This window comes from Cololabis saira, chromosome 19, assembly GCF_033807715.1.
Source record: "Cololabis saira isolate AMF1-May2022 chromosome 19, fColSai1.1, whole genome shotgun sequence".
NCBI lineage: Eukaryota > Metazoa > Chordata > Actinopteri > Beloniformes > Belonidae > Cololabis > Cololabis saira.
The window spans coordinates 10132063-10204151 of record NC_084605.1 but is presented as its reverse complement, the minus strand read 5'-3'; the positions used below and the strand labels follow the sequence as shown (position 1 = coordinate 10204151).

At 42.7% G+C, this 72089-nt stretch overlaps 1 protein-coding gene across 1 annotated transcript; it reads left to right on the top strand.

The window, feature by feature from the left end:
• The first annotated feature begins 18995 nt into the window (after positions 1–18995).
• Positions 18996–48688, top strand: LOC133419258 (ribonuclease inhibitor-like). Its single transcript, XM_061708327.1, has 10 exons — positions 18996–19295; positions 19834–19989; positions 21202–21301; positions 23055–23228; positions 35481–35654; positions 36584–36760; positions 43697–43870; positions 45809–45982; positions 47978–48151; positions 48566–48688. The coding sequence occupies exons 1-10, from the start codon at positions 19160–19162 to the stop codon at positions 48573–48575; spliced, it is 1449 nt and encodes a 482-aa protein (XP_061564311.1). The 5' UTR covers positions 18996–19159; the 3' UTR covers positions 48576–48688.
• The last annotated feature ends 23401 nt before the right edge of the window (positions 48689–72089 follow it).

Sequence of the window (72089 nt, the reverse complement as noted above, 5' to 3'; positions counted from 1 at the left end):
GTAACCTCCGCTTCATGCGAGCGCAGTTTTTCCTGCATGCGGCGCGTAAAAACCTACCTGAGAAACAGAATGGCAAATCCTCGACTCAGCAACCTTGCCTGCCTATCCATACACGCAGAAAGAACCAAGGGCCTGGATGTCCAGAAGATTATAGACTCATTTGCACTCAACCACAACAACAACAGACGCATCGTTCTCCTCTAAAATAACTGGTGAGTTTTTTCCTGATGTTGCGATCACTGGTTGCGATACATTTGATGTGATGTGACATTTAATCTGTTACACTGTAACGAATGCACAGCAGGACGTGGCATGTATTTTTGTTTGCAGTAGAAATATAATCACCAAGATTGTGATGATAAATAGGCTACACTTGTCGCATTTTGGATGTCTGGTTATTGGCAGGCGCATGGGTGCTGTCCGGTGCTGAATCTGTCACCTTTGCACGTGAAACATTTTTGCCATTGCCTTGTAGTCGCTGTATTAGGCTTAGTTATTTTGTTGAATATTCTTTGGCTAAATAAAACTAGTTTTATATCAAACATGCTCGTGCTGTGTATCATAGCTGCTTTTATTGAAAAAACGAGAAGCTTCTTATAAAGTAACTGAAGTCATGAAAATCAATATTTTTCTTAGCACCCCCACGTATCGGTCAAGCTCCCCCTTAGCACCGGGAGAGAAAAAATCCTGGCGCCGTGCCTGACCAAAGCACATGGTCTGTCTGCCTCATGGGAATCCTCCAGCACACTGAGGATTTCCCACAATTCCCCGCTAATATGAAGCCTGATGCAGGCATGTAGAACAGCAGGTGGCGTAGTTTTCCCATTTAGCGGGATTTTAACAACAACCTATTCAACTATGTTACACATAGCATTGCTGTATGTGCATTAATAAGTTTACTATACATTTAAACACTTTAAACCTAGTAAAATAAACAAAATGTCACACCAATCCATAAAACACATTCCTCACACAGACTTTAGTGGCAGAGTCCCGTGTGAGCTTCGAGCTTCTGCTTCACAGACATCAGTTCACCTACTTTCGAATGTACCAACCTTACTTCCGCCAAGCGCCAAAATAAAAGCATGTAGTTTCATAAACAGGCAAAACAAAATAAAGGCATCCAGGAACCTTATTGGTAGATCATTTTAACAGTTACCAAAGACATTTTAACTCCTGCTGTGGTTTCCTCAGCAGCTTCCTGGTGATGAGCACGAGAACATGTGGACGCCAATCTGGTTGTGTTGATCTTCATATTAAGAATTAAAATAAAAAAAAAAAAACTGACAGAAATAATTCATATTTATTGTTCTGTTGTAAGAAGTCATATCAGCAAAACTTTTAACCAGATGTTCTGGTTTTATAAAATAAACAGAGTTTGTGGAGTTGAAATAAAAGTTTGTATCAGAATAAAAACCTTCCTTCCTGATGTTGGCAGCAGCTGTATTTGTTATCTCTGTTAGGTTCCTAAATCAACATACATAAATTAATAACTTAGGAAAGAGACAGAGACTGTTAGAAATGATTTTTCAGGCCTTCTGCAGAAGGGAAGCATAGTCGGAGCTTGCAGAACAACATGGCCCTCTCGATACTCTCGACAAATGCTTGCCGACTCCCTTTTTGCATTAGGTATTTATTGAAAAACTAACATGCGTCGGCTATGTTAAGACAACCAATGGTAGACAGTGGATGGACAATGGGAGGAAACAAACAGATAAACAGGACATTTCAGTTGAAGAGTAACTAATCTATGTTATGCAGAGCAAACAGACATCCTTTCTGTTGAGGGTTTTCCAACAGAATTGTCCAACTGCCCATGAGACAGTTGTGGACCAGCCCAAACCCCTGAGTAGTTTAGGGAGTGGCTGTTGTAACTGGTAACATGGGATAAGCATGTCTAAAACACAGTCAGCTCTTCAAGCTGACCCGATTCTGTTTTTCATAAGAACAAAACTTAATTCAAAAGGGTTGATTAACCTCACAATCTCCACATCACCTCCTTCAGAGAAAGTCACCAAGCACAGAAACGTCAAAATGTCCCAAAACACGGGACACTTTTTCCTGCTCGTCTTCCTGCTGGATTTCATGTGAAGATTCAGGATCCGGACTGAAACCAGGATCGCTGACGTTCCTCCAGTCAAGATCTGTTTTCTGGATGTTTGGGTTTGACGTGTTGAAACCTGAAAACTGTGTAGGGAAGACAATCAATGATGAGAACAACTTTAAAAGCTTTTGTACAGTAATGATGGAGGAAACGTGACAATATGAAAGTAAATGGTGAAAGTGAGATAAGATTAAGAGCAAAACAAAAGCACTGTTATAAAATTTAACAGAGGGGAAATTTCCTGACAGCAGATGTGTGGAGAAGGTCAGCAGAGACCACAGAAACATCCAAACCTCCACAGACACCATCTCCCTGGATCATATTCCTTCTGCATTTCATGTGACTGAGGATTCAGATGTAAACCTGGACGATGAAGATCCAGTTTCTCCTCTGCTGTTATCTGAGACTAGATTATAAAGAACTGTGACACGTTCAGACTCGTCTTATGAGTGGGAAGTTTAACAAACAACATATCTGGCAGGTCCGTGTGTGTGTGTGTGTGTGTGTGTGTGTGCGTGCGTGCGTGCGTGCGTGCGTGCGTGCGTGCGTGCGTGCGTGCGTGCGTGCGTGCGTGCGTGTGTGTGTGTGTGTGTTGGATCTGGGTGAGCTGCAAGAGAGTCGATACAAAGATGTATAATTCATGGATTTTCATTTCAAATGTATTTTAGTGAGCTCAGTGTTCTCAGCAGGACTCCTCTCTCCTCCATGATCGTTGTCATTTATTGTACAATGTGTATCAGGTAACAGTGACCTCAGAACTCATCTACCTGAGGAACAACATTCCTCCCAGACATCAGCTTGGCTCCTCTCCACCTGTATTTCACGTTGAGTTCATGTTGGGACAAAAACACAGCAGAGCAGCTGGCAGTTAATGTAAAAAAAAAAAATACTCAAACCAATGTTTTTCAGAATTTCAGAGTTACAATAATGGAATTACACTCTTAAACAGTTTGTGATTGTGTTTCTGGTTTGGGGTTTTTAGGGTGGATCTGAAATTGGAGCTCCATGATCCAGATACTTCCTGTTCATTCCAGTTTACTGAAATGATGAGGAGATGCACCTCAATGAATGGGAATGAATGTGGCTTAACATTTAAAATAAGTATTTACGCCACGATATTGGCAATGAAACCCTGATTTAATTCCAGTTTCAAGTGTTTTGTATTGATTTTGTATCAGAACTCAATGAACACTTGTGTTTCTCCAGTTGGCTTTTCCCACTCTTAATAAATGTCACTAGGAGGTTGTCTACAGCTGATTACCAGTCCAGCATCTTGGACTTCAATGACACCGGTATTCATGATGAAATTCTTCAACAGGATCCTGATGGGTCCTTTGGGGGATCGAGAGCTTGGGTTCCACTTGCTGAAGCTCTCCAACGCTCCTGCAAAAGACATTTAACACATTTAATACCTGTAAACAATAGAGGTCATTATTCAAGCCTCAAAATAGGTTGTTGGTGGACAACAGGTTGGTTCTTGTCTGCAACTCCCCTCTCATAGAGCATATTTGTACAATATTACAACCTTGACCTCCATCATCCCATGACCCAGGAGACTGCTCAGGAAGCTAGAGGAGAACATCAGTTGGGCTCGCATGAAAATCTAACCATCCAAGCCGTGCAGCATCTCAGTGGTGAAGGGAGGGCTCAGTGACCAGAGGTTCTGCCTCAGAGATGATCCAAACCCCACAGTGAGCAGCCTGTCAAGAGCCGTGGAAGTTGGTATGATGCAAGTCTGAAGGATAAATGTATTAGTCTTTATTTCTGTGTTTAATCTAAACTGACTTCTTTGGTGTGTGTGGTCCTCTAGAGGGCTACACACACTAAAGAGGAGGTTTCTAGATTTACTGCTACATTTCAGTTATCTACCACAATGCACTGTAACCTTTATTTCTTGCACCTCATTTGTTGTATTCTTTTTAACTTATGTCTGTTTTTAATTTTGGGGAATTCTAGTACTGGACATTATACTCGCTCAGAAGCGAGATCCGCTGCTCTGTAGACCCAGTAGCGTCTCCCTAGATCCTCCACAGCTCTGGAGTCTCTCACGGCAGCAACATCTCAGGTGAGTCTCAGTCTGATGAGTCGCCATGGCAACGGACACACCCACCACACCTGAGACAAAACCTGTCCGACAGGAGTGAGAACTTACTGATAAAGCAGGAAATAATCAGAAATACTCTTATCCAGAATGAACCGTCCAACTGAAGCAGAGAGATAAAGAACATGATCAGAATCATCAGTTTTATGCTTTATGGTCTGTTTTTGTGCTGCTCGGTTTTCTCTAATGCTGGTGAGTAAGCAGTTAACTCCGATATTTTTTAAAGACTAACGTATAAAACGTTCTCATAACCAACCATTGCCAGTTTGGATAAAAAAGACGGGTAAAGATCAGTTTTCATTTATTAAATCCATAAATATGCTGTGAAAGTTTAAACTTTAGTGACGCAATTCTTCAACTGTCGACAGCAGGAGGAAGAAGCTTCTCTGTCTCTGATCTAAATAATAATAATAATAATAATAATAATAATACATTTGATTTATAATGCACTTTATATTATTGAAAATCTCAAAGTGCTACAGTTTGATAATTAAAAGGAAACAGAAATAATAAAATCAAGATAAAAGGGATAAAAAGTCAAGACATGGCAGAAAAGAGAATAAAATAATTAAACTAGTGAAAAAAAACAACGGCATTGTTTAGTGATAAAATGCTTTGCTAAAAAGAAAGGTTTTTAGTCCTCTTTTAAAATTGTCCGTGGTTTGTGGTGCCCTTAGGTTGTCAGGGAGGGCATTCCAGAGACGTGGGGCAGCGACACTAAAGGGCCTGTGACCCATGGGTGCAGAGTCTGGTCCTGGGAACATGAAGGCGGTTAGTGTGAGAAGAGCGGAGGGAGCGTGTAGTGGGTTGTGGGAAGAGTAGTTCTTTGAGGTAGGGGGGACCAACCATGGACACTCTGGTGAGTGAGGAGGGATACCTTATATTATATCCTGGTGGAGACAGGAAGCCAGTGAAGTGAGTGAAGAATGAGGGTGGTCGTGTTTCCGAATCTAAATCCAAGTCCAAAATAACCTACATATACAACGTAGGAAGAAGATGTTGGTTGGTTATTTTAAACAATTTAGCAAAAACAGAGGTATTTAACAATACGAATAACAAAAAGAACATCCTACTAACAAAAGTAAAATGTACCTTTTAATTTATGTATTTATTTATTTAAAGGGGACCTATTATGAAAAACACGTTTTTTCTTGTTTTAACATATATAAAGTGATCTCCCCTCACCCTGCCAGCACAGGGGAGACAAAATACCATGAAATTCTGCAGGGTCTCTGACCCCCAGTGTCACGTGACCTTTTTTTGAGCCATTCTGAATCTGCGCCTATGGTGACGTCACCATAGGCGCTCATTTCCATAGGTTCAGCCTCCGCTGCTGAAACCACGCCCACAACCAGCTCTCTCCGCTGCTGGAGCGGTCCTTCCTTCAGCCAGTCGGACCCGGATCCGGTGTCGGTGCTTTTTTTTCCCACCTGCTTTTTTTTCCCGGCTCCCCGTACGTGATGACGTTTCGTCTTGTGAAAACTGATGATTAATAAATGTAATAAAGCAAATCGATAATTTAAAATGTCTATTAAGATCAAAATATTTAACTGCTTACTGCTATGCAGCAACCAAAAGATTGTTTACCCTATACATATAGTAGGCTATTATTGTTCTCAGCTCACTGATGAATCTCCAATTGTCTAATGAAAATAGTCCCTAATAAATATTTTAACTCTAATATTTTTTTTAGCCTATGTCAGTAAGATCACTGATAATTCTGATAATTCCTTGTATATGTTTCTTCTCCCTTTTACCTCCACTATGATCTGCTGCTTCTGACTAAAATACCATCGCGGGGAAAAAATGCACACTTCCGGGGAAAATATTGCAGCCCGATACAATCTGGTACCCACACCGGGTTAAATCATCCAGGTTCCCGGGTGGTTTGGGAGCTGGGTCCTCGGGGGTCTGTCCCAGGTCGGACCAACTTCACTCTCCGAGATTTTCAGCGAAATCTGTCGGTTTGATCCCCGGTAACGGGAGATGCGCCGCGGATGCGCTCCGGAGCCGATCTGTGCGCCCGCCGTGGGGTTGCAGCGCCCGTCGCGCAGCATCCGCCGGGCAGATCCGGCTGAAATTCCACTGGTCAGTCCCCGGGAGTCCATGCTACCAGTCCAGGCCGGTTCCTGCGGTCCCGGCCGGTCGCAACCGGTCAGATTCCCTGGTTAAAGCCACGGTGATGCGCTGCTCCAGCAGCGCTGCTCCCGGGCGCCCGGCGTGGCTCCGGGGCCAGCGTTCAGCATCCGCCGGGTAGATCCGGCTTAAATAGTGCATAAATGTTATTTATATACAACTCATATTTTATTTTTTTAACAATAAAGTTTCCATTTGTAAAAATTCAGTGTTGTGATAATTTACAGGCTTGGGCTGCTCTGGCGGAGCGAGGTTTATTCTCCTCCCCTGCTACACGTCATTCAGGGAGCCAATCAGCACAGAGCCTCATTATCATACCCCCCCCCCTTCCCTTAGAATGGAGCACAGAAAAAGAGGTTAGAAGCGGTAAAACTAGTGACAGGGCCCACAGGCTGGATTTATGATTTATGTAGAAAAAACAAGCTTTAGATTGTTTTTAAGACATTCAAGGCCTGTTTAAAATATACATTAAATGCCATAATAGGTCACCTTTAAGTGTTTTTAGTGGAAATCCCTCGTGTTCTTTTACTGGTGTAGTGTTTAGTTTTCAACTCAAGGTGGCGGTGAAGACGTCAAAAATAGAAAGAAAAAATGTTTATCATGATTTAAAAGGAAACCACCAAAGGGAAGATGATCGATGAAATATGATGTCTCCTGCTGATCATCACAACTCTGGCTGAAGTAGTTTACATCAGCTGGAGGCTGTTAAAAGTTATTTTAAGACAAACATTTGATAAGAACTTCAGTCGTCCAACCAACAAATAACAAATGTGTTTTTCTGCTTCTATATTTTTAAACGTGTCTTCAGTCACAAGAGACGTCTGAACTCACTGGCCTGAAGAGAAGGATCTTAACAGAAATCAGTGATATTTTATGTTGAGTTCATGTTTAGTAGTCAGGACGATGTACTTGGGCGTTCTGTTGTTGTTTGAACATTTTGATCTCTTCATCTATGTTGGTGATGATGCTGTTTTAAGGTTCTGGATCACATTTGTTCCTGTGTGGCTTGTTTTTACGGTACACATCTGGATATTCTGAATTCACAGTGAAAACCCAGTGGAAGTCGTGTTTGTTTAGTCTGGAAATATATTCTCACTGGCTGATGGATAAATGATTTCTCTCAGGGATGGATGGAAACAAATGTAGAAAGAAAAACAGACTATTTGATTTTATCTGTAGGAGCTATATCGTGTCACTGGTGAATTTTTAATCTTTTGATTTGTTTGGTCTGGTATCCACAGTGATTCACAGGGTTTGGGTCACGTGGGCACTGGGGATGATGCGTAGGTGACATAGGGAGCTGGTTCACCTGCACGGGGCAGGAGAGAGAGGAGTGGAGGTAGCCGCAATTTTTGTTGTCTACCTTTGTTCCGTTTATTGCTTTTTTTACATATTCGCCGCCAGTGCACGTTTACCATCTTTTAGGGGTGTGTAATCTGAAAGCCGCTAAAGTATCTGTAATAGCCCCACCCTTTCTTCTGATTGGTCAATATTTGATAATCCCTATTTTCTGCTATAACTTTTGAATGGTTTGACATAGAGAGTCTTCTTCTGAATCTTCATCTGATGTTTCTACAGATACAGAGGTCTCCTGTCAGGTACACAAGACTTGCATCTTACCCTGCCGTTTCACAGCTCGTGATGACGTTGTCATCCACTGGATTCAAAAGACTCCACCAGAGTCCCGGGTTCACTCCTACTATCACAAACAAGACCAACTGGGAGAGCAGGCCAAGAGGTTCAGAGGAAGAACATCACTGTTTGAGGACCAGATCTCCAGAGGAAACGCTTCACTGCTGCTGAGAGGAGTGAAGGTTCAGGACCAGGGCAGATATACGTGTTACGTCAGCACCATCACTGGAGATAAGGAGAACTTCATCAACCTGAATGTGAACGGTATGTGGAGAATAAAACCTCAGCAGATTCCGATGTTTGAGCCCGTTGCTCACGTTGGTTTTTTGTAATAAACAGAATAGAACAGATATTTACCGTTGCAGGAACAAAAAAACACAGTTTAGCAGTTCTTCCTTATTAGCATATTGTAAAAAAACATAATTAACTCACTGAGTTTGTGTCAGACATAAAATAGCTGAGACAAAGTTAAAATAGCTGCTAAAGTGCTTGTTAAACTCGGAACGCAGGACTTCAACTTGCAGTTGTACGTTCTTGACACATATGTGATGGTCGATCCAAACCAGACGTAAAAGCCGTCGATGTTGATGGCAGAAACATCCAGGAAGTCAATCCTGGACTCCAGAAAGGACTTTTAGGACTAGAACCATCGTCTATTAGTCGTATTTAAACTTTTTCAAAAAAAAAAAAAACTTTTTCAAAAGAAAATCAAAATAAAGGAACTGCTGCGAGTCAATGTTTCCATTGATGTTTTGTTTTATGAGCGTAACTCTCCTAGTTCTTTCTCCACATCCGTAACTCTCCGTATCTCAACCTGCGAGACTTCTCTTCTAACAAAGATAGAGATGATCTCAACTTTGAAGAATATGAACAAAAATCTCTTTAGTTTTGTACAAATAATTGTAACTGCCACCATCGCTGTTGTGAAAAGAGTGAACAGAAGAACAAGAAGGCAGCGGATCATTCATATGATTATTCAGAGGTAAAGCCCTGATGTAATGCAGTAATGCATAGTGGTTAAGTTGTGTTACAGCACAACTACATTGTATAAATGAGGCCAAAAACAGCTGGAAACTAGATTTTGATCATTTTAAATTTGACAGACCTACATCACATCCAATAATGCAGAACACGTGCAAATGCACAAAAAGTGTTTCCACCAGACTTTTACAATAAACTAAATTATCTATACGTTTGAATAACCACCTTGTGACAGCGTAAAAAGGTTTTATTTAATCACAAGTGTTTCCAGTACAGGTTTTACTTTGCTATATTTAAGGCCTGTTTAGGTAAAGTCGGTAAAACACAAACCTTATGTTGCATTTTGGCCTCTCGTTTACACAAAAACAGAGTTTTGGGTGGAAAAAAATGCTCCAATCGGTGCAGTCAAAGCAGGTCTGTAACACAAGCTTTGACTCATCAGTCCACCTCTTCACTGTCCTCACCACAGGCTTAGAGGTTTGTCATTTCTGCTTTTAGGTCGCCTCCAGCGATCTCCAGGTAAGTGACAACAAGAGCGTCTCCTTGCGCGTCCTGGAGCGACGCGTCTCCCGCTGAACACGACGGTTTGCTCTTGTAGAGATCTCCTTAGGAGAAACAGCTCTGGCCCACAATAGAGGGTCCTAAGTCTAGTTTTGGAGACTAGTTTTGGAGAAATCTGTGCCGACGTTCCCTACATCCAGACCCTGTACCAGTGTAGGGTCAGGAAACTTGTGCACACAGTCTTGTCTTTTGACTCAGCTCTTTCTTTAGCGCTACAGACCAGAACAAAGTCCACGTTACTGCAGACCAGTAGTGAAGTGATGGGATGCAGATGATGGTTTCAGCCTTGAAACTCGCTTCTTCCGGTTACAACTGTGAAGCCATATTTATGTTCATAATATTTTTGAGAGTCATACTGATCTACTGATTAGTGACCACAAATCTATATTTTTTAACATATCTATAAATGCTGACCCTCCATGTCCCAAAAGAACTCTGTCTTTCCGCATCATTACACAGAGTACAGTTGAGCAGTTTGCGGCACAATTCTGCAGCTATACTATTTCTGATTTTAATTCGGATTTTAATGATGCTGAGATCTTACTGCAGTCTTTAATGAAATTACCCGACTGGATAAACTGGCACCAGTAAAGACTAGGACCAGGGCTATCTGTAATACCTTACCGTGGATGACTGGTGGTGTCCATTGTCTGAGACGGGAGTGTTGCAGGACAGAACATCTATTGAAAGTCACTGGAGTGGAAGTACATCGCATTTACCTCAAAGACCTCCGCCACTCTCTAAATGCACGAATACAAGAAGCTCGGACTGCCTACTTCACAAACTTAATCACTACCTCAAAAAGAAACCCCAAAATTCTATTAGACACGATAAATAACATTGTCTCTCCGTCGACTTCTCCATCACTTTGTCTGTCCACTGTTGGACTACCGTCCATATGATTATGAATTCATGACATATGTGAGTGGGTGAACATTTCTCTTGGACCAGTAAACCTAAAGACCTAAACTTTCATGATCCCTGCCTCATGGTGAGTTTACGACACCTCCAGCGTGGTCTGGAGAACGGAAAGACCCCATGGACACCAGGATTTGCATATGTGACCCTCTTGGTGATAAGGCACCACACTTTGATTGGACAAGGACCCCAAGCTGCAGGAAGGGGTATCAACTTCCTGTATGCAGCTATAAAAGAGGAGACCCCCCTCTCTCCGGTCTCTTCTCTCTTTTTTCTGCTTCCTCCTTCTCACCCACAGGTCTCTGCTGTAGCCAAGGGCCGGCTTTCTCCTTCGTGAACGAAGGAGCGTCCGTTTTGCAGCGCTGCACGAGCGACCCACGCAGTTCCGAGCCCAGAAAGCCGAACTAGGGACCCTGCATTGACTCGACGTGAACGCGACGCCGATCCGAAGTTGAAGGAAGCCAAGTGCTGTGCCCAGCTGCTGTCCCCTCATCCAGCTGCCTTTCCCCTCATCCGCAGCAAGGACACAGGAGGGAGTGATAGCCGCTTTATCAGGATCGCCTGCTGAGCGTAAACACCCAGCTGTTCCCCAGGGAACGCTGACCGACCACCCCTTTTTTCTTCAACTGCAAAGGTTCACGTAAGAGGCTGTTTTTGATGTCTGGGCAGAGAAAAACTTAGTAATACACTTTAAAAGTTAGTTTACGCTGTGAGCTGGACTGCTGATCCCGTCATAGTTGTGTTTATTAACTTAAGTGTTTTGTTTATCTTCTTATTTGTCTACGGCTGCATCCACATTGCTGGATCGTTATGACATGCTTCTCGACAACCGAAAACAAGGCCCTTCTAGATTTCCCGGTTGAATGACCAGAGCGCACGTGTGAAGTTTAGTTTCACATTGGGGCATTTCTGTGTGGGAAAGATCAGAAGGTCTTGGGTTTCTGGTAGTGAGAAATTATTTAAGAGTGTCCATTATTGTACTTTTCTTCGGTATCTCCCTCTCTTCCTCTCGTACTAACCCCCCCCCCACACGCACACACACACACACAGACGCTCCCCTCGGTCATAAATTCCCGAGCCAGTCTGAGATCCCACACACACACACACACACACACACACACACACACACACACACATACACACACGCACGCACGCAGACACGCACGCAGACACGCACGCAGACACACACACACACACTCACACACACACACACACACACACACACCCACACACACACACGCACACACACACACACACACACACACACACACACACACTAGTCACACCCCACACAGATGACTGGAACTTTTGCATTGTATAATTTCTGTCCCTGTTTACGTAGTGTGCCATCAGGATTTATTGGGGTGTTCCGTTTACCATCTTTTGACACCTATATGTAAATAAATTCTGATTGATTTATTCTTAATGAGTGGTTGTGTTATTTCATGCAAGATTTGGTCACAAGTTGATTTGTTTAAGCAGAGCCCAGTGTTCGGATATCACGCCTTCATTGTTATTCTGTAAGATTTGCTGTTCTGCAGGATAATTCCAAAATCATATGAGACTGATTTTCTGCTGTTTTAGTTATCGAATTTCTCCGGATTTAAGGCCATCGGAGTGGTGCCCCGACGAGAATTATTATCATATTGGTCATTCAATTTGATAAATAGTCCACTTTATTAATTATTAATAATTCTTTAATAGAATTATCATTAGCCTTGATAACTGGACAGCCAAGCTACCCGAGACGCACAACATAAATGGTCCGCCCGTGTGGGGCTCTAATAACGACATTGTGACTGAGTTTGTATGAAATAACAGAACATTAATTTTGATCGGGAAAGAAAATATTTTTATTTTTCTTCCCCTCTCATTATCTGATTCCTACGGTTATTTTAAAACCTGTTAATGGCAACCTCGCTTCACAACGGTTGGTTGTTTTGTTAAGTTCTTTAAGTTTATTAACTTGAACTTTTATTTTTATCACTACTTTATTAATCTGTTTGATTAATTTTCCTCTGCAACCTTACTTCACTGAAGCTAAGGCTACTGCTTCACTGAAGTTAATGGTTGGTTTTGCTTCAAGTTCTTTAAATTCTATTAATAGAACTTTGTCGGGATTACCCCATGTGAGTTATAATTCTTTCGGATTAATTTCTATCGTGTTTGTTAAATTGAATCTTTAATTTGGGTGGCATTTCAATTTTAATCCACCTTATTGATTCTCTTTTGTTTTTTTTTGTGCTTCCAAGGTTATCTCAATTCTGTTTATGATAACCAAGAACCCAACTGCCTTCAGGCACAGATCAGAGTTGGCTCAGTCTCTCATGCTTCATTTATTGTCTCATTCCTCCTAATCTGGGTGATAACGTGAATCTACTTCATTACTGAGTGTTAATCTCTTGGCAGAGTCGCAAGCGAAACACTGGTGTCCGGTTCGTGAACTGCGTGTGGTGTACAGGGCAGGAAACTCATCGCATTTGGACGCAGAGCCAGCAGAGGTGACCAGAGGTTGACTAAGAAGGACCATCAGGCACGTTCCGTTTGAATAGGAAGCTTTTCGCCAGGTACCCTTCAGTCCCGGGTCCCCTGGCCAGACGCGCGATGACTAGCCCAGGTAACCATGAAAGGGGGGCCGAGGCTTCCCCCAGCGTCACTTTTACCGACACTCAAGAAGTAATTGCACGTATTATGGAAATACCCAGAGATGAGCTGAGCATAATAAATAACTATGACCTCCAGACCTCCGAAGGAAGGATAGCAGAGCTCACTAGCTTCGCCAAGAAACCGTATAAAAAATCCTGTGTAGCCAACGTTCCGGGTAAACTGGCGTTGCTATGGCAACGTAAGGCAGAACTCCATGCTGGGGAAAACAAACACAGGTGGCGACAAAAATACGAGGGGGAAGTGTTGGCGCACTGCGATGCGCAGGAAGAGATTGAACGCTTGAAAAGCCTGTTAAGAGAGGCTCAAGCACGAACCCGAGAAACTAGTCGATGCGCCTCAGAGGAGGTGAATAACGTCCATAATTATGAACGTAACGCTGGTGATAGGACACAGGAGTTGATCTCTTTAATTAAGAATTCTTCCAGAGAAGCATTCTTCTCCGATGTGCTTAGTTGCAAAACCCAGCTCCAGTCACATAAGTTCAGCCACGTGGAGGAACGCCATGAAAAGTCATGGCTGCTCCGTGAGCACGCACTTTGCCTCCGGGAGAAGGCAGTAAGCCTCTATGAGCAGTCGCTTAGTCTCCGCCAGCAGTCGCTGGACTTTCGTCAGCAGTCACTGGACTCCTGTAACGGGTCCACTCGAAGCTCCGAGAAAATGGAGCCACGATGGGTTGAAAACAAGCATGCGAACCGCGAGCCACGGCTCGAATCAGAAATTAAAGTAGATCAACTCTCCAGTGTCCCGATCATTAACAATGTGCAGCAGTGTGATGAAAGGCGTGACCAATCTCACACTGACCCACGGCCAGCAGGGGGCCGGAGAAAGGATCCAGCAGTTAACCTGCTTATCCTGTCTGAGCCCAGGGGGACAGCCAGTAGCCCAAACGCTACTGACACCGTTCCAGACCTTATCACCTGGGATGAAATGAAAGTGCAGCCACCGAGGTGCAAAATGAGGAAAGGGGGGTCAGACTTAAAGCGTGCCCCCCCGTTCACCCTCAGGCCCACCGCTCCGCGTGTTCAAGATGGGGTGCTGAGTCCGAAATGCGGCCAGCCTCATAATCTGAAGGCCGTGATTCCAAATTTCCGGGAACCTTTCCCTGAGGGACAAAAAGTTGTGTCAGGTGGTTTAAACCCCCACTCCGACCTACCTGTTCCACACCAGACAAGAACTAAGTATTCTTCTCGGCACAGGGACCAGGTGTATCAGGAATGTTCTGGTGGACCAGACGACCCTGGCCCGCCACATAGACAAGGCCTGCGTCTCCGTGACCTTGAGTCCCTGGCCAGTGACATAGAACACTTTGACCCGGATGATTCAGGGTCAAATATTGAGAATTATCTCGATGAGGTTCAGGATTGCCTCCGAGATTTACCTCATGCATCCTCTAGCGAGAAGGTAAAGCTTCTTTGGAAAACCACAGCCAGGAGCGTTCGTGTTTTCATAAGATCCCTTCCAGCTAAAACCAGAGACTGCTATGAAGCACTCCGTCAGGCTTTGCTAGAAGAGTACTTTTCTGAAACCGACTGGGCTTCAGCTACTCTGGCTGCTTCTTCAATTAAGCACCAGGAGTCAGAAACCCCCAAAGATTATTACTGGCGTCTGAGAGCTGCGTTTTTCCAGGGACGCAACACTCCCGGTTTGGAGAATGATCGTCATTTTAAGTCTCTATTCCTACATAACCTCCATGAAAGCGTGCGATGTAAGGTAACTCTTTACTGCAGCGGGAGGCGAGATCTCAAAATGCGAGAAATCCGCGGGTACGCTGAGCTGGCGTGGGAAACACAGAGACGTCCCACCGTAGATTCTGAGAACGGTGCACAGAGTGACCGAGAGGTGCTCCACCCCGGTGCTGACGCCCGAGGGGTACAGCCAAGGGTACAGCCCAAGAGACGCCGCAGACGTCGTAGATCAGCAGGCCGGGGGGGTGCCATATATACCCTGTTGGCCAGAGCACTGAACGAGCTGCATGACTCGTCTGCAGCTGACTGACAACTTCTGACCCAGAAGTGCAAATCCCCCCCACCCCTGAAAAAGGGGGGGGCAGGGATCTTGGAGTGTTAGGGAAGTAAAACCCAGACCTACACTCACAATTTTATTTCATTTGTTCTGTTTTTGTTTTTCCGGGTCTAACAATTAATCGCAGAATGATTAAATTGTTAGGGAACAATACTTTCTTCTTCCGTTACCCGAGGTCGGTTCTGTTACAGGACGGACCCCCTCCGATCCGTTTCCTTCCTCAGCACCGCTCTGCCAAGGGATTAACACGTAGTGAACACCCGCTGGGTCCGGTCTGCTTTTGGCAGTTACGTATCGAGGGTCCGTAACCTAACTAACCTCCCTTCTTTTTATCTTTATCTACCTCATTCTACTAGTAATGACACTGAACTGCATAATCGAATCCCTTATCGTTCCTATATGTTTTATGTTTTATGTTTTATGTTTATTGTTATGTTTTATACCCTAGTCTCATATAGCATAGCGTATTTCCGTCTGCCCAGACGTGCCTCACCTCTGCCCAGACAAAGCCTCCAGCGCTATGCTAACCTCTGAACTTTTAAGTACTGTGCCCCTCTGCCAACCAGGACTGCATCACATGGACTGTTGCACCGTTGGTAGATTTGACAACCAGACCCTGCATTCCCGCCGTCAAATCTAAGGGGGGATGTTGGACTACCGTCCATATGATTATGAATTCATGACATATGTGAGTGGGTGAACATTTCTCTTGGACCAGTAAACCTAAAGACCTAAACTTTCATGATCCCTGCCTCATGGTGAGTTTACGACACCTCCAGCGTGGTCTGGAGAACGGAAAGACCCCATGGACACCAGGATTTGCATATGTGACCCTCTTGGTGATAAGGCACCACACTTTGATTGGACAAGGACCCCAAGCTGCAGGAAGGGGTATCAACTTCCTGTATGCAGCTATAAAAGAGGAGACCCCCCTCTCTCCGGTCTCTTCTCTCTTTTTTCTGCTTCCTCCTTCTCACCCACAGGTCTCTGCTGTAGCCAAGGGCCGGCTTTCTCCTTCGTGAACGAAGGAGCATCCGTTTTGCAGCGCTGCACGAGCGACCCACGCAGTTCCAAGCCCAGAAAGCCGAACTAGGGACCCTGCATTGACTCGACGTGAACGCGACGCCGATCCGAAGTTGAAGGAAGCCAAGTGCTGTGCCCAGCTGCTGTCCCCTCATCCAGCTGCCTTTCCCCTCATCCGCAGCAAGGACACAGGAGGGAGTGATAGCCGCTTTATCAGGATCGCCTGCTGAGCGTAAACACCCAGCTGTTCCCCAGGGAACGCTGACCGACCACCCCTTTTTTCTTCAACTGCAAAGGTTCACGTAAGAGGCTGTTTTTGATGTCTGGGCAGAGAAAAACTTAGTAATACACTTTAAAAGTTAGTTTACGCTGTGAGCTGGACTGCTGATCCCGTCATAGTTGTGTTTATTAACTTAAGTGTTTTGTTTATCTTCTTATTTGTCTACGGCTGCATCCACATTGCTGGATCGTTATGACATGCTTCTCGACAACCGAAAACAAGGCCCTTCTAGATTTCCCGGTTGAATGACCAGAGCGCACGTGTGAAGTTTAGTTTCACATTGGGGCATTTCTGTGTGGGAAAGATCAGAAGGTCTTGGGTTTCTGGTAGTGAGAAATTATTTAAGAGTGTCCATTATTGTACTTTTCTTCGGTATCTCTCTCTCTTCCTCTCGTACTAACCCCCCCCACACGCACACACACACACACAGACGCTCCCCTCGGTCATAAATTCCCGAGCCAGTCTGAGATCCCACACACACACACACACACACACACACACACACACACACACACATACACACACGCACGCACGCAGACACGCACGCAGACACGCACGCAGACACACACACACACACACTCACACACACACACACACACACACACACCCACACACACACACGCACACACACACACACACACACACACACACACACTAGTCACACCCCACACAGATGACTGGAACTTTTGCATTGTATAATTTCTGTCCCTGTTTACGTAGTGTGCCATCAGGATTTATTAGGGTGTTCCGTTTACCATCTTTTGACACCTATATGTAAATAAATTCTGATTGATTTATTCTTAATGAGTGGTTGTGTTATTTCATGCAAGATTTGGTCACAAGTTGATTTGTTTAAGCAGAGCCCAGTGTTCGGATATCACGCCTTCATTGTTATTCTGTAAGATTTGCTGTTCTGCAGGATAATTCCAAAATCATATGAGACTGATTTTCTGCTGTTTTAGTTATCGAATTTCTCCGGATTTAAGGCCATCGGAGTGGTGCCCCGACGAGAATTATTATCATATTGGTCATTCAATTTGATAAATAGTCCACTTTATTAATTATTAATAATTCTTTAATAGAATTATCATTAGCCTTGATAACTGGACAGCCAAGCTACCCGAGACGCACAACACCACGGACGATTGTACCAGATTTCTAGCATTCTTTGTTGAGTCAACTCAGTCAAAAGCGTTACCGTGGTGACACTAGATGCCAAAAAGCGCGACCCCCTTCATCTGATTGGTCCATATTTGATAGTTCCTACTTTCTGCCATAACTTTTGAATGGTTTGACATAAAGACTCGGGGATGGTGTCACCGGACTCGGTTTTGAGTCTGTGGCAGGGTGGAGGAGCAGCCACTCAGCTCCACCCTGCATGCCTCATAAAGAGCACCTGCACACCAGCAAGAGGTTTGATGGGAGAGGTCTCTGCTGAAGGTTCTGCTGGTGCACGTGTGTCTGGGTGGAAGAATAAAAGAGTTCGTGCACTAAACCCTGTGTCCTCTGTCCTGTCGGATGACCCCTGTAGCACTAGCGTTGCTATAGAACCCTTGAAAATAATTGTTGCAAATTAGCCCCGCCCCTTCTTCTGATTGGTCGACATTTGATGGTCCCTACTTTCTGCCATAACTTTTGAACAGGTTGTGATAAAGACATGTGGGTGGTGTCATCGGACTCGGTATTGAGTCCTTGACCATAATTGGTGAAAATTGCACACGCGAGGGCCCGTTCATGGCTGCTGGCAGCTTTAATTATTATTATTACTATATAGAAAATACCACAGTTTTTCATGCCGATCTTGTCATTTTATTTAGTTTTTATCAGCTACAATTTTAGATTGGGCCATGAAAATATTGTCAGACATTAAACCGGTCTGCGGTACAGAAAAGGTTGGGGACCCCTGCTCTAAATTGTTTTTATTTTGTGAAACACTTTGTGACAGATGTCTGTGAAAGGTGCTATATAAATAAACTTTACTTACTTACTTACTTACTTACTTACTTACTTACTTACTTACTTACATGCTTTTATAGCTACACTTCTGGATTGTTGAAATTCCTGAATGCTGGTTTGGATCAGTTAATCCTTCAGTTTCCGTAAATCCAGAACTCTGCAGCTCAAACAAAGTAAACAGGCGTTCAGTGACATGAACAACATTAACAACTGCATATTTGTCCTCCAGCTCCAGTCCAGCACATCAACATTGAAAAGGTACAAAATGAAATCACCTGCAGCTCAGAGGGGATCTATCCTGAACCTGGACTCACCTGGACCACCAATCCTCCAGCAGCTCTCTGATACTTTCAGACGGAGACACTGACCTGGACTACATCTGCACCGTCAGCACTCCAGCAAACAGCAGGATATCCACTTTACTTCAACCAGGTAAAACATTACATTTAAATGTTTATGTGGTGGCTCTCAGTGCCACAAAGACCTTATGTCACCTTATGTTCATGTTGTCTACGAAAGCTTTTGTCCTTTACAACTGATGTTCAGTTTTCTTTTCAGTTTGAGGTGTTTTGGGTTTCCATCATTCCATGTCATGTTTACTGTGATTTCAGCTGTTATAAGTGGATCATCAGACACCGAAACATTCATCTCCTGCCCAACCGCCAATTATCCAATAAGGTACCGGTATCTAACCTGGACATTTAACCACAAAGAGTTCATCCTGACACAGAGCGGAGATGAAGGCCGGTACATAACAGAGAGGTGGAAGCAGCACGTGATGAATGTATCAAGGACAGGAAGTCTCACTCTGAAGGATTTATCTTCAGACCAGACAGGAACATACAAATGTGAACTCAGTGATGAAGAGGAAACGTATGTGAAATACACCTTTCTTCACGTACACGTACCAAAAGGTAAGACGGTTAAAAGTCTGTGGTCACACAGTGTTAGAGCCAGAATGAAAATAAGTTTAGTTTAGTTTTGGTCATGTGTAATGTTTAATTTGAATATTTAAAAGGAAAGAGTGCTGCCTATTTGGTTATGTTCATGTCAAAAGTTGAACTGATTGTATGAACATCTGCATGACATCAATCTGCGGCAGCAGTAAGTTGTTGGTGACGTAGATCGTCAGAGCAACATTCTTTGACCGTGACGTCACACAACTGCTTCCTTCTCCTGCTATAGATGGAGACTTTTAATGTTGCTAAATTATTCTGAATTACTTATTTCAGTAAATAGTTGAAACCTTCAAAGAACTCTCGTGTCACTGACTTTAGCTCAAGAACTGGTCATAAAACAATAAAACAGATTTAAGAAACTGCACCTACAAACAGTAACAGAGAGTTGTAAAAGTTCATGTGTGCTGTGATCTGTTGAGACTCAGGTTCAAATCACTGACATCAAAAACACAAAAACTGTCATTTTAATTCTTGTTGTGTTTTTCTGTTGCAGACTGGACTGGAGTTATTGTAGGAGTGGTGGTGGGTGTCCTGCTGGTGATCTTGGTTTCTGGAGTCGTTGGTTACAAGCTACACAAATACAGGAAAAGGGTGCAGGAACGCAGGAAAAGGAGGAAAGAAAGGGAGAGGAGGAAAAAAATAGAAGAAGGTAAATATATTGTTTCTTGATTTGTGTGTGTAAATACGAAGGATGCAGGATGTTGAATATTTGCTGATATCTGATATGTTGGTACTTTAAATGAAGTTTCCAGATTGTCGACACCAGTACTGATATATGCAGCTAAACTTCTGCTGTGATATTTGATACTGACATTAAAACTGACGTAGTAGAATTGAAATGCTCTTACCATGTCAGCTGTATTTATTTTTAATCTTAAAGAGCACAAATAGTACTAATAGTTCATTCCAAGTTAATGGGCTTCCTCTCATTCACACAGTCTTGCAGTAACCTATTGAAAGTGATAATTTCAAAAACCTGGAGTCCATCTATGTTATTACAGATGATAACTTGCAGGTAACGCCACGTCTGGAAACACCAACTGGGAATTGTGTTGTGAGGCTCAATGTAGTTCACAGATCTGTAAAACCCAACATCTATAACAGCTGTAAAATACTGGTTGTCCAGAGCAATAAGTTCCAGATGTTTGTTAGTAATGCCGTTAGGTTGGTCACGCTCGTACTTTCTTGCCTTTGTTAAAGGAGCGATGTGTAATGTGAAGACAGAATTAAATTCATACTCCAATAAAACGGGGGCAGTAAAGCTGCACCAAGTGAGTTGATCTACCCTCATGAAAGAAATGAGGGAACGCACGGTCCCTCCTCATCACTTCTGTTGTCAACTCAACGCCAGATGTAACCTGAATCAAACTCAAAATCTGAGAATAAAAGCACAGAATCTGTAACTAAGAAATAATCCATTAGTTTATCTTTTATCTCTGACAAGGATACAATAATTTTTATCAGTTAAACTCTTATTTTCTCACCATCATTTCTAAAACCATCTCTGTGTCTGAACCGTCTTCCTCAGTTGCTGTTTTTGTTTCTGTGGTTGCAATTCTGAAACAAGTCAAATTCGTCCCTGTTAATCTACTGCGAGAACACGGGACATCATCAAGATCAATACATTTGGCATTGACTTAATCATACTGTACATATGGATTTCTGCATGTGTGAATATACAGTATATATATCAGTATATATATGAAATGTCTACTTCATGTTCAGTGTTCAGTGTTTTAACCCTGATTTTGACTGAAGATTAAAGATTGAAGACACGTCACAAAAGTCATATTATTATTAATTTTCAGGTCAGTTTCATGAGTGTTTTTGTTTTTATTGTTATTGTTGATCTATTTTTCAGAGACGGTTCTGGTTCAGTTGGGCATGGAGGAGCACGACTTAAGAGAAGGGGTTCGACAGAGACTCTTCTATGAAGCTATGAAGGACCGCAGAGAAGTTCAGTGAGTCCAAATGTGATCAACAACACAGCCAGTTAGTGCAGATTAACAGTTTAGTTCCTTAAATATTGTTTTTGTCATCAAAATGAGAACTTTTGTATTTGGTTTGTTTATTCTGGGTCACCTCAAGTCAATATATATATATATATATATATATATATATATATATATATATATATATATATATATATATATATATATATATATATATATATATATATATATACTTAACCCACAAAACAAAACCACAAGCACAAAAACCAAATGGGTTTGCTACAAACACAATGGAAAAAATTCCTTGATTTCTGATTGATTAATACTCTAATTATAATGGATGTTGATCGATTAACAAAGTTCAGATAAAAACATGCATTATTTGCAACATGCATGACACAATATACAGTATGCATGCAACAGATGTATCCAAGCCACAAATGTTTACCTTATGTTTCCGAGTTTACACTTCAGCCCAAAAGCTTTCAATTTCCGTTTCGTCCTGGAGAGAAACACAAATGCTCTGAAAATTATCAGAGCATTTGCATGATTGAAGTCATGCATCCTCTGGCCCATGCTATGGGAGGAGCTGGGGAAAGCTATTCATGTAGACATCCTCCTTCTCAAAGGAGCAACTGCATCTAAAGCTGAGTGCAGCAAATCAGCAGTGTTAGTAGCAAGGAAATCAACATCTGCTGAGGTAGAACCCAGGTCACTGGCGATGAGCAATGGCTTCCCTAAATATAGCAATAGCTTCATCGGACAAACATTTGAAAAATAATACCTCCTATTTTGCGCTTCAACATCGACAATATTAAATTCAAAGGTTATTAAATAGTGGTCGGATAAGAGGGACTTTACAGGCAACACCAACAGATTATCGGGTTCAACACCACAGTTCCTTTAGTACACTTGCAGCCCTCTAACATCTGCACTGCACTTTACAAATATTTCATTCTTCATCTGAATATTCCTGGATACCGGCATGTGAAAAAGTTGTTCCCCTCTTCAATCTTGTATTTACACAAAATGTAATAACATTATCTAATATTATTGGATAAATCAAACCTCAAATGAACAAGAAAATATAATTTATTTCATCTGGGTATTATTGATTAAAGATCAATAATCATCAGTCATTGATGAACTGATCTTCAGCAGGTGAACTGTAGTATAATTGCAGATGTTTTGGTCGTTTGCTGGTCTGGAGCAATCAGGTGTGTGTTAACTTAATGCCAAGAAGATAAGAAATCAGCAATAGTAATCGAGAAGCCATTATGGTTGAACATAAATCTGGAGAGAGTTAAAAAATCCTTTTCAAATTAATGTAATTAGAATTTAATGGAATATAGTGTGAAAAATTATTTAGGGAGACCTGAAAACAAAATACAAAAAGCAACAACAAAAAGGAGTCAATAAAACTGTAAATACATTTTAAAAGATCCTTTAGCTGAATACTTCAGGAAAGTTCAGCTCCACACTTGTTCATTTTCATTCAAGATGTTCATAGTGAAAAATATTGAAAGGTAAAGATTGTTTTTCCTAAATCCGATGTTTTAGTGTGACTGGGGGATCAGATGACTGACAGGCCATATACATTAATGAAGCCAGAATGTAACGCCATGTTCCCTCCTTCATCTGCAGATTCAAAGTGTGCAGACGTCCTCAGATGAGACATCTGTTTGTTTTGTCATCAGATATGTTCACTCTGAGTTTATAACAGATTTTATTAGAACTTAAATCATATTTTCTCTCATCACAGATTCGTTGATTGTGAACTCTCAGAGACTCACTATGAAGTTATTGCGTCCGCTCTGAAGTCCGACCCCTCTAATCTAACAGAACTGGACCTGAGTCAGAGCCACCTGGAGGATTCAGGAGTGAAGCTTCTGTCTGATGGACTAGAGAGTCCAAACTGTAGACTGGAGACTCTGAGGTCAGTTCATGGAGATGTTTCTACTTAAACTTAAACTTTATTTATTTATATAGCACCATATCATACATTTAAGAATTGCAACACACGGTGCTTTACATGCAGAATAAAATGACAATCAGAAAACACAATTTAAAACATCCCATACGACCCCAAACCCCACCCCCCACGCATACACACACACACTCACTCACGTTCATACACATGTGCACACACACACACACACACACACACACACACACACACACACACACACACACACACACACACACACACACACACACACACACACACACACACACACACACACACACACACACACACAGTAAGTGGACTGGTGACATGGCTTAGCACTAACGATCCAGGTGAGGAAAACACTACCTATGGGTGGCCGTCCACACCGAGAGGCATCACCGACCACGACCACAAGGAGCATCGCCACAGAGACCCCCCCCAACCCGGACAGACTGGGGCAGACCCCACACAGAAGGTGGAGCCCACCCCCAGCCACCCAGGCCTGAGGGACGCCCATGACGACACCCCCATGGGCGGAGCAGGCACACCTCCCAGTGTGGACGACCCCCCTGAGGAAACACTGGAGCTAAAAACTAAAAGATAAAAAGAAAGTAAAAAATGCCTAAAAGTATAAAATGTTTAGAGAAATCTATACAAAACTTAAGATGAATAATAAATAACATAAAATAAAATGAAAGTCGTTAAAAATGGATTAAAGGTTTAAAGATAATAAAAGAGCTAAATAAATAAACATAATAAATAGCTGAAAAGACTAGGTAAATGAGATCAGATAAAAGCCAAACTAAAAAGGTGTATCTTGAGCCTCCTTTTAAAAATATCAACTGTGGCAGAGTGGAGGAGCTGCAGCCACTCAGACTGACGGGGCACAGGTGTGGCCCGTCAACCTCATCACCCTGCCAACCTTGATAAAGAGGACTGAGGAGTCAGACTGAGGCGGCTGCTGCTGGCATGAGGATCTGAAGCACGTGTGTCCTGTGTTGGTGTCTGGTGATTGCTAATAAAAAAGGGTTCTGCACTGAACTCCGTGTCCTCTCCATCCTGTCGGTCGGGCCCCCGTAGCACTAGCCTTGCTACATCAACGTTCTCTGCGGCCCTGAGGTTCTCTGGCAGGCTGTTCCATAGATAAGGGCCATAATGGCTGAATGAAGCCTCACCGTGCGTTTTGGTCCCGGTTCGGGGAATGGTTAAAAGGCCGGCACCAGAGGACCTCAGGGTCCGTGAGGGTTGATACGGTAAAAGCAGGTCAGATAAATAAGATGGCCCAAGACCGTTAAGACACTTAAAAACCAGTAAAAGAACCTTAAAATCAATCCTGAAGCGGACGGGGAGCCAATGCAGCGATTTTAACACATGTGTAATGTGCTCCCGCCCTCTGGTCCTCGTCAGCACGCGAGCGGCTGAATTCTGTAATAATTGTAGGTTCTTAATACTCTTTTTAGTTACATTACAATAATCTAAACGACTAGAGATAAAAGCATGCATCAGCACCTCCGTGCTGGCCTGAGAGAGAAACGGGCGGACTCTGGCTATATTCTTAAGATGGTAAAAACCTATCTTCGTAATATTCTTTATGTGTGGAATAAAAGTGAGCTCAGAGTCAAAAATAACACCCAGGTTCTTTACACATTGCGAAGGTTTAAAATCTTGTAGTTTTGGTAAAAGTTTCTCTCTCTGGCCTTCAGGACCAATAACTAAAACCTCTGTTTTGTCCTGGTTGAGCTGTAGGAAATTATCTGCCATCCATGACTTAATATCTAAAATACAGTTAAAAAGGGCGTCAAGTGGCCCTGTGTCATCAGGAGACACGGCGATGTACAGCTGTGTGTCGTCAGCGTAGCTGTGGAAGCTGATGCCGTGTCTCCTGATGACGTCCCCCAAGGGAAGCATGTAAAGGTTAAAAAGGAGCGGACCTAAAATTGACCCTTGGGGGACCCCACACTTTATTTCATGCATTCTGGAGGAACATGTATCCAAACTTACAAAGAAAGATCGATCTGTGAGATAGGAGCGGAAACAGTTAAAAACAGTACCAGAGAGGCCCACCAGGTGCTTCAGTCTGTTTAATAAAATGTGATGGTCTACTGTATCGAAGGCGGCACTAAGGTCCAGTAGAACCAAGGCTGCGTCCCAATACTCCCCCTCGCCCTCGTTTTCTTCACTACCCCTAACTTTTGCGCGTTCCCGTGAAGGTAGTGGTGTCCCAATTCCTCTTTTCACCTAGGGGGAGGGGGCATAACGAGGGCTAGGGGCTGAGAATAGCCCCTTCAAATCGAGGGATTTCAGATGCTGACTTGGCGAGCGAGGGGGTATGAACATTTCCCAGAATGCTTTTGCCGTAGGCTCTGCGTCGATTTGACTCGCCGACCGAAGGCAAACAGGCAGACTCGTCTCAGAGAAATAGAGAGAAATAATCCTGTGACTCATCAGATTTGTTTTGGATGTTTCTGATATAATAGTCTTCAGAAACCACAAAGTAATCCAGCTGTTATCTGGGTAATTTACACACTTTCAGATAAAGTTGTAGAAGATCACGCCAGAATTAAGGGATTTATGGTTCCGCGTTACACCAACACAGAGCCTACGGCGTAGGTTACGTACCCTACGCCGTAAGGTCTGCGTCGATGTACGCAGCGACGCGCGCCGTACGCCGTATCCTACGCCGTAGGCTCTGCGTCGATTTAACGCGGACCTAAACTCCGGATCCGGCAGACAGAAATCTCTAAATTTCGGAGCAAATTTCTTAACAGGCGTAGCTACAACTGTTAGATTTCATCTATTAATCCAACATCTTCCTAAATGATTTATTTCAGCCAGCGTAATTCTCAACAGAGCTGCGTCCCGGGAGAGAGTTTCTCTCCCGGGGCGACGCAGCAGCTTGACCCGGCGGACACGTCTCTTCTCGGGCTGTGAGCTGCTGCTGCTCCCCGGGGGCGGCGGCTCTTCTCATCTCCGAAAACATCGGGTCAAATTTCTTAACAGGCGTTATTTGGATAAACTGAGCGCCGGTTGCGGATCTTAAGGTTACCTTTATGCCTGAAAAAATATTAAAACTTAATAAAGTGCCATATTAACAGCGCTACAGCTGAAATTAAAACAGCTTTTGGCTCTCAGCTTCCTGATCAGGTTAGGGATGAAAACGAGGGGGAGTAGGAGAAATGGGACAGGCACCTGGGCCAAGTGCCCTAGATCTCAAGTGCCCTAAAATCTCCCCCTTCTTTTTTAGGGGTTAGGGAAGAAAAGAAGGGCGAGTGGAGAAAAGAAGGGCGAGTGAAGAAAAGTAGGGGGAGTATTGAGATTGGGCCCAAGACTGTCAGTTTGCGGTTATCTAAATTGCACCTGATGTCATTTAAAATCTTTAAAAGGGCTGTCTCGGTACTGTGGTTTCTCCTAAAGCCAGACTGAAATTTCTCTAAAATATTGTTTCTTATTAAAAAATAATGTACTTGGTTGAAAACCAGCTTTTCTAAAATCTTACTTAAAAAGGGTAAGTTGGATACAGGACTGTAGTTATTAAAAATGCTGTGATCAAAATTGCTCTTCTTCAGAAGGGGCTTCACCACTGCCATTTTAAAGGCAGCAGGGAAGACACCCGTCTGAAGAAAGTAATTTACTATATTTAAAATCTGTTCCTCAAAGAATTCATAAAATGTCTTTAAAAGTGATGTGGGAATAGGGTCTAAAAGGCAGGTTGTTGGGTTTACCTGGGAGAAAACTCGACCAAGGGTCCTCGCATCAACCAGCATCCAAAGTGGTCTGCAAAATCCTCACAAAGATTGTCTGTTGGTGGTTCTGAGGATTTCTTTAAAAAAAATACATTGGTTAAAAGATCGAAGGTGGAGAAAATAAATTTAGGATTGTTTTTATTGTCTGTAATGAGTTTTGAGAAATGAGCAATTCTTGCCTGTTTGACGGTTTTATTTTAGGATTTGAGTTGTTCACGAAATATTTGATAATGTATTGTAAGTTTACTTTTTCTCCACCTTCTCTCAGCACTCCTGCATTTTCTTTTTGATTTTTTGACTTCCTCAGTTCTCCATGGGGGTGTAGGCTTAGTTTTTATGTTTTTTGTTAAAAGCGGAGCAACTGAGTGCAGAGTGGATTCCAGTTTCCTGTTAAAATTATCAACAATAAAATCACATGATGCAGGTAAAACATCAGCAGGAGTGCTCTGTAAAATCTCAATAAAATTTGCAGCCACTTCAGAAGTTAGGTAGTGTTTCCTCACCGTTCTCATCGAGGCTTCCTGATGATTAAGACTGATTAAGATTAAAACACGCAGTAATGGTCATACACAGCCAGGTCGACAACAGAGGACACACCGGTGGACAGGCCATAGGTTATGACCAGGTCCAGGGTGTGTCCTCTGTTGTGAGTCGGCTGTGTGACACGTTGGGTAAAATCCATGCAGTTTAAAAGGTTTAAAAATTCTCTCGACAGTGGGTCGGAGGTATTGTCAATGTGTAGATTAAAATCACCAGTTATTAAATTTCTGTTGTAAGTGGTATGTATGATTGATAAAAGCTCAGAAAATTCACTGATAAAAACAGTGGAGTGATGGGGTGGTCTATAAACAGTTAAACAAAGAATAGGAGGACTGCTAAAAACAAAGGCAAGGTGTTCAAATTAGTTGTTAAAAGAGACCTCCTTTGCAGCTAATGTGTTTTTAAAAATTGAAGCTGTGCCGCCTCCCTTTCTAACACCCCGTGTAGTAAATAAAAAATTTAAATTTGGTGGAGAAGCCTGGATGAGGGAAAATGCAGCGTCCGTGCCAAGCCATGTCTCTGTTAAAAGAATACCATCAAGTTTATGATTTACAATAAGATCGTATAAAATAAAGGTTTTGTTTAAAAGAGAGCGCACGTTCAACACAGCCAAGTTAATGTCTGTGCTGAATGCGCGCTCACGACCACAACGTACCGGGTTGATAAAAACAAGATTGTCTCTGTTAAAACCAGTGGGTCTGTGGATCTGACGGGGAAAACGGGTGGTGACCAGGGGATGAATCAGTTGAGGATCTGGTGTGTGGGTGACGCCAGATGTAGCTGGCTTTATGGAGAAATTATCTGGTGGGGGTGGCAGTGATGACTGTGACCTGCTGTGGGGGTAGCTGGAGAGGGGGGCAGTGCAGTGCTGTGAGCAGATTCATCCAGATTCATCCAGTTGTAATCCTCCAAAGATGTAACAAATTAATTTCAATCACAAACATTTAAGGAAATATTTTTTTAACATCTAAAGTTTCTCATATATTGTTTATTTTGTCAATGTTCTGACTGAAGATCTGAAGAATTCATTCAAAACCCCTCAGAAGAATCAGTTTATTTTATTCATTATGTTTTGTTAGTTTGTTAGTTTTTAATTTCTAACTCTTCTAAGGTTGTAAACAGGAAGAAAAGACAGTTTATATCTGAAGATGAATCAGCTCAAATGTGATTTTCTAACAGACTTTTCTGGGCTTCTGTGAGATCTTCCATCAGTAGTTTCAACAGCTGGATCAGCTGGATCAGCTGCCCCTCTCCCTTCCTGAAATTCCAGAGAACTTCATCCAGAGGTTGAAGCTGCTGTATGTGACCTTCTACATGTCAGCTTCATGACGGGTCACCTCCTCCCTGATCACACATATCTTTGATCCTTTCTGCTGTGTTTTCTTCCCCTGAGTTTCAGACAGGGAGATGATTGAAAACCAACACTTGGTGTCTTCAGTCATTAATCACCAACATGTTTGACCAGATGAAAACCTGCTTTAGTAAATCACTGACTCTGGATGGAAACGGCAGTGAGCTGCGTGTTGAGACGATACAATGAAATGTTGGTGTTTAAACTGTAAAACTGAACCAGAATATCCTGTCGATCTGGAGACATTTAACTGATGAACACATTGATCTGTCATTGATTATTAATCTGAAGCTTTTGACCAGAACTCAGTGTTGGATCAACGGCTCTGAACTGGTCTCTGCTGAGGGTTCATGTTCAACTGTTCAAGAGTCTGAAGAGGAAAAGCTGCTTAACAAAGGAAGTTTACAAGCACCATCATGACCTCCAGGCAGAGCCGGATTAACGCAAAGGCAAACTAGGCATGTGTTTTTTTTTGTCTGCACACATATTAATGGTTGATACCATGCCGGTAAAACCCTAAGGCATATATATATGTGCATTATTACTATATTTAGTGTGCATACATATATATACACATACGATACATATACACATACATACAGACATACATACTACAGCACACTTTGTCTTACTGCAAATTTTATTGGTCTTTGTAGATTTGACTTCTTATTTAACTATTCAATTTAATCAACACATTTAATTAAGATTTTCTGCAAAATGCAATAGCTTAAAACATTTATCTTATTTTACTCTGTTTACATAGCAATGCTGACACCTATTGGTGATTTAATGGCACTAATACCTTAACAATGATACTCGCAATCGATAAGATACGGATAATTTAATAGCATTTAATAGAGCGGTGTACTAACGTATAAATAATAAAAATCCAAAAAATAGTCTGATAGACTGTTTAATATACAACACATGACTTATTTTGGAATACAAAGAACCAACTTGACTATGACTATGATATGTAAAATGTGAATTAACTTTTATTAGTAACTTTGGTAAGTTTAAGATTTCAATTAATAAATAACATCGATGGAGGGGGGCCCAAAAATCACAGTCTGCCTAGTGTAGTCCATTTATTTAATCCGGCTCTGCCTCCAGGATTTCTGATTCTAGTTCAGCTTTTGTCAGTCCAGCTTCTGAAAGTCTGGCCGTGTTGAACTTGCTCCATAGTCCACTCCTCTGATCGGGGGTTCAGGTGTGTTTATCGTCTCAACTTCCTGCTGCTTCATCATCATTCAGTCACTTTTCATTTGGACACAAACCTGCTGTGATCCAAGTATCAGTCCGTTCTGGGTTAGTGTGAGGTTAATCAACTCTTTTGAATTAAGATTGTCATTATGAACAGAATTACGTAAGCTCAGAGAAGTTGACTGCTGCGTTTTTCACAAGTTTACAATTGTTAACAGAAGTTACAGGCAGGCCATTCCCTGATGGTATTTAGGTATTTATGGCTTTGTTAACAGCTGAGCAGTGTCTTTAGACACATCTGTGCAAAGCCTTACAGAGTTTCTTGTTTGTCCAGAAGGAGCTCATTTATTGACCCTTCATGTTGTTTCAAGACGTTAAGCTGGCTTAAAGGTTAGCTAGGTTTAGTTGGACCATCTGATAACACGAGACCCCCATGAAGTTTGGCCTGCTGACTTCTGGTTTGTAAATAACCCAGTGTTTTTAAAAACCATCTGTTCAAACCTCCAACAAGAGGTCCTATTTTAGTTGACCTCTTGACTCTTTGTGTTTTAAGGATGTCTGTTTGTTTCTTCATACTAAGCCTCGTTAACTGAAAAGACATGTGTGTGACCATCTGTTTTTGTCAATTGTCCATCCACTGTCTACCATTGGTTGTCTTAACATAGCCAACGCCTGTCAGTTTTTCAATAAATACCTCCTGCTAAGAAGGACCCAGCAAGCATTCCGTCGAAAGCCACAGAGAGAGAGCCGTGTTGCTCGACAGGGCTCCGACTTTGCTTCACTTCTGCGCAGAAGGCCTTTAAAAATCATTTCTGACAGTTTCCGGTGTCTTTTTCTAAAGTTATTAATATTGTGATGACTTTTTAACCTAACATTTTGGTGCCGAAAGACCGGGAATCTCTCGAGCTGCGACGATTGGGGTGGCGTAAGATTCAACAGGCGATCAAAATCTGTCGACAGCGTTCTGACTTCAGGGACGGGGCCAGATTGATCTGCGCTGTTCCAGAGTCCAGACGACGAGATTTCCCAGCCAGGGAAGGGCACTAGGAGACTGGTGAGAGACCTCTTTTGAGTGAAATTTCTGTGTATACTAACAAGAGGTTAGCGAAAACGGTGTTTGGCGGCGGGTCGGGGACCTGATTTTTATGAGGCATAGGGGCCTCTAAAAATACTGCCTAAAGAGCAGTGCGTAAGACCAACATCTAACTCGGTCGGGGACCGGCTTTTGAAGTCTGGGACTTTAAAAGTACAGGATAACGAGGAGAGGTTTCTTGGAAATGATTTTTAATGGTTGTGTTTTATGTTTGTCTAATGTTTGTCTAATGTTTGTCTGATGTTTATGTCTGTTCAATGTGGGGTTTCCAAAATTGAGGGGAAAAATTTAAATTGTTCACTAAAATATTAGGCTAAAACCAAACTGTTGAAAAAGGAAACTTGTGTTCTGAGAGAAACTTAAGAAAGAAAATAACTGACGAAAAATAGCAGAGGCGTGGTTAAGCTGAAATTTATGCTTAAAGAATCTCAAAAGATGCTTAATTGATGGGGAGACGTCCTCAAACTTAAGAAAATGGAGACAAATCTTGCAAAATAATAATATAGGGAACTTAAAAAGAAGTAAATGGACTAATTTAAGACTAGAAGAAGAAACAAGAAAATTGCGAACTTGTGAGGAGAGGATGGATTTTGGGAGAAGTGGGGGCTGCTGCAGGCTGCAGCATGAGTTTGTCTGTGTGTGTGTGAAAGCGTGCTCCAGCAGTGGGTGCAGCGCTTTACGAGCGGCTGCAAGGCTCTGTGTCTGAAGAAGAACTCTTTGTGTTTGTTGGGAAGAAGGGGGGTGTTCAGCTCCCCTTTTGGAAAAAACAGAAAAAATGGAGAAATATAGTTTGTTCTATCATTCTAAGCCCTGAATGAGGGCATAGAATCATAGAAGTTTTAAATTGGGTTAATTCACCATTTAATTTGCAGATTATTTTTGTAATACTGTATTTGACTCGGATTGTATGCAGGAGTAACAAACCCGTTGTACAATCTTTTTAGAAAAGAAGAACTCTGAGTGCATACTAGCCTATTCACATTGAAAATGTGTACATTTGTGATCAGTTTTGATACCATTTAGGTTGTGAGTTCATCTGAAATGCACCAATTGAGTTTGGTTAGTGTAGGTTGAGGAGAAGTAATTTACACATTTGCAGTGATACACAAACCCACATGCAGATGATCTGAAGTTGTGTTTAATGTTAGTGGGTTTTTGTCTATGTGTAGTTTACGCATGGGAATTTATCCCACAATTTTCTTAAGACTTCTATGAGTTTTCATAGAAGGGCATGCATTTGCGTTGCAGCATGCAAACAGAAGATTAAGAATCTCCTGAGGACTTTTATAAGTACTCATGATTTATCTGGAGATAATTTTCTGATAATTTTCTGACAATTTTCTGACAATTTTCTGACAATTTTCTGGCATTTCTTTTGATTTGGGGAAAATAGAGCTCAACAACAGTTGAGAAGGCATTATTTGATAGAATGCCTCCTTTCAGTCCGATGTTTTGTGACTGTGAATTATTGTTTATACATACAATATATATATATATAAGTTCACTGAAGACTACTGTTTACGTTGCAGGAGAGTTGCTGCACTGACAGTTTTTGTGTGGTGTTACTTTAATAAGACCATAACCCACTTGGGTTGAAATAAGAACGTTTTTCAATGAGAAATTCTGTAGTCTAATCTACGGTGGGAGACAGAATTTACCAGGTTTTTGCCCCATCTAATCTGGTGATGGGAGGGGGGGATCTCTGAGGGACATAGATATCCGACCCTAGAGAATCATTAAGTCAGACTTGCCGACCTGCCAGGATGCAGAGGTCAAGAAGTGGGAGGGCCACTTATCTGGGGAGCCTGACTCTGGCAGCCTGACTCTTCCAGGGAGAAGTCAACAAGGAGGGGGTCTAATGACATGAAACCCCCACCCCTGTCGGCATGCAAAATAATGCTGTGAAGCAAACTGGTGCTTCCAAGGAAGTTGTTCCCCCTGGTGGCTAAGTTGAGCCATAGGGAGTTTCTATGGCTCAACAGGAGGGAGTGGGAGTATGTAGGGGTACATATGATACATCATGAGGATTAAATACTAAATACCCTTTAAAAAATTTTTAGTAGGAGTTTTCCGACATGTTGCAGATACAACATGAGAGGACCTATCCATTTGAAGTTGTTCATATGGATTTCATTCTTGGAGTGAACTAATGGCCTGTTAAGTTAAGGCTCAGGAAAGCCATGGCCTGAATGACGGCCATTAGTCGAACTGTACATGAGAATCGTCTTCTTGTACGCTGCTGTTTTCTTCCTCTTCCCTCTCCTAAAGCAGGAACTGCTGAAACTGGGTAACCGGATCCTGAGTCGAGTGGTGAAACGTCATCACCCGTCAGGACGGGCCTTTTGCTGTCCAAATCAGGACACCGACAGCACCGGCAGCAGTAAAGGCTGCTGAATGATCTACTGCGTTCACCAGTTGCAGTGAAAGCTAGCAGAGAAATTCCAGGCTTGAGTAGGCGGGAAGTCGGACGGTATTCAAACCTTTGTCCGCTGAAGAACTCAACTGATGCCTACTCGCCAGCCCAGCCTGAAGAAGAAGACTAGCCAAACTGACTTGCGACAACAAACTAGGAGAGGAGTCCGAGGAATGGAAGAGACTTTTTCATTACTGAGTCATGCTGACATAATGACTGAGATTACGATTTCGATTACGACTATTACTGTCTTTGTACTTTTCTGTGTTTTCATTACCTGTATGTTTATGATGACACTGGAGTGTTTTATTTTGGGTGCTGTGAAGTTTCAAAATGACAAGAGTAGGGAAATGTGAGGTTAATCAACTCGAGGACGGAGACGTTCAGTCGAGGACAAAGAAGAGGACGTGGTTCAAAGACAACATGCCTTCATGCCTTCATCTCTTTTCTAGAACTTTTCTAGAACTTTATGTACTTTACTGGATTTTCAGGAAGGACGGGACAATTTTCAAAGTTCATTGATGACAAAACAGACAGAACATGAGATGATGAATAAGTGAAATAACATCTAGTCAGCGGCTGGTAAATGAACCTAAATGCTTCCTCTGATCGGGGGTTCAGGTGTGTTTATCGTCTCAACTTCCTGCTGCTTCATCATCATTCAGTCACTTTTCATTTGGACACAAACCTGCTGTGATCCAAGTATCAGTCCGTTCTGGGTTAGTGTGAGGTTAATCAACTCTTTTGAATTAAGATTGTCATTATGAACAGAATTACGTAAGCTCAGAGAAGTTGACTGCTGCGTTTTTCACAAGTTTACAATTGTTAACAGAAGTTACAGGCAGGCCATTCCCTGATGGTATTTAGGTATTTATGGCTTTGTTAACAGCTGAGCAGTGTCTTTAGACACATCTGTGCAAAGCCTTACAGAGTTTCTTGTTTGTCCAGAAGGAGCTCATTTATTGACCCTTCATGTTGTTTCAAGACGTTAAGCTGGCTTAAAGGTTAGCTAGGTTTAGTTGGACCATCTGATAACACGAGACCCCCATGAAGTTTGGCCTGGTGACTTCTGGTTTGTAAATAACCCAGTGTTTTTAAAAACCATCTGTTCAAACCTCCAACAAGAGGTCCTATTTTAGTTGACCTCTTGACTCTTTGTGTTTTAAGGATGTCTGTTTGTTTCTTCATACTAAGCCTCGTTAACTGAAAAGACATGTGTGTGACCATCTGTTTTTGTCAATTGTCCATCCACTGTCTACCATTGGTTGTCTTAACATAGCCAACGCCTGTCAGTTTTTCAATAAATACCTCCTGCTAAGAAGGACCCAGCAAGCATTCCGTCGAAAGCCACAGAGAGAGAGCCGTGTTGCTCGACAGGGCTCCGACTTTGCTTCACTTCTGCGCAGAAGGCCTTTAAAAATCATTTCTGACAGTTTCCGGTGTCTTTTTCTAAAGTTATTAATATTGTGATGACTTTTTAACCTAACAGTTAGAACGGGAACATTCACACGGTCCTGACTGTCGGACAGAACCAGATGGGTCCGAAAGAAGCTGCTGAGGTCAGACGAGGACGGAGACGTTCAGTCGAGGACAAAGAAGAGGACGTGGTTCAAAGACAACATGCCTTCATGCCTTCATCTCTTTTCTAGAACTTTTCTAGAACTTTATGTACTTTACTGGATTTTCAGGAAGGACGGGACAATTTTCAAAGTTCATTGATGACAAAACAGACAGAACATGAGATGATGAATAAGTGAAATAACATCTAGTCAGCGGCTGGTAAATGAACCTAAATGCTGTAACGTCGCCGTCAGAAACCACATGTCTTCATTTCAGCTGGACTGATGTTAAAAACAAACATCCGATTAGATTTGTATTTTCTTGTTTCTTTATTCAGATTGGAAAACTGCAGTTTGTCTGAGATCAGCTGTTCTTCTCTGGGCTCAGCTCTGAAGTCCAACCCCTCCCATCTGAAACATCTGGAAGTGAGCATGAACAAGAACCTGCAGGATTCAGTGAAACATCTGTGTGGATTTCTGGAGAGTCCAGACTGCAGACTGGAGACTCTGAGGTCAGACACCATGTTTTAGTTGTGTGTTCAGATGAATATGATGTGAAAGTTGTGTTGATACTAAACTGCAGACATCAGGCTGATCTTCTACTGATCCACACTGACCATCTTACTGCTCTGAGTTCTTCTTCACTGCTTTAGTCCAATAACAGTTTGTTTCTTCTTAAAGTTCATCTACTGATTTATTACATAACACTAAACATTTTAATGTGTCAAACAGGAACAAATGAAGAGATGTGTTTGAATCTGGAATAAAACATCTTCAGAAACACTAATTAACTTAACAGCTAATATGTTCAGAAATTTCATCCAGATGCTGTTAATAAACTGAAAGAGTCCGACAGACAATAGTGGACAGACTAAATGTGTTGTCGTCCAATGTATGAGCTATAGAGCTCATTTACTAAATAACTTCTTCCAGACCAGGTTAGCTGCACACGAGAAATCTCCATGGTAACCTATCTAGTCCTGCTTCTGTGCAAACACTAAGATTATAACGTTTGTACTGACTGGGATATTCAAACACAACATATTAAAATAACAAGTTGTTTATCTGCTTGTTTAACACTTGAAACTAGTTTTACTACATGAAATATTAAACATCAGTTCTTCATGTTTTTGTGTCTCTGACATTCAAACAAATTCTTCATTTTCTCTTCATACAAATGAATGAGTCGACATTTATCCCAGAATTCATCCTGACATGTTTGTTTGTTTGGATACTTGAATCATTTGGCTGCACAACATGAGTTTGTATGGATGGATCCACTGGTGGAGCTGCAGAGTTGAAGAGCTGAAGTCACTACGTCTTTATTGAAGCAGCAGCATGATGTCATTAATATTGATGAAGCTCTTTTTCACTGGTTCTGTTGGACTGTTTTAACCTGCATCCTGGTGGCTTCACCTCACATCTTTTATTCTTTATTCAGATTGGAGGACTGCAGTTTGTCAGAGATCAGCTGTTCTTCTCTGGTCCCATCTCTGAAGTCCAACCCCTCCCATCTGAAACATCTGAACCTGAGTGAGAACAACAACCTGCAGGATTCAGGAGTGAAACATCTGTGTGGATTTCTGGAGAGTCCAGACTGCAGACTGGAGACTCTGAGGTCAGACACCATGTTTTAGTTGTGTGTTCAGATGAATATGATGTGAAAGTTGTGTTGACACTAAACTGCAGAAATCAGGCTGATCTTCTACTGATCCACACTGACCATCTTACTGCTCTGAGTTTTTCTTCACTGCTTTAGTTCACTAGTTTGTTTCTTCTTAAAGTTCCTCTTCTGATTTATTACATAACAGTAAACATTTGAATGTGTCAGAGAGGAAAAAATGAAGAACCAGAGATGTGTCTGAACCTGGAATCAAACATCTTCAGAAATATTAACTTAACAGCTAATACGTTCAAAAATGTCATCCAGATGCTGTTAATAAACTAGTGGCAGCCCCTTCTATCTCTGCATGCCACTAATGGAGCGGGTGTACTGCAACCAGTCTGACCCGAAAAATTCCTCCATCTCCAAAATCTTCATTGCATCAACTTTACTGATATAATGTGTCAGTATTACAAGAAATGAACAATTATTCAAGCTCCTCAATTTTCCCATGGTAGTTGAGGTCTAACCTGTTTAGTTGTTCCTTAATTGGTAGGTCGGTCAAAAAACTGTAACACCTCCACCCAACTGTGTAATAAAATAAAAACTTGTCATGTAGATCACATTTAGCTGAACTCCTCCTAGTGGTTAAACATTTGAATTTTTCAATGATGAACAAAAGGATCTTATATTAATTTACATATTTATAGATCTCAATATAATATCTTAAAGCAGCACAATGTAACTTTCAGCTTTTGTTGAGTTTGGCGGCTCCTTTGGACAAAATTGGTAGTGCTTTACCAGAAAGAACACTACATTTCCCATGAGCACCAGCGCGTCCTGCCGGAAAACTCCTGTCCCCGTCGCGTGCATTTGTTTTGATGAGAGAAGACGGGACGGACTTTCAAAACTACTTTTCTGTATTCAGCGGTCGTTTGCAGGATGGATGGCGAAGAGGTAACGTATCTATTTTTGGCAAAAAAATATAATATGACGAAGTTGAAAAACACTAAGTTCAACTTGGTTTTATTAAGTTGTTTCAGCGAGATAATGCGCCCTACAAACTCATATGCTCTGCACCTTTTTCCTGTCACGTTTTTTAGAGGGACTTAAAATAAAAAAATACTTTATAACCTGTGAATAACTGAATGCCCATTACTTATATTTTGCAGATCAGCCCTGCACAATTTTACAGTTCTCAGGAAAAATACTAGAACCCAAGACGAATATTTCTGATGTGACAACATTCTAATTAGGGCCCGAGCACTGAAGGTGCGAGGACCCTATTGTATCTGTGATGTTTATTATTAGGGCCCGAGCACTTGCAGTGCGAAGGCCCTATTGTATCTGTAGGAATTGTTATTCTTTATTCTTCTGACGAAAGGAGGGCCTTTTTGTCCCCCTAAACGTGCCCAAAAACTCACCAAATTTTGCACGCAAGCCAGGCCTGGCGAAAAATTTGATATTTAATGGTTTACATTAGTGGTTCCTAAACCTTTTTTGCCAGGCCCCCCTTTTGTACATAACATAATTTTCGAGCTTCCCCCCCCCCCCACCCCAACACAGACACACACATCTTTTGCATTCAAATGCGACTGCAATATATTTCATATATTGAACATATGTGCGAAAAAACTGTCCATCTCTGTAAAAATAGATTTTCAACCTGACCAGCTCCCAGAGATTGACACAACAACAATACAAACAGGAGCCAAAATCTGAACATTTGCTCTACAGAAATTACCCCTTTTATCCCCACATCATTTCAGTGATGTGAGTGGGCTTGCTTCAAGTGTGCAACACATTTCTTTTTTTTCCTTTTTACTGTACAATATAGTATACATTACTTTCAACATATTTTTTAAAAACAGCAGCAACAGCTAAACAAATAATCAAAATGTCAACAATTGCTCTGCAAAAATGGCAGTTTTAATCCCTACACCTTTTCAGTGAGTGGGGTGGGTTTGTTTCATGTTACAGATCATCTCAAACCGGTTGCAGGTGAGAAATTGCCACATGCATCTTCCTTCCAGTAGCACCGGATAGTTGTGGGGCCTTAAGCAGCAGGTCCCCGGTTAGATTCCCGCTGGCCAGACCATTACTTCATGTCATTCCCCTTCTCTCTTCCCCCCTATTTCCTGTCTCTCTCTCACTGCACATATGTGTTGAAGGCAAAATCTTAAAAAAAAAAAAAAAAAAAAAATCTTAATTTTATTTATTTATTTTTTTTATTAATCTACCTTCCAACTTCACTGCGCCCCCCCTGCAATAGCGCTGCGCCCCCCCTAGGGGGCGCGCCCCCCAGTTTGGGAACCACTGGTTTACATTAATGGGCGTGGCAAAATGGCTCAACAGCGCCCCCTTGAAAACTTTGTGCCTCAAGCCCCACGATACGGTTTCATGTACATGCACGAAAATCGGTACACACCTGTATCATGGCACAACAAGAAAAGTCTCTTGGCGCCATGGCTGAAACCGAACAGGAAGTCGGCCATTTTGAATTAATCGTGTCATTTTGGCGAAATTTATGCCATTCCTTCGGCTGTTAATACGGCCCGAACCGTAACGTGCACCCAGGTGTGTTATACATCAAAATGTGCGTCTCCATCCTGCGACAACACACATTACTTTTCTCTTTAAAAAGCGTTACCGTGGCAACGCTAGACGCCAAAAAGCACGCCCACCCTTCATCTGATTGGTTCAGACAGAAAAAAACTTTGTGCCTCTAGCCCCACAATACGGTTTGACGTACATGAACGAAAATCGGTACACACCTGTATCATTTCGCAACTTAAAGAAAAGTCTCTTGGCGCCATGTACGAAACCGAACAGGAAGTCGGCCATTTTGAACATTATGAATTAATCGCGTAATTTTATAGCAAAGGGGGGGTGCGCTCAAAAAGCGCACCCCCCCCTTCATGTGATTGGTCCATATTTGATAGTTCCCCAAAAGTCACCAAATTTTGCATGCAAGCCAGGCCTGGCGATAAATTTGATATTTCATGGTTTGCATTAATGGGCGTGGCCTAACGGCTCAACAGCGCCCCCTAGAATAATTTTCTCTGCCATTACTTTTGAATAGTTGGACATAAAGAGTCGTGGATGGTGTCATCGGACTCGATATTGAGTCCTTGATCATAATTGGTGAAAATGAGCCCCGCCCCTTTTTCTGATTGGTTGTTCCTATTTTCTGCTATAACTTTTGAATGGTTTGACATAGAGAGTCGTGGGTGGTGTCATCGAACTCGGTATTGAGTCCTTGACCTTCATTGGCCTGAATTAGTCCCACCCCTTCTTCTGATTGGTTCTCCCTATTTTCTGTTATAACTTTTGAATGGTTTGACATAAAGACTCGTGGGTGGTGTCATAAGACTCTGTATTGAGTCCTTGACCTTCATTGGCCTGAATTAGTCCCACCCCTTCTTCTGATTGGTTGTCCCTATTTTCTGCTAAAACTTTTGAATGGTTTGTTATAGGAAGTCGTGGGTGGTGTCATTTCTGATATGCTTATGGGGGACGGTGCGAGGACCCGTTCATCGCTGCTTGCAGCTTTAATTCTTCTTATTATTATTATTCTTCCGAGAAATGAATTGCCTTTTTGGAGGCCTTAAAATGCTCGAAAACTCACCAAATCTTTGTACACGCTTCCAGAGTCGTGGAGAATTACATATTTTATGGGCGACAGGCATGGGTCGACAAGAATGGGCTCCATAGCGCCACGCCACCTATTTTATGTTTTCCGACGAGCCTCATAGTATGGTTTGACCTGCAGCAATGACCTTTATGTGTCTATTGTATCAGACAAAGCCCTACAAAAAAGTATCTTGGACCCATGCTCTAAGTTACACAGGAATTCCAGCATTTTGAACAGAAAATGTCATTTTTCATGAATTTTGGTCATTTCCAGGTCTCGTACTTTGGGGTGGTGTCATCGGACATTGTTTTGAGTCCTTGACCATAATTGGTGCAAATTAGCCCCGCCCATTCTTCTGATTGGTCGATATTTCATAGTTCCTATTTTCTGCCATAACTTTTGAATGGTTTGATATAGAAAGTCGTGGGTGGTGTAATTTCTGATATGCTTATGGGGGGCGGTGGTCATGAGTGCGAGGACCCGTTCATCGCTGCTTGCAGCTTTAATTTTGATTCTTATTGAGCATAGAACTCTACATTTACATTTGTATCATAACAATTATGTCTCTTCTTTTATCCCCATAAATACACATCCCTCCTCCTCTTTCAGCTCATGCCAGTGAGTGAACGCCGGGCCAATGTTTATTCTTGTCCGGGCATTTTTTTTTAAATTTTATTTATTTATTCTTTTGTCCGGTCATTTAGCTTGTTACTGTCCTGCTTTCTTTTTTCGCCTCCTCCGATAAAACTTTTATTTTCTTCGTTTTTTTCGCTGCTTCGGTCATGATACCAGCTTTTGCTGAGCTCTGCGCTCCACGTCCCACCCAGTTTTCGTCTCGACTACAAATCGGGAAGGAGGGGGAAGTGACGTATGCCGTAAAGCAGTCAAAGCCGTAGAAATCTGTAGTTTTTTATTGTGGAAGGGTTCCTACCATGCACCTCAAAGTTACATAGTGCCAGTGAAGGCAATACAGACCGTGACAGAGGTGTCATTAAACCTGTTGGAAGTTGATTTACCATCACAATGACTCTGGAAATATTATATTAAGGTGGAAAAGTTACATAGTGCTGCTTTAACAAACAATAATTCAAAGCAAAAATACATTTATCATTTTGGCTCTTACATCAACAAATACAAGTATAACAAATATAAAACTCTCAACATGGAAAAAAATATTTGTCTATGTTTTTACTATTATTCCTTAATATGTCTGTTAAGATAATTTCATCCAGGTGACATCAAAACATAAGGTGCAACCAATAATGTCTTTTATGATTTTCAGTGGGTAAAACTAGATATAAATACATGTGGGTTGAAGTAAGAAAAACTGAAACAAAGCTGCTGTCTAGACTCTAGACAATGAGACAACGATACGTTTTTGTACCGTCAATGCATCTGTTCTTAATGAATCAAATGTATTAATCAGACAAAGGTTTTCTGCACAAGTTCCAGATACCAACACTGGAGAAGAGATGTCTTTTATGAATGCTGAATAAACTCAGACGGTCCCACCTGTCCTGAAACTCTTTCTCTGCTCACAAAGTCCTTCTAGGAATGGAAACTTTATCGTCATTTAAATCGCCCTTGTGTGCATCAGGGTCATCGTTCATACAAGTCTCAATTTCCTCTAATAACTCTTTAAAGCTGATCAGTTTAAGTTCATGCAAATCGCCATGATCTGTTTTCTTTTCATCCTGGTTCAACAGTCTTTGTACTGAAGCTTGCAAGTACATAAGCTCCCATAAATAACTATGAAACATTTTCATATGTTCATCTATGGAAGGCTTCGATTGTCGAACATCAATTAGGACATGAATGTCATTTCTTTTTCTTGTCAGAACGCTGAGCTTGGCTCTGTGCCTTTTAATCAAATTAAAGAGTTCTCGTTCTTTTTTAATTCCTTCATCCTGTTCCTCCATTTTCCACACAAAATTCGTTTCACTTGATCCAACAGATAATTGTCCAATATAAATGTTTCACGTTGCAGCTCAGTGCCTCTGCTCATCCAACAAAGTTCTGCAAATTGAAGGCAAGATTGGCAGAACATAAGCATGCCATTAGAACTGGTAATCCACAGTACCCCATGGCTGTTCATTACAAAGATGTAAGTCACGGTAGTTGTGACTCCTTAAAAATATCCGGCATAGAACATATTGAAGACTCTATCAGGGGAGGAGATAGACTCAAAAGACTCCTGCAAAGAGAGTCATTTTGGATTTACAGATTAAAGGCCACTCATTATCCAGGGTTGAATGGAGAACTTGACTTTTCTCCTTTTCTGTGAGTGTATTTTGTATTCTTTGACTATTAGTGTGTTTTGTTGGCCTTTAAGATTGACTCTGACGGTTCCTTAGTTTCTTTTTAGGCTCAATACTTATTTTGTATGCATTTTTGATTTATTGAATTGACTATAGGCAATGTTTAAATGTGAAATGTTGATTTATTTACTGTGATTTAGTTTTTTTTCTTTCAGTACAGAGTCTCTCACCCTCTGCTTGTCATTGGCAGGTCTTGCTGTTCAGGTCATGTGACCTCCTACCTGCTCACACTGAGCAGCTGTTTGAAATTATCTATTTAATTGTGAATTGAGCTGTCTGACAAACATTTCTCTTTTGTCCTGACGAAGGCCAGTTTGGCTGAAACGCGTAGACACGCTTTTAAGAGATTAGCCATGCAATAATAAAGGCATTTTATTAACCTTACCCTCATGAGTGCCGCAGTTCTCTGTTTTCAACAAAGTTCTGCATCACTCAAGAACTTTGTGTTTTTCTCCAAGTCCATTCCATAAAGTTCCAATCATCAAAGTCCAATCATCCAATCTCCCAGGCTTTTTCGATTTCCAAGCGGGTCCAAAATGATCTTCTGTGCAAACACTAAGATTTTAATGTTTGTACTGACTGAAATATTCAAACACAACATATTACAATAACAAGCTGTTTATCTGCTTGTTTAACTGTTGAAACTAGTTTTACTACATTAAATATTAGACATCAGCTCTTCATGTTTTTGTGTCTCTTACATTCCAAAAAATGCTTCATTTTCTCTTCATACAAATGAATGACTTGACATTTGTCCCAGAATTCATCCTGCCATGTTTGTTTGTTTGGAATCTTGAATCATTTGGCTGCACAACATGAGTTTGTATGGATGGATCCACTGGTGGAGCTGCAGAGTTGAAGAGTTAAAGTCACTACGTCTTTATTGAAGCAGCAGCATGATGGCATTAATAATGATGAAGCTCTTTTTCGCTGGTTCTGTTGGACTGTTTTAACCTGCAACCTGGTGGCTTCAGCTCACATATTTTATTCTTTATTCAGATTGGTGGACTGCAGTTTGTCAGAGATCAGCTGTTCTTCTCTAGTATCAGCTCTGAAGTCCAACCCCTCCCATCTGAAACTTCTGGACCTGAGTGACAACAACCTGCAGGATTCAGGAGTGGAACATCTGTGTGGATTTCTGGAGAGTCCAGACTGCAGACTGGAGACTCTGAGGTCAGACACCATGTTTTAGTTGTGTGTTCAGATGAATATGATGTGAAAGTTGTGTTGACACTAAACTGCAGACATCGCAGATAGACAGACAGACAGACAGACAGACAGACAGACAGACAGACAGACAGACAGACAGACAGACAGACAGACAGACAGATAGATAGATAGATAGATAGATAGATAGATAGATAGATAGATAGATAGATAGATAGATAGATAGATAGATAGATAGATAGATAGATAAGACCTCAGTGTCTGAATGACATAAGCTAATGAAATGTCAAATGTTAAGAGGCTGTGCGCATTTACGCACAAGGCACAGCACCAGTAACTTCATTAACACTGGATCGGGATCAGATCAGGATCTAATGGTAATTCACGTTCTTTGTTTTGCTACACGTATGAAAGCTGTATGTGTACACTGTATGAAAGCGATACGAAAACGGCCCCGCAGCCCCGCTTCACCCCCCGCTCCCTCTCCTCTCTCCCGTCTCCCCTCAGAGCTGCTCAGGGCGGGTTTATGGTTCTGCGTTCCTTTAACGCAGAGCCTACCGCGTAGGTGCGCGTCGCCGCGTACCCTACGCCGTAGCCTCTGCGTCGTTTTAACGCGGGACCCTAATTTAGGCACCATACACCTGCACGTAAAGGTTTCACGCGCGAGTAAAACTCATATATATGAAAAAGAATCTGAGTCCCTTTAGGGGCTCCGTGGGGCTCCCTAAACGCAGCCCCTCATTTGTTCTGTCCTAAAGTGTGAGGAGGTTCCCCGCATGTCACCACGGCAGCAGCAGCAGCAGCACCAGAGTCCTGACTGACTGAGCTTCACACAGAGGAACACGATCAGCGCTATTTTAATTTATTATTTTATTATTTTAAGTCTGATATATGTTGTGATATGTGATGACATTATTAAGCTGTTAAACACACACATTCTAGATTTATATGTTTATATGGTGGAATTGTTTGTAATAAAGCAGCCCCTACTGTATGGATGAATCCTGAGCTCCGTCCTGTTATTTTTATTTTTAAATCCGAGATAAGTCCACAACCCCACTTGATCTGACTGTGTACAGTCATGTCTGACTGTAGATTTCACCCTTAATATCATTCAGTATCACACAGGCTTGAATGACATTGAGAGAGAGAAACAGAGAGACGGGGAGTGAGGAGTTTGCGCGCAGTTTAATACACGCTTCTGAAACACGGTATTTGCTCCACTATTTTTGCGTGTGGCAAATAGCCCTGGCCTTTGTGAATTAGGCGCTTTTTGCAATGAGGCTTATTTGCATAGAAAGGGGGCAATTTTGCGCCGAATTACCTAATTTGCATGCATGCAAATGGTACCGGCGCAGACTGCCACTATTTGCTTGGCAGCGCAGTTTGTGGAGCAATTCCCCCTTTGCGGGTGCTTGGTGAATTAGACGCTCTCTTTTTGTCTCATTTGCACCGGTTTAGCGGCCGCAAAAGCCGCGCAATCCTTTTGTGGATTTGGCCCTAAGATTGTAACGTTTGTACTGATTGAGATATTCAAACACAACATGTTACAATAACAAGTTGTTTATCTGCTTGTTTAACACTTGAAACTAGTTTTACTGCATGAAATATTAGACATCAGTTAATCATGTTTTTGTGTCTCTGATATTCAAACAAATGCTTCATTTTATCTTCATACAAATGAATGAGTTGACATCTGTCCCAGAATTCATCCTGACATGTTTGTTTGTCTGGAAACTTGAATAATTTGGCTGCACAGCATGAGTTTGTATGGATGGATCCACTGGTGGAGCTGCAGAGTTGAAGAGCTGAAGTCACTACGTCTTTATTGGAGCAGCAGCATGATGTCATTAATATTGATGAAGCTCTTTTTCACTGGTTCTGTTGGACTGTTTGAACCTGTATCCTGGTGGCTTCAGCTCACATCTTTTATTCTTTATTCAGTTTGGAGAACTGCAGGTTGTCAGAGATCAGCTGTTCTTCTCTGGTCTCAGCTCTGAAGTCCAACCCCACCCATCTGGAACTTCTGGACCTAAGTGGGAACAAGCTGCAGGATTCAGGAGTGAAACATCTGTGTGGATTTCTGGGGAGTCCAGACTGCAGACTGGAGACTCTGAGGTCAGACACCATGTTTTAGTTGTGTGTTCAAATGAATATGATGTGAAAGTTGTGTTGACACTAAACTGCAGACATCAGGCTGATCTGCTACTGATCCACACTGACTGCTTTAGTACAATAACATTTTGTTTCTTCTTATAGTTCCTCTTCTGATTTATTACATAAAACTAAACATTTGAATGTGTCAGACAGGAACAAATGAAGAACCAGAGATGTGTCTGAACCTGAAATAAAACATCTTCAGAAACATTAATTAACTTCACAGCTAATACATTCAAAAATGTCATCCAGACGCTGTTAATGAACTTAGAGAGTCTAAAAGACAATAGTGGACAGACTGAATGTGTAGTCGTCCAATATATGAGTTATAGAGCTCATTTACTAAATAACTTCTTACTGTGGCTGAAATCCATCAAACCAACATTGGCTTCATTTGACTACCATTACATTTTATTTCAACAAATGCAAGTTTACCAAATATAAAACTCTCAACATGGAAAATCTTATTTTTCTATGTTTTTAATACTAATAATGTCTGTTAAGATCATTTCATCCAGGTGATATCAAGACATAAGGTGCAACAAATAATGTCTTTTTACTATTTTCCGTGTGTAAAACTAAATATAAATACATGTGGGTTGAAGTAAGAAAACTGAAATGAAGCTGCTGTCTAGAGATGAGTTTCCTTCATCAGCAACAAAACATCCAACAAGGACATCAGAAACATTGTGTTGAAACTATGTCGTCACTCAATCAATTTTTCAGAGAAAATGTTTGAAAAAAAACTCCTAAACGGACAAATATGTACTGATTGATGAAGAAATGTCTACTTAAAAACATGGAAATTATGGATATTGTTCATTTATTCTTCATTTGTGGGAAAAAATAAACATTCTTACAAGGTCAAATTTTTACATCAATACTCAGCTTCAATAAACTTATACCTTCATTTAATATTTACATAGAAAGATTGATATTTGAATTAAAATTCTATCAAAGTTTCTGCCATTAAAAACTACATTAAACCCTGGAGCATCGATTAGTTTCCATATTTTGATGAGTATTTGGTTCTAGTTTCCCTGTAAGGGTTCAGATTTGTACGTTTTTGTACCATCATGCATCTGTTCTTGATCAATCAAATTTATTAGACAAAAGTTTTCTTCACAAGTTCCAGATACCATCACTGGAGAAGAGATGTCTTTCATAAATGCTGAATAAACACAGACAGCCCCACCTGTCCTGAAACTCTTTCTCTGCTCACAAAGTCTTTCTAGGAAGGAAAACTTTATCGTCCAAAACATAATTTACAAACAGACCTTTACATAGTCTAGACTGTCATCCTCATCACTGACTTTATTGAAATCAGCACAAACTCAGACTTTTATAATCATCAAGTCACTAATACTGAAGAGAAATATACACAGATTACGGATCACGTGTTACATCAATATGAACATCAGACTTCATAAAGTCCATCACCTTTCTAATTCTCATCTATATGGAGCATGTAAAATGATGAAGATGATGTTGAATTGTATCTTATCTGATGAAAATGCTCTTTAATGTGTCCTGTCTAACTAGGTGAATAACTGGACTGAAGCCGAGTGTCTACGTTACGAAAAATAAGACTTGAGAAATGATACAGATTTCAGTAGATTTAATTTAACAATTGCATGCAAAAGGGTCAGAACATACATCAGGCCTCTCGATATTAAAAATTCTTTTCATACAAATGAATGAGTTGACATTTGACCCAGAATTCATCCTGACATTATTTTTTTTTGGAAACCTGAATCATTTGGCTGCACAGCATGTGTTTGTATGGATGGATCCACTGGTGGAGCTGCAGAGTTGAAGAGCTGAAGTCACTACGTCTTTATTGAAGCAGCAGCATGATGTCATTAATATTGATTAAGCTCTTTTTCACTGGTTCTGTTAGACTGTTTTAACCTGCATCCTGATGCCTTCATCTCATATCTTTTATTTTTTATTCAGATTGGAGAACTGCAGGTTGTCGAAGATCAGCTGTTCTTCTCTGGTCTCAGCTCTGAAGTCCAACCCCTCCCATCTGGAAAATCTGCATCTGACTAAGAATAAGCTGCAGGATCCAGGTGTGAAGCAGCTGTCTGATCTGGTGGACAGTCCAGACTACAAGCTGCAGACTCTCAGGTCAGTGGAGGTTGGACTCGGTCCTGCTGCTTCCTGCAGTTTGCTACTAAAACCAGTTGGTATCAAAGCAAAGATCCAGTGTTTCCAGTAAAGCTGCAGCTTCTCAGCAGCTGCTTTCCTCAGTGAAGCTGTAAGACGAGAATGATGACAGGCTGCAGGATTGGACAGAAAGACAGAGGCAGCAGTCAGCCAATCAGATGGTCCAGATGTTTGTTGTAGACCAGTGTTGTGCTCGTGTTAACGTGTTTAGAAATAAAGGTGTATTCCAGCTGATGGCTTTCCAGGATTTTCAGACACACAGCTGCTCCACTGCAGCTCTGAACATCTCTGAAGTCCTGCTGCTCTTTATCCTGATGGAGGGAGTCTCTGCAAACACTCGTTTATCTCCTCTCTTCTTTCTTCTTCCTTCTACAGCTGGAGATAGTGAGAGTGACCAGGACGGATGAGTCGTGTCCTGATGGTCCATGGAGGTTGAAGCAGCACCAGTTTGTGTGGACAGACTCTGACTGAACCGTGATGGTGATGGAGATGAAGATGTACATAGTTTCAGTTTGTTTCCGACTTCCAGCTTTTTACAAACTTCTCATATATTCATGTATTTCATGTTCAGTCAAAAAGCCTTTTATTGTCATAATGTCGTTGCTGTCCCCTAAAAACCAAATTAAACTTATGTCCGAACCACATCCGTGCACCCCCCATCCCACAAATAATTACCTAAACAGGAGATAAAAACATGCTGAGACAATTGTTTATTAACAATCAACAGAAACAGAATACAAACATACTATTCACAGGTTTTTGCACATCAGCTGATTATTAAAGTTGGTAGAATAAAAGGAAGGAAAACAAATTTATGTACAGATCAGATGTTTCATGATCCTCCAAACACCGAGGAAGAGGATGAAGAATTCCTGATTTCTTTTTATTTACATTTTTCCATTTCATCCTGAGTTTTCCTTTTTTTCTCGCCGTGTTTTCAGCTTCGTCGGGTTTTTTAAGTTTCTCTCTGAGAGGGGGCACGGTGGCGCAGCAGGTAGTGCAGCCGTCTCACAGCAAGAAGGTCCTGGGTTCGATTCCCGCTGTGGGCGCTGAAGTGCGTGTTAGTTCCCCCATGACTTCAGCGCCCACACCCTGGGTGGGGTTGGCGAAAGGATCTTTCTGTGTGGAGTTTGCATGTTCTCCCCGTGTTCCCCTGGGTAGCTAATGGGAGCTACCCTCACAAAAACATGCAACAGTCCTGGGCTATACATGCCCCCTCTGGCCAACCGGGGCGCCAGATGGGGTGGGGAGGATCTGGCCGGAAGTTTCTCTCTGAGTTACTGATTGCGAGAGAGTGAAAAAATCAGTGAAAAAAGCTGTGTTTGTACATGAAACGTGAAACAAATGAACTTGACTTGGTCAATTAATGTCACTCGGTTTGTTCCAGAAATATTGTCAATGTTTTCTTTTCACTTCCAGTATTAAGTTGCGGCTTATTGAAACACTCTTATGTCTGTTTGTGGATATTAAGACTATTTTTGAGACTTCAAATAAACATTCTTCAGTAAAAGTTGAAACTTTTCTATTGTTCAGTTTACTGTCGTTAATAAGTATTTGTGATTAGTCTCAGTACCAGGAGGGTCAGCAACTATCACATTCACTTTTTATTGTTTTGTTCACCAAGCAGCACAAATCGGACTTTTATTTTATATAAGACATAATCCGACATTCTCTTTTATTTATTTTAGATATAGATTACAATCTCATTTTACCACAAACTGCACAAAACATTTGAATGTAAGTCAAATATGAAGAGAAAAGCAGGAAGTTTAAAACAACAAAGATGAAGTGGATTTGATTAAAACACGTCAACACAAATGTTCAACACTTGCTGATCAATAGTTCACTCTGATCTCTGATTGTAGAGTCTGAAATCATTTTTCATTTTTTCATTTTATTCTTTATTTCATTGAAAAAATAAAACAAACAATTCAATACAAATACAAACACAAATGTTCATAAATTGTGAATGAAAAAAGAAGCAGAAAGAAGAAGAATATTATCTAATCTGCCCCTTTTTCCCAAAAATAAATTCACAAATAACATAAATTAAAAAAACAACAACTAAATCAGAGGGTTTCCATGTTCTTTAGGGTTCTTGTTGACGGAGGAATGATTTCCTGAATGTTTCTCTGTGAAGCGGAGCTGCACCAGTCTGTTGTAAAAAAGAGCTCTGCTGTTCCTGCAGTGGGTCATGTGCTGGATGGGATGAAAGTCCACGATAGAGAACAGTTCATCCAGAGACCTTCTGTCTCTGACAGTCTCCAGTGTCTCCACATTGTGGGCCATGATTTTTCCATCCTTGTGGATCCGTCTGTTGATGCTGCTGGAATCTCTGGAGCTGATGCTGCTCCTCCAGCACACCACATGGCACTGGCCCCCACAGACTGGTACAATGTCCAGCATCCTGCTGCACACACTGAAGGATTGGAGCTTCCTCAGGACGCAGAGTCTGCTTGGACACAGCGTCTGTTTGTCCTCCAATCCAGTCTGCTGTCCACGTGCACACCCAAGTACATGCAGCAGATATGGAAGCAGAAGGACAACTTTTACAGTACTTTCTGGAACAGACTCTGAGAAACTTTAATTATACAAAGCAAAGTTAATCTCTGCAGCACAATTTACACAAAGATCAATAAAGGTTACACAAACTGCTGATCTGCTGGGATCTTCACACACAACCATGTCTAGCCACATGCACAATTGAAAGTTACAATCAAATTCCCATCCTACTAACCGTCAGACTTGCCAGACCCCGCAAATCCAGAGGAGTTAACACCCAGAATTTTGAAGTCATTACACCATCTGACCAAAACTCCGACCTTGCACTAGTTGACTGTTCAGTCACTCCTGTAAGGTCCGTAAAAATGGCGCTCCTAAATTGCAGATCTCTCAATAATAAAACATTTATTGTTAACGACATCATTAGCTCTCACAGACTGGACTGTATTCTCCTCACTGAAACCTGGCTTGATGAGACCGGAAATAAAGAACTGATTGAAGCATCACCACCAAATTTTTCATTTTCACATAGTACCAGGACTAATATGAGGGGTGGTGGTGTTGCTGCTATTTATTCTGATATTGTATCATGTAAAACCATTCAAGTGGGCTCATACTCTACTTTCGAGTACTTAGCTCTGGCTATTCGATCTGCTTATCCATGTTTTCTTCTAACCGTATACCGTCCTCCAAGGCTCAGAAAAGGTTTTATAACTAAATTTAGCGAACTGTTATCCCAAATTACTGTTGAATATGACTACATCCTTATTTCTGGTGATTTTAACATTCATATTGATTGTACCAATGATCACTTTGCCAACCACTTTATTGAACTGTTATCCTCTTTTGAACTCATACAACATACTGCTGGTGCTACTCATAATCAGGGGCACACTCTTGATTTGGTTATCTCTAAAGGTCTTGACATAACCCCTGAGTGTACTGTTGATGTTGGGATCTCTGATCACTTTTGTATCTTCTTTAATGTTGCCTGGACAACTAAAATTATACCTGGGTGAAAACTAGTCAAAAGACGCACCATTGCTGCTGACACAGCTGGTAGCTTTATTGCTAAATATACCAACACTGCTAGATTATTTGGGCCATACTCTGATTCTAACCTGGACTTTACTCCATCGCCATTGTCTTCATGTGACAACTTGATCAATAACTGTAATGGAAAATTTTGGTATAACACTGTCTGTTGCCTGTTTTCAAGTGAACATTCCTATGCCGAGGTCATGTTCCTTTGACACAGAGTCTGGCACGGTTGTCAGGGTGATGGGTGATGTTTTGTCTAGTTTCCCAGCTTCCCAACTATAAGATAAGTTTTCTTTAAACACGTTCAGCTCACTCAAGACTGACGGTTCATGTGACCGGTTGAACTGTGGGGCTCCATTCAATTGAATGTTTTTCCTCTTTTGATTAAACTTCAGAAAGACAGCTGAGGTGTCCTGACATTCTTTTTGAACAACAATTTTTGCCACCACAATTTGGCGACCACGAAGGGACCCCATCTGTGACCAACGCAGAATCTACGGTGTAGGTTACGTGGCAACGCGCGCCGTACGCCGTACCCTACACCGTAGGCTCTGCGTCGATTTAACGTGGAACCATAAATCAGCTTCGGAGCCGGCAGGCAGAAAATCCCGAAATTTTCGGAGCAAATTACTTAACAGGCGTAGCTACAACTGTTAGATTTCATCTATTAAACCAACATTTATCTTCCTAAATGATTTATTTCAGCCAGCAGTAATTCTACACAGAGTTTTGTTTGTCTGTTTTGATGAGATCTGTTCTGGTCAGAGTTTTGTTTGTCTGCACTTGTGTTTTCTCAATAAAGCTTTGACAAAAAAAAAGCGCTGTCCCCCTCCTTGAGCCCCTGAATACAGACTACCGCTGCCTGCTGGTATGGAGGGGAATTACCTCTCACGCATGCGCAGAACGTACGTGCTAGTTCGCCGTCGGGTGTCGTATTTGCGGTTTATGTTTATGTTTATGTTTATTAAGGATCCCCATTAGCCGACGCACAAACGCCAGGCTAGTCTTCCTGGGGTCCTATTTAAAAAGTACAATATAAATAACAATACACAATAACATACAATTCCAATTACAAAACATACACAGATCAAATTGCAATTAAAAAGAGAAGAAAAGAAGAAAAAGAAATGAATAAATCACAGTTCCCAAAATGAAAACATAACACTATTAACTCTCCAATCTAAAAAATGACTTAACATGTTTTTTAAATGATTTCTTATTTGGAATGCTCCTAATATTTAAAGGAAGAGTGTTCCATGATGAAATTGATCTATATACAACCGTGTTTTTCATTGAATTAGTTCTTGGTCTTGGTAAAGTAAGTTGACGCTGAGTTGAAGCTCTTGTACTGTAACGATGAACATCTGAACTATAACTAATATGATTTGAGAAGGCAGTGGGATTCCTGCTATGAATAATGTTTCGAATAAATAATAATAAACTGGTAGATAACCTATGGTTCACCTTCAGCCAACTGAGACAAGAATGCATTCGGTCAACACTAGATCGATAAGAGCAGTTAAGTGTAAGTCTAGCTGCCCTATTTTGAGCTGTTTGTAACTTTGTAAGCTCAGACTTAGGTGCAGACGCCCAGATAACTGAACAATAATCAAGATGACATAACACCAATGTTTGTACTACCTGTCTGCGAATTTCAGGAGTTAGATAGTTAGCACATTTCCTAACAGCAGCAATGCTTCTACCCATCTTCATGACAATCTGATTAATGTGTTCAGACCATGAAAGTGTGTTACTAATGGTAATGCCCAAAAGCCTTACTTTATCATCTTGTTTGATTGATTGTCCTAAAAACTGTAAGTCAAGTGTAGGTTTTTTAGCTAGACTGTGTCGTGAGCCAAAGACAATACTTTTGGTTTTTAAAATATTCAAAACCAGTCTGTTACTTGTAACCCAATCAGACACTGCATTCAAGTCCTTTGAGAGGACAGAGTTAAGTTCTCCTATTGTAGGTGATGAGAAATATAACGTAGTGTCATCAGCATATAATACCAAACTGGATTTTTTCGTTACAAGAGGAAGATCATTTGTAAAAATAGAAAATAAAAGTGGTCCCAAACAACTGCCTTGCGGCACCCCACAGCTTAATCTTTTGCTGTTAGATAGTGTACCATTTAAATATACACATTGAGCTCTATTGCCCAAATAGCTCTCAAACCATGAGACAGCCATAGAACCAAAACCATAACATCTCAGTTTTTCAATCAACAATTCATGATCTATAAGATCAAAAGCAGAAGTAAAATCCAATAAAATTGCACCTGATAGCAAGCTCTTGTCAATTCCCATTAGCCAATCATCAGTCATTCTGACTAGTGCTGTACATGTTGAATGTCCAACTCTATAGCCATGTTGGGAATTATCCATCAAATTATTTGTTGTAAAATAATCTTGAATCTGTTTGAATACAATCTTTTCAAGCAGTTTACTGAGTACTGATAAGATTGTAATTGGTCTGCTGTTCTGACCATCCAGAGGGAGTTTTGGATCTTTTATTATTGGCAGTATTTTACCTTCTTTCCATAGCTTTGGACAAATCCCACTCATCAGACAGGCATTGAATAGGTGACATACAGTTGTTGATATGTAAAGGGCAGCTGTTCTTAATAATTTACCATCCAGACAGTCTGTACCAGCACAGTTTTCCACAGAAATGGTCCTTAACAAATTCTCAACCTCGTCAATTTCCACCAATTTGAACACAAACTTACAGTATTTATTTCTCATAATGTGATGATCAATTAAAGTGCATGATATACTGTTATTCTTCATGTCCATTTTATTCCTTAATTTATTAACTTTTTCTACAAAGTAGTTATTAAAATAATTGGCCATATCCAATGGTTTGGTTATAAAGAGCCCATCAGATTCAATGTAGGATGAATTCATCTTGGACTTTCTGCCCATTATGTTGTTTAACACATTCCAAAGCTTTTTGCCATCATGTTGGACCCCCTTTATTTGTTGTTGATAAAACATCCTCTTTTTCTCTCTGTTCAGCTTAGTGACTCGATTTCGTAGAGTACAATATTCTTTTTTGTCACTCACTGAGCTAGAAGCCATATAAATCTTTTTAGCTTGGTCTCTTTGTTTCATTAAAGTAGTTAACTCTTTGTCAATCCAGGGTGCACCATTAGACCGTACTGTAAATTTCCTTATTGGTGCATGTCTATTAGCTATGTTCTCAAAATATTCCATAAAGATTTTCAAAGCAGTTTCAGGGTCAGATTCATCACTAACATTAGACCACTTGACCTTTTTAATGTCTTCCAGGAAGGCATCCTTACAAAAATGCTTATAAGACCTAGCACTAATTATTTTCATACTGGCTTTAGGTACTTTGGATCTTCTAGATACCCCTATCAAATTATGGTCACTACAACCAACTGGGAGGGACACTGCTTTTGAACATGTATTAGGCACATTAGTATATATATGATCTATACAAGAAGATGATAAAACGCCTTCCTTACTAACAACCACCCTTGTAGGTACAGATACTATTTGAGTTAAATTGCAAGTTCTGGACATAAGCAGTAATCTGTTCTTCATGGAGCAGTTGTCTGCAAGCCAATTTACCTTAAAATCCCCAAGCAAGTACATTTCTTTGTTCTCGTCAGTCACTCTATCAATCATTGTGCAAATATCATTCAGATATTCCATGTTGGTATTCGGAGGCTTATAGCAGCAGCCAACAACTATTGGTTTAGTATGCGGTAAATGCACTTGTATCCAGAGAGCTTCAATATTATCCTTCATTAAGTCATATCGTAGCTTTACTGGTAGGTGTTCCTGTATGTAAATTGCTATGCCTCCACCAAAGCTGTTTCTGTCCCTGCGAAATGCAGAAAAACCATCAATAGATATTAAAGAATCATCAAATGAACCATCAAGGTGTGTTTCAGTTACAGCCATTATATGAATAGAGTTATTTTTCAAAAGTGATTCAAGTTCATGTATTTTGTTCCTTAAACTGCAGATATTTAAATGAGCTAGAATTAAACCTTTTGGTAAGTTCATAGTATGACTATCTTTTGTAAATAGTTTGGTACAGTCCATAGTAAGGCGGAAGATTAAAAGCAAACAAACAAGCAAACAAACAAACTAGGCTCTAACTCCATTCCCTTGCTTCTGGGTGGGGGGATGAACAATGAGTCTGTCGTATCGGATATAGGCTATATCACCTCGTTCTCTGGCCGCTTTCATGGCAGGGATAAGTTCCCTGCGCTTTTGTTTGACACTCTCAGAATAATCTTAATTCATGTAGATACTGGTGCCTTTCAGTTCCTTGGCTTTTCCCAGCACAGCCATTTTGTCTTTATGTCTGAGGAATTTAATCACAACAGGCCTAGGTCTCTTACCAGAGTAGCCAGATGGATTGCCAATCCTATGTGCACGTTCAATCTCCATCTGACTGCAGTCCAGATGAAGTTTCTCGGTGATCACACTCCTGATTTTGTCCTCAGTCTCCTTCCTTCCTTGCGGTGTGTCTAGTGAGCCCGACAGAGCCCGACACAGCCGACGCGAGCCGACACAGCAGTCGGCAGAGAGCGGGGGAAGTCGGGTTGGTGTGTCAAGGCCTTTACCCTTTTGCCAACAGTGGAGGATGGAGAACCACACGACTGTGGCAACGCTAACATCCATTTGTTCCATTTGTTCCCCAAGACCTGAATTTGAATGATGTTGCAATTGACAATGCTGACTTTGATCTTTTTTGTTGATGGTTCTGCTTCCAGGGCTCCTGCTACGTGCGATAACATTGCAGGTTTTGCTTTTTTGGGCCTTTGTCCCCGATACATTTTTTTTTTACTTCCACAGGTAGACCCATAGCGCATCACGTGGATACCATGTTGCTGCCTAAACAAATTGCTGTGTGTAAATGTGATGCTCACACTAACAAATCTGATTTTGTCTCTCCATGAAATGTTCAAGCTGACGCAGCTGCAAGAAACTGCGTCGAAACAACCTTTATCTCTCAAAGTACAAGCTGTCTCCCTGCTCCTTCCGTCCTCGGCTGCGACCTCAGTTGAGATTGGTGAATTGCAGCTAAGGGCTTCGCACACTGAAAAACAGTCCTGGAAGGATGCGGACTGCATGGTGATTGACGGGGTGTGGACGGGGCCTGACGGCCGGCCATGTCTCCCCAAATTTCTTTTCCCTCACTATGCTAAATTGATACACGGTCTAGATCATGTGTCCAAGGGGGGAATGGTAAATGAAATACGGAGACACTGGTTCACAGGGGGGTTCACAACTTACGCTACTGATTTTTGCAAAAGATGTGTGATTTGCTCAACCAATAATGTGGGACGGGGTTTAAAGGTGCCACAGGCTCATCCTCCACCAGACAGACCGTTTCAACATTTGCAGATGGATTTCATTAAACTTACACCCAGTGAAGGCAAAAAGTTTGTTCTGGTTATCATTTGCATGTTTTCTAAATGGACCGAAGCTTTTCCCACAACAAGACAGGACTCCGCCGCAGTGGCAAAGGCTTTGATGCACCTGATAATTCCCAGGTGGGGGATTCCAGCGAAAATCAGCTCAGACAATGGTGCTCCGTTTGTGAGCGGGGCACTGAAACAGGTCGGTGAGTACATGGGCGTAGATATACGACAACATTGCGCCTACCATCCGGCCTCCTGTGGCGCATGTGAAAGGGAAAATGGCACTTTGAAAAACAAACTTGTTAAGTGTGTGAGTCTACAAAACTGTCCTGGACCGAGGCCCTCCCCCATTGTGCTGATGCACATGAGGGCACACCGAGAAGCAGAAATGGCCTGAGCCCTTTTGAGATCCTGTTTGGTAGGCCTCTACACACAGGGATCGGGCCTGTTAAGAGGCAGCTGCCAGAAACTGGCCTTTGTGAAGACGGAATGTTACGATATTGTGCAACCTTGTCGTCTGTTTTGTCTGATATTAACAAGCAGGTTAAGGCGGCCCTCCCCAAGCCGGCAGAGACGAAACTCCATCACCTCGGAGTGGAGACTACATCGTGGTGAGGGACTTTAGACGTAAACACTGGAAAGCTCGGAGGTGGACCGGACCGTTCCAAGTGCTTCTGGTGACGGAGACAGCAGTCAAGGTTGCAGAGAGACGTGCCACGTGGATCCACGCCAGCCACTGCCGACGGGTTCCTGATCCACACGCACGCCATGCAGCTGATCGAGAGGCCACGGCCGTGGCATCCCCTTAGGCGGCTCGGATGCGGCCTAAGGGTGGCAACCAGCGTCCTGCTGGTCATCGGCATAGGGGTGGGTTTGCTTCTGTTGCTGTTGGAAAGCCTCTATGACCACACGTCACAGACCAACAGCACGACAATCTCACCTCCCCCTAACCACGATTCTGAGGCGGCACCTACCCCTCATTGGCTGGTGAGAAGGGCTGCTGTTTACACGACCAACACAACCAACACGACGTTGCAGCTAGAGGACAACATGTGGTTCCATGGCCACTGTGACGAGGAAGCTGACCACGAGATCAATGTGACACATGTTGTCGGACACCTGAATGAATTGTTGCATTTGCAGAGGAGGTCCTGGTTTTCCATTTCAGGGTGGGAAACTGCACTGTTCAACCTCTCTGCCCCTGAACTGACTATTCTTTTGGGTTTGTGTGTTTTTTCTGTGTTGTATTGTGCCATGGGTGAAGAAACTATTAGCTTCTGCCATTCCCACCGCACCTGGACGGTTTGCCCAGGAGATGGACCGCGATGATGAGTGGGTTCCTCCTTTCGTGGAGGAGGAAGAACTACTCTAAGTTTCGTTTATATTCTACATTAATCCTTCCTCAAGTTGATGTTTTTTCATTTATGCTATTGTGAACTGATTATGAGCTGTTATGTCTTGTTCACACAATGTGGGGGAGTCAATCATTAGCCTCGTGGTACGGTGGGTTAAAACATGGAGGGTTTTGTTAGGACATATGGAGAATTTTGTCATTTTTATTATTATTATTATTATTTTACATTTTATCACATTTTTATCCTTAACTGCTTGGTCACACAGTGCCTTTGATTTTTTTTCTTCTCCTTTTCCCTTCATGGACTATTGTGCTGAATGTGATTTGTTTTGTCATTGTTTGAAGTAGATTAGTTTATATTTCATAATGGGTCTTTTCCCCTTCGGGGGTTTTTTCCCTCCTTATCTATGATAGAGTAGCTAGACTGATTGAGTCTTTTGGCTCTCCCTTTGTCTAGTGGAGGGAGGGGTTTTGGCTCTTCTGTACCCGTGACCTATGATCCTCTGTCGGGGTTTCTTTCACTCCCACGTTGGAGAATGGGTGTGCTAGCGTTTGGCTGGTGCGGGACAGAGCATAAAGGTCACGGGGTAGGTCAGTGCAAAATTTTCTATTTTTTTGTGGTGTAGCATAAAATGCTAAAAAGGGTGGAATGTAATGGAAAATGTTGGTATAACACTGTCTGTTGCCTGTTTTCAAGTGAACATTCCTATGCCGAGGTCATGTTCCTTTGACACAGAGCCTGGCACGGTTGTCAGGGTGATGGGTGATGTTTTGTCTAGTTTCCCAGCTTCCCAACTATAAGATAAGTTTTCTTTAAACACGTTCAGCTCACTCAGGACTGACGGTTCATGTGACCGGTTGAACTGTGGGGCTCCATTCAATTGAATGTTTTTCCTCTTTTCATTCAACTTCAGAAAGACAGCTGAGGTGTCCTGACATTCTTTTGAACAACAATTTTTGCCACCACATGACTTTAGTTGTTTAATGACGCAAATTATGGATGACATAGCGCCTACTAAAACCAAATTAATTTCTGGCAAGACAAAAGCACCATAAGGGAATGTGAAACCAGTGAGGGCCCTTAAAAGGAACTGCCGCAAATCCGAGCGCAAGTGGCGCAAGACCAAGCTGCAGGCTGACTATAAGATCTATAAAGATATGCTCAGCACTTATAGCAAATAAATAAAACAATCCAGACAGCAGTACTTCTCTCAAAACATCACTGACAATTCACATGATGCTAAGTTTCTCTTTAGCACAATTGACAAACTTATTAATCCTCCGAGACCAATACCTACTGAGTTCCACTCCTCTGATAAATGTAATGAATTTGCATTATACTTTAAATATAAAATCCTGAACATTAGGAACAATGTTGCGGCTTCCTCTGCTGGTGGACATGACCACTCTCCCGCTGCTCAGCACCGTAGTGCCAGCACTCTTTCCAACTTCACCCTTACTCAGTGCAGTGAAATTCAGGAAGTAGTACAACAGCTGAGCTCTGCGACCTGCTCGCTTGATCTTATGCCCACTAAACTGTTCAAAGATGTTTATAACTGTATTGGTGATGATGTACTCAAAATTGTAAATACCTCCCTACAGTCTGGAATCTTTCCCTCAGGTCTCAAACATGCTATTATAACACCATTGATGAAAAAGAGTAACCTTGATCCATTCACTACAGGCACATTTCAAACCTTCCATTCCTGGGGAAAATTCTGGAGAAGGTTGTCTACCAGCAATTACACAGGTATCTGTCATATAATAGCCTGTTTGATGCCTACCAGTCTGGTTTTAGAAAAAATCACAGTACAGAAACTGCCCTCGTCAGAGTTATCAATGATCTGAAGATTAACACAGACAACCACAAAGTCTTTATTCTGTTACTCCTCGACCTTAGTGCAGCTTTTGATACTGTGGACCATGTCATTCTACTTCAGCGCCTTGAACAGTGTTTGGGCCTCAGAGGCAGAGGTTTTCATCATATCTAAGTGGTAGATCTTTCTCTGTTTCGGTTGGCAGCTATGAATCTGATAATGTCAGCATTCAATATGGAGTCCCACAAGGGTCAATTCTAGGTCCCCTACTTTTCAATTTGTATATGTTACCACTTGGGTCCATCATTCGGCATCATAATATTCAATATCATTCTTGTGCTGATGACACACAATTATATGTATCTGTTACTGCCAATCATTTGAGCCCAGTCAATGACCTCATTCAATGCATTACAGATATCAAGTATTGGATGGCAACAAACTTTTTACAGCTAAATGAAGAAAAAACAGAGATTATTTTAATTGTTCCAAGTGCTCTGAGGCAATATATTCTCCCTCTATTAACTCCTCTGTCAGTAAAACCGTGTGAGCTTGTCAAAAACTTGGGTGTTGTAATGAAGCTCTTGGTGGCTCAGGAAAAGTAGCCAACGATATGGGGTGTCTAGTCAGGACACGGGAGGCAGGGAAAACCTTTAGACGGTTTATTTGCGGCTTTATGGTACAGAACAGGCAACTGGACTTTGCATCGGTGTGTGTGTGGTCTAAATGAAGGAATAAAGGAAATAACATTATAATCTAAATAGACTCTACTGGTAAACAACTAAAATAGGCCAAACAATAACTAGTGATTTACGGCAAGAACAGCGATTAAAGCTAAATAAAGGGGACAGGTAAAGGAAACGATAATTCTATACAGACTAATGGTAAATTATCACATACATAACTGCTCGACTTACAACGGTAACATACAAGCACTAACAGTCACTAAATATCCTAAATACAAAGAACTAAACACTTACTTGTAGTCATGAACGCACACAAACAGGGAAAACTAACTCAACTGGATGCTTAATGTATGCTCAAAGTCAGTGTCTCAGTCTGTCTGCTACTTCTCCTGAAGTGCAGCAGAGGTGGGGTGAAGAGCAGACATGCCCAGACATGTTGAGGGCAAAGGGCGAGCCCAGGTAGGAGAGAGAGATCAGGCCACACGCAAGGGGAGGGGGAGAGTGGGGTGCAGCAGCTCAGCTCCCTGAGCCTTTTGCACAGCCGCCCCCTAATTCACTGTGTGAATTAGTTTCCTGAAAGGCTCAGCTGTCCGTGGGGGCTGCTGTCGGGACGTCCTCTGGTAGGGCTGGTAACTCGATGAGCTTGGCCACTGGCCTGGTGTAGGTCCTCTCGTTAACCTTCACCTCAGCGGTCCGAACCTTCCCATCAGCACTCCTGATGATCTTGGTGACCCGTCCTATGGGCCACATGGCTCGAGGTAGCCGCTGGTCTATCACCATCACCACCGTACCGACGGTGAGGTTCTCTGTGTCCCGCGCCCACTTCTGTCTCAACTGCAAGGAAGGTAAATAGTTCCGCAGGAAATGGGTCCAGAACTGGTCGGCTAACACCTGACTGTGCCGCCACCTTTTCCGACTTAGGATTTCGGATTGGGGGTACACCACCAGAGGGAGTGAAGAGTCGGGCCGCCCCATGAGGAGGTAGTTGGGGGTTACTGGATCCACATCGGCTACATCAGTTGAAACGTAGCCCAGCGGCTTAGAATTGAGGATACCCTCGACTTCGATCAGGACAGTCCTCAAGACTTCTTCAGTCACCGTCTGTGCTCCCAGGGTAACGTAGAGTGCAGCCTTGATGGATCGGACTTCCCGCTCCCAGGTCCCGCCAAAGTGAGGTGCGTTTGGTGGGTTGAACTGGAAGCGGATCTGATGCTTAGCCAGCTGGCTCTGCAATTCTTCGCTCATTGCCTGGAAACTCGCTCTGAGCTCGGACTCTCCTCCGCGATAGTTGGTCCCTTGGTCGGAGAGGAGCTCGAAGGGTGTTCCTCGTCGGGCCACAAACCGTCTGAGAGACAGAAGGAAGGAGTCTGTATCCATGTTCTGCAGTACGTCTACATGGACACACCTGGTGGTCATGCACTTGTAAACTATACCCCATCTCTTTTCTGTACCCCGACCTCGCTTGACCTGAAACGGGCCAAAGCAATCCACCCCTGTCGAGTAGAATGGAGGCTTCATGAGGCGGAGGCGACAAGGAGGTAGGTCAGCCATCTTGGGAATAGTCGGTTTCGCTCTCCACTTCTGGCATTCTGGGCAGGATCTCTGATGGCGGCGCACAGCCTCGCGACCTCGGAGGATCCAGAACTTGCGTCGCAGTTCTGCGAAGACCCTTTCGGCTCCGGAATGGAGTGTCCTGTTGTCATACTGCTGTATGATTAGCTTGGTGACAGGGTGCTTGGGTTCAAGCACGATAGGGTGTACAGCGTCTTCCTCCAGGCTGGTAGAACGGCGCAACCTTCCGCCCACACAGATGAGGCCTTTCGAAGCATCATACTCCGGCGCAAGTGCCAGGAGCCGACTGTTGGATGGAACAGCTTTCCCCTTCTGGAGGGACTGGATTTCTTCTGGGAAACTATCGGATTGCGCTCTCTGTAGGATCTGGAGTTCTGCTTCTGCGTAGTCATCAGCGCTAGGAACACTGGACGGCGAGGCCGCCCCGTGCAGTGACCTACTTGTTGCCTCAAGGAGCTCTTCGAAGGTGGAGTGGTCTTTGACGGCTGGAATCTCTGGAGCAGGGGTAGTTGATGTGAGACCACAGAACACAGTCTTCTTCATCTCTGTCTCGTCCGGAACCTCCACAACAGCAGGTGAGGACGGCCAACTGTTGTGTGGTTGTTGAAGGAAGGCAGGCCCATGACTGAACTGATTCGGCTTGGCCAGATCTGCCAGTGTCATTCCTCTGGTGATGGGATCTGCCGGGTTATTCCGTGTCTCCACGTACCTCCATGATTGGAGGTCCGTCAGCTCTTGGATTTCGGATACACGAGTTCCGACGAACACTTTGTATCTGCAAGACTCAGACTGTACCCAGGTAAGGACTGTGGTGGAGTCAGACCACAGTACTGTCTCTTTCAGCTGAAGGATGAGCTCTCTCTGGATCAGCTGGGCGAGCTGAGCTCCAGTCAGTGCAGCACAAAGTTCAAGACGTGGCATCGACTGCTGTTTCTTAGGTGCCACCCTAGAGCGAGCTAGCAAAAAAGCCACATAGACTTGACCTCGGGAGTCTTCACCATGTAAGTAAGCGACTGACCCGTAGGCTGACTCTGATGCATCACAGAAAATATGAAGTTCAAGGCTAAGGGCACTTACGTCGGCTTCTGGTGGGAAGTAGCTGCGGGGAAGGCTGACTCTTGGAAGCTGGGGGAGCTCTTCCTCCCACGTGTTCCAGGCTTTCAGGAGTTCGGCAAGTAAGTGCGGGTCGTCCCAGTCACGGTCCTTGGCCCACAGTCTCTGGACCAGAACTTTAGCCCTTGTGGTGAAGGGCAGGATATGGCCTAGGGGATCATACTGACTTGCTAGTATCCTGTAGATACTTCGCATGGTAGTCTGGCTTGGGGCAACCGGGCGATGCCTGTAGTGGAGCGTGTCCTCCATGAAATGCCAACTGAGGCCGAGCGTCAGTTCTTGAGCTTCCCCGTGGGTCTGGGAAACCCATCTCTCACTGCTGTCAGACTTGGCTTCTTTGTGCAAGTCGCTGATCACCTCTGGCCGGTTACTGGCCCACTGACGGATCTCGAAGCCTCCGGTGGCTAAGAGGGCTCTCAGCTTGGTCACAAGGTTACTTGCTTCTTCTTCGGTGGGCAGACTCTGTAAGCAGTTATCCACGTAGAAGCACTGTTCTACACTGTGGCGAACGTCTTCTCCCAATTGGCTAGACTCGATGATGTGGTTTTGGAGAGCAAAGATCGCGCAACAAGGGCTGCAAGTCGTTCCGAATGGAAGGACCTCCCACTGGTACACTGATGGTGGTTCGTCAGTCTTCAGTTCCCTCCAAAGAAACCTCAGTAAGGGCTTGTCTCTGTCCAACAGGCGAATCTGATGGAACATCCCCTTGATATCTCCACTTAATGCGACACGATGCTCTCTGAAACGCAGTAGAACTCCAAGGAGTGAAGGTCCTAAGGCTGGACCGGGTAGGAGGTACCTGTTCAGACTCTGTCCACCAAACTGGAAGCCGCAGTTAAACACTATCCGGTCTTTCCCGTTGTGCCTAACCATGTGGTGGGGTAGGAACCATGACTCCTCCGATGCGTCAGCGTCACAGGAGTCGATCTTGGTGACGTACCCAGCAATCTCCAATTTCTTGATCTCCCCGAGGTAGGTAGAGGCACGCTGCAAGTCTCGAGCTAACCTCCTCTCTGTGTTCCGCAGGTTTTTCATCACGACTTCCCTGGGAACTCGAAGCTGGGGCATATTTTGGGCACGCAGGAGGGGAGTAGCATATCGATGCACACCATTGACCTCTACACGGGTGGTCTCGGCTGCCAACAGGTCCACTGCATACTTGTCCTGTCTGGATCTGGTCACTAACCTCTCGCTCTTGAACGGTAGTGTATCCAACTGCCACAGCCGTTCCACTTGATGAAACAGCTCAGCAGAAGGTGAGGAAATGGTAAACAAGCACTGTGTGGTTGGAAGCTGTTGCTGCAAGTACCTCGCTGGGCCTTGGAGTGTCCAGCCCAGGTTAGTCTTGATGGCCACTGGGCCACCAGGGGGGCCCAGGTGCACTGGCTCAGTTGGGGTGATTAGATCAGCGTGATCAGACCCAATCAGGAGGGTTGGCTGAGCTCCATCGATGGGCGGGATCGCCAAACCTTGTAGATGATGATACTTCTTCTGGAGCTGTGAAACTGGGTAGCTGTACTGAGACAGGCCAAGGTGGTCACCTGTGAAGGCACCTTGTATGGGGAACCTCCTACTTGGTTGGGATGTTGGTGAGATGGTGAAGGAGACTCTTGAACCTGATAGTGTCTTGATATCCTGGCGGATGGTACGGAGAGTCAGGTCTTCTGCTTGACCTTGTATTCCCAGGCGTCGTGCTGCTGAGGAAAGCAGGATGGTCCTCTCCGAACCGTCATCCAATACTGCATACGTGTCGAACACTCTGTCCTTGTAGTGCAGGTTAACTCGGACGATCTTGAGAAGCACTTGGCTATATCCATTTGGCTGATCCAGGTAGTGAGTCTCGGCTGTCGATGTGAGGGTTGGCTCATTCTCACTCCTCTGGTTGACCTTGTGCAGAACGGACAGGTGTTTGGACTTACAAAGTCGACATGGCTTCTTCAGGTCACAGGCAGAAGCTAGGTGAGAACGGCCGCATCTCCAGCACCTTCTCTTGGTTTTGGTCCAGTCCACTATCTCCCCTTTGGTCAGCTTAGCGAAGCGCTCACATTGGCTGAGGTAATGTTCTGAATCACAGTAAGGGCAGTACATTTTACCCTTACCTTGAGGAGGGACAGGAGGCGCTGCTCTGCTGGGCTTGTCAGGAAGAAGGTCTTTGGAGCTGTCTGTCCCATGCATGACTGTAGTCACCTTTCCCTTGGACTTGTACTGTTTAAAGTCCTTCCTGTCCTTCTCGCTGTTAACTTGAATGGATGGCTCAATATCCAGGCATCTGACCTCTGCCTTCAGCCACTCCGAGAAGTCAGCGAGTGACAGCTTCATATTATCCGGGTCCTTTCTGTACTGTTGACGACGGAACCTCTCTTGCTGGTGCTTGGGGAGCCTGCTGAGGAGGCGTTTCACGTTTGAACCGCAGTGAAGTTCCTCATGGCCTTCGCCTCGGAGAGTCTTCAGCATCCCAACCAGGGACTGCACTCTGATGGAAAACTCGTCGAGAGCCTTATCGTCTCTGATGGGTGGTAGACGTTCCATGTCCTCTATCTCCCTCAGTGCAAACTGATATGGGCGTCCGTAGCGCTCATCCAGAGCCTTCAGGGATTCAGAGTAAGGCATACTCGACTCTGCGTAAGCTAGCACCAGGCGGTGGGCCTGTGGCACCTTAACGTGCTTCAACAGAATGGCATACTTATAATGTTCAGACTGTGAAGGATGCAGGAGGGTGCTGAGTGAAAGTCGTAGCTCTACGTATTGAGCCCGATCTTCCTTGTTGAAGTCTGGAAAGGTTGGGCCTTCCACATTGGGAGGTGCCTGCTGATACGCTGTGGGGATATAAGGATAGGGGTTCCACTGGTAATGGTAGGGGGGATGGGCCATGTAAGGAGGCTGATGAGTAGCAGGATGCTGTGCAGGCTGGTATGCGGGTGAGGACGTCACACGCGCTGGAGAGGGGTATCCAGGCTGTAGCACTGGCGGAGCAACTGGTCGGAGGTAAGGCAGATGAGCGGTTTGAGCTGGAGGTGGGTACCTTAGGTGAGACTCTTTACTTGGTTCGTTCTTGGTAGGTAAGGCAGCGTCGTCGGTGCCATCTGGGATAGGGTAGGCCGACAGTGAGCTAGCTGGTGAATCAGTTCTTGACCGGCCCACTGTCTGCTGGGGACCTTGAGGTGGCCCATCGGGATGGCTGGGCTGATGATATGACACTAGATCATGTTCACTCTCCTGCTTGACCCCCCTAAGGTCATGGTGTGGATCAAGCGTGTGCTGAGGAGGGTGAGTGGCTCGACTAAGAGGCGGGGGTAATGTCCACTGTTGCTCCTGGAGCTTCAACTCTCTTAGTCGGTGAGTCAGTTCTGCAGCTACGTTTAACTGGTCCTCAGTCTGGTAATGGTGAGGGGCACGTGCAGTGGAAAACTGTGGTTCACCTCTTCTGTCTGGGTGGGGTTGGCGGAGAGGTGTCTGATGCCGTGATGACCTCCTTGATGAATGGGCTGAGGGCATGGGGGTACGTTGCTGCAGAATGGTCTCCAAAAGCTCTGTTTGCCTTTTGGCGGTCTCACTCTGTTGACGTGCTGTCTCCAAAGCCTGCTGGACAATCGCTTCATGCACGTTCTGGGTAGAGGAGGTGGATGAAGTGCTTCTAGCTGGACTGAGCTGCCTTCTCTCCTCTTCATGCCTGTGCATCTGCTCTGTTCCATGCCGGCCTGTATATTCCACATGATAGTCGTCTAGGTATCTTGGGCGCTGCGTTGTGCGTTTGGGGCGCACAGATGGTGAAGCCTTGGGACTGGTTTCCTCTTTACTGGTTGCCATATCGTTGACTCAATCCGGCTCGAAGGACCATAAATTGTAATGAAGCTCTTGGTGGCTCAGGAAAAGTAGCCAACGATATGGGGTGTCTAGTCAGGACACGGGAGGCAGGGAAAACCTTTAGACGGTTTATTTGCGGCTTTATGGTACAGAACAGGCAACTGGACTTTGCATCGGTGTGTGTGTGGTCTAAATGAAGGAATAAAGGAAATAACATTATAATCTAAATAGACTCTACTGGTAAACAACTAAAATAGGCCAAACAATAACTAGTGATTTACGGCAAGAACAGCGATTAAAGCTAAATAAAGGGGACAGGTAAAGGAAACGATAATTCTATACAGACTAATGGTAAATTATCACATACATAACTGCTCGACTTACAACGGTAACATACAAGCACTAACAGTCACTAAATATCCTAAATACAAAGAACTAAACACTTACTTGTAGTCATGAACGCACACAAACAGGGAAAACTAACTCAACTGGATGCTTAATGTATGCTCAAAGTCAGTGTCTCAGTCTGTCTGCTACTTCTCCTGAAGTGCAGCAGAGGTGGGGTGAAGAGCAGACATCCCCAGACATGTTGAGGGCAAAGGGCGAGCCCAGGTAGGAGAGAGAGATCAGGCCACACGCAAGGGGAGGGGGAGAGTGGGGTGCAGCAGCTCAGCTCCCTGAGTCTTTTGCACAGGTGTTATTTTAGATGCTGATCTTAACTTCCAGAAACACATAGCTAATGTCTCCAGGACTGCCTTCTATCATCTTAGAAATATATCTAAAGTAAGATGCTTTCTGTCACAATCAGACTCTGAAAAACTGGTTCATGCCTTTATCTCCAGTAGATTAGATTAGACTTTTTGCAGGACTAACAAAGCAAGTGTTACATAAACTCCAGTTTATTCAAAATGCTGCAGCCAGAATTCTAACAAAAACCAGGAGGTATGAACACATCACTCCTGTTTTGTCCTCTCTGCACTGGCTCCCTGTTAAACAAAGAATAGATTTTAAAGTACTTATTTTTGTCTTTAAATCTATGAATGGCTTAGCTCCCTGTTACATAGTTGACATGCTGACTGAATACATTCCGGACAGATCCCTTAGATCATCAAATAAGAGTCTTCTAATCATTCCTAGAATCCACACTAGATCTGCTCATGGTGCTTTCAGTCACTACTACACTCTCTGGAATTCCTTGCCACAGGAACTAAGGTCTGCTCCAACAGTGCCCACTTTCAAAAGTAGACTAAAAACTTACCTTTTTGCACAGGCGTTTGCCTAAACTCATGGTTGGCTGGGTGATCGCACTTTTTGTTAAGATGGAATCATGGTTGTTATAATTGTTTTTTCTCTTGTCATACTCGTTATCTATTTCTGTTATTGTAAAGTTGTAATTTTGTTTATTTGTTTGATTATGTATTTTTGAGCATATTGAGCCCATGCTTTTTGACTTGACTTGACTAGTTTACATTACCGATTCACCGATACATCCTGTTGGTTCCACCAGTTAAAACAGAAATGAATGGATAAATATTAAAAAATATTTGATCACAAACCTACTGGGTTCAAAGTTTCTGCAATGAAAGACAACTACATTTAAATGTAAGTACGACCGATACTTTATTTTTAATCTATAATTTCTAGTTTCTACGGAGCCCCTAAAGGGACACAGATTTTTTTTTTATTTTTATAATGAGTTTTAAGCGTGCGCGTGAAACCTTTAAGCACGCGCGTAAAACCTTTAAGTGAGCAGGTAAAGTTGTTTACTTGCAAGCAAAGTGGTAATGTACTTATAATGGAGTCCCAGGTTAAAATATAGCTCAGCTAAATCCTGTAATGTCATTTCCATTCATAAACAGAGCAGGGCGCAACTGGAGGGTCTCCAGTTCCAGCAATACTCCCATGTACTTGTTTTTAGGCGCTCACGTAGAACAACTTTTAGGCGCTCACTTATAAGTTTTGCGAGAGCACGTGAAACTTTTTAGTGAGTGCATAAACGTTTTACGTGCTCACGTAAACAACTTTACGTGCTCACTTAAAGGTTTTACGCGCGCGCGTAAAGGTTTCACGCGCACGCTTAAAACTCATTATAAAAAAAAAAAAATCTGTGTCCCTTTAGGGGCTCCGTAAGTTTCCACTTTCAATACGTTATTTATTCAGATTTTTAGGTTGAAGATAAAAAAGCATTAAAGTCCTCTATAGTACATGAAAGAATCAAAAGCATAAAAGTAACAGGGCAGCACGGTGGCTTAGTGGTTAGCACTGTTGCCTCACAGCAAGAAGGTCCCCGGTTCGACTCCCAGGCCCTGTGTGGAGTTTGCATGTTCTCCCCGTGCTTGCGTGGGTTCTCTCCGGGTACTCCGGCTTCCTCCCACAGTCCAAAAACATGCATATTAGGTTAATTGGTGATTCTAAATTGCCCGTAGGTGTGAGCGTGAGTGTGATTGTGAGCATGGTTTGTGTGTTTCTATGTGGCCCTGTGATGGACTGGTGACCTGTCCAGGGTGTAACCCCTGCCTCTCACCTAAAATGAGCTGGGATAGGCTCCAGCAGACCCCCGTGACCCCGCAAGGGATAAAGCGGGTAAGATAATGAATGAATGAATGAATGAAGACAGTAACCATACGTCACTAAAAAGGCCACGCCCCCTTTCCGGTGAAAACAAAGCAGACTCCACATTAATGCCCAAGAGTTGCTGCGTTGTCTATTGTTCGTCGAACAACTTAAAAGAGCCAAACTTAAGATTTTCTCTGCTCCCTTCAAGAGAGCGAAACAAAAAGAGGAGAGATTTATGGCTTCAGGCGATACGAAGAGTGAATGAAAATTTCAAGCCGTGGGACCCGGCTAGTCCATATGTGTACGTGTGTGGGAAACACTTCATCACAGGTACGTTAAATTATCATGTTAACATTAGCTAATGTCACTCGTCAAAGTTGTCACTTAGTTAGATCTTATGTATGCAAAAATCAGCTTCCTCATCCACTGGCCTGACAGATGCATCAGAGAGACCACCAGGGATGATGGACAACTTTCCTGCCTCACAGCAACATCAATAATTTTATTGATTGCTTTGAAATTAGAATTGAAAATCCTAAGGGCCTTAAAGCTAGGTAAAGGTTACAAAAATGTGTAAATTATGACTACTTAAGCCGGGCATACACTGTGCGATTATCGGCTCGTTTTGAGCCGATTTTCCAGTCGTGCGACTTTTTTTTGATCGGGCCCGATTTTGACCCAATCGTTGCTCGTGCCTCGTGCAGTGTACGTGGGGTAACGACGCGAGATTAACACCTCACGACGAGCTCCCGATCACAAATCGTGAGGTCGCAAGAAAATTAAGCATGTTTGAAATCCTGGTCGCTCCTCGTGAAGGCATCGCACAGTTGAAGCCGTGCTGCGACCAGATTTACCTCATCCTTTCACAGAGAGCATGCGCAATCTCTGATGTCACCTCAAAAACTATTATTTGTAGTTTAAGTGTTGCAAATTCACACTACAACATGTTTTAATAGCAGAAAAAGACCGCATTTCCACGTTCGGTGCGTGTCGCCGCGTACCCTGCGCCGTAGGCTCTGCGTTGGTGTAACGCGGAACCATAAATCAGCCTTCAGTGTGTGCGCTGTCTGCTGTAGGCCGTCAGGTCACCCACCTTTTCGTTTCATCTCGTTCCCACCTCCTGCGTGTAAATTCTTTTAACTTTAAAAAAAAGAGCTATTAATGTTAAGCATAGGATAAAAGTTTGAACTCGGATTTTTGGGAAGTATTTTCAAGATCGTTATTTTAATAGCGGGACTATTTCCAGCGGCGCCTGTGTCAAGGAGCGCTTCGTGATCGTGCTGGACCAATAACAGCGGCCCCTGATGTAAACAAACCTGACGTCATACAATGTGCGCAACCTCGTCTTCCCAAATATGTAGAAAAATACAATATAATGAGCCAAAAAGTGCACAAAAATGACTAAAACAGTGTTATATGATGCCACAATGAAGATGAATTATAAACTAAAGTGAAATAATAAAAATCGCCCATAATGTGATTTCGTTTTTATCATTGTGCTGTACTGTTCGGAACAACTCTTTTTTCTCTTCTCATTTTGCTGGGACGTCGGGTTCCTCCGCGAGACACAACTTTTGCGGTATGTGTTCATTGTTATGTCTAAAAATGATGCGCAGTGACCACCCAACCAGAAACGGTACAGATATTTTGCCCCAGAACCGGCGTCGAGTTCCAGTACACAGAGGTCCGACGGGAGGATTATGATCGTATAGTGTGAGCAGATGGGTCGCATCCGAGCATCGGCTCGTACAGTGTGAGAACATAAATCGTGGGCTCTAAACTTTTGAACTCCGCGATCTAGTCGTGCAGTGTGAGATGGGGCAGTCTCATACGATTCAAAATATCGCACAGTGTATTCCCGGCTTTAGCCAGGTGACTCTTAATAGGGTTCCTGCACAGGTCTTGAAAAGTATTACAAAGAAACTGATTATTAACAATCTTAATCATTTTGAACAGCAGACTAAGTCTCCAAAATAATTCTAGTACCAGAAAAAGTAAGACATTTTTAATTGGAAAATGTGTAGGAAACATGTTTTGCTAACAGTTATT

What these genes read in the sequence shown, in the direction of transcription:
- LOC133419258 (XM_061708327.1), top strand. Translation starts at nt 19,160, where the DNA reads ATGAATGTATCAAGGACAGGAAGTCTCACTCTGAAGGATTTATCTTCA. An exon ending in AAGGACCGCAGAGAAGTTCA is followed by an intron (nt 21,302 to 23,054) that starts GTGAGTCCAAAT and finishes CTCTCATCACAG; the next exon opens with ATTCGTTGATTGTGAACTCT. An exon ending in TGTAGACTGGAGACTCTGAG is followed by an intron (nt 23,229 to 35,480) that starts GTCAGTTCATGG and finishes TTCTTTATTCAG; the next exon opens with ATTGGAAAACTGCAGTTTGT.